Below are 69143 nucleotides of genomic sequence, written 5' to 3'. Positions count from 1 at the left end.
GGGCGCGTCTTGCTTGGGCCTCTCTCCTGGAGGCGCTCAGTCAGACCCAGTGTTGACATGTGGCAAGATGCTCCTCGGGGCGCGTCTTGCTTGGGCCTCTCTCCTGGAGGCGCTCAGTCAGACCCAGTGTTCACATGTGGCAAGACGCTCCTCGGGGCACGTCTTGCCTGGGCCTCTCTCCTGGAGGCGCTCAGTCAGACCCATTGTTGACATGTGCAAAGACGCTCCTCGGGGCACGTCTTGCTTGGGCCTCTCTCCTGGAGGCGCTCAGTCAGACCGAGTTCTGACATGTGGCAAGACGCTCCTCGGGGTGCGTCTTGCTTGGGCTTCTCTCCTGGAGGCCCTCAGTCAGACCCATTGTTGACATGTGGCAAGACGCTCCTCGGGGCGCGTCTTATTTAGGCCTCTCTCCTGGAGGCGCTCAGTAAGACCGAGTGCGGACATGTGGCAAGAAGCTCCTCGGGGCGCTTCTTGCTTGGGCTTCTCTCCTGGAGGCCCTCTGTCAGACCCAGTGTTGACATGTGGCAAAACGCTCCTCCGGGCGCGTCTTGCTTGGGCCTCTCTCCTGGAGGCGCTCAGTCAGACCCAGTGTTGACATGTGGCAAGACGCTCCTTGGGGCGCGCCTTGCTTGGGCCTCTCTCCTGGAGGCGCTCAGTCAGACCGAGTGCTGACATGTGGCAAGACGCTCCCCGGGGCGCGTCTTGCTGGGCCTTCTCTCATGGAGGCACTCAGTCAGACCCAGTGTTGACATTTGTCAAGACGCTCCTCGGGCGTTTCTTGCTTGGGCCTCTCTCCCGGAGGCGCTCAGTCAGACCCAGTGTTGACATGTGACAAGACGCTCCTCGGGGCGCGTCTTGCTTGGGCCTCTCTCCTGGAGGTGCTCAGTCAGACCCAGAGGTGACATGTGGCAAGACGCTCCTCGGGGCGCGTCTTGCTTGGGCCTCTCTCCTGGAGGCGCTCAGTCAGACCGAGTGCTGACATGTGGCAAGACGCTCCTTGGGGCGCGTCTTGCTTGGGCTTCTCTCCTGGAGAACCTCAGTCAGACCCTTCGTTGACATGTGGCAAGACGCTCCTCGGGGCGCATCTTGCTTGGGCCTCTCTCATGGAGGCGCTCAGTCAGACCCAGTGTTGACATGTGGCAAGACGCTCCTCGGGGCGCGTCTTGCTTGGCCCTTTCTCCTGGAGGCGCTCAGTCAGACCGAGTGCTGACATGTGGCAAGAAGCTCCTCGCGGCGCGTCTTGCTTGGGCTTCTCTCCTGGAGGCCCTCAGTCAGACCTATTGTTGACATGTGGCAAGACGCTCCTCGGGGCGCGTCTTGCTTGGGCCTCTCTCCAGAAGGCCCTCAATCAGACCCAGTGTTGACACGTGGCAAGACGCTCCTCGGGGCGCTTCTTGCTTGGGCCTCTCTCCTGGAGGCGCTCAGTCAGACCCAGTGGTGACATGTGGTAAGACGCTCCTCGGGGCGCGTCTTATTTAGGCCTCTCTCCTGGAGGCGCTCAGTAAGACCGAGTGCGGACATGTGGCAAGAAGCTCCTCGGGGCGCTTCTTGCTTGGGCTTCTCTCCTGGAGGCCCTCTGTCAGACCCAGTGTTGACATGTGGCAAAACGCTCCTCCGGGCGCGTCTTGCTTGGGCCTCTCTCCTGGAGGCGCTCAGTCAGACCCAGTGTTGACATGTGGCAAGACGCTCCTTGGGGCGCGCCTTGCTTGGGCCTCTCTCCTGGAGGCGCTCAGTCAGACCGAGTGCTGACATGTGGCAAGACGCTCCCCGGGGCGCGTCTTGCTGGGCCTTCTCTCATGGAGGCACTCAGTCAGACCCAGTGTTGACATTTGTCAAGACGCTCCTCGGGCGTTTCTTGCTTGGGCCTCTCTCCCGGAGGCGCTCAGTCAGACCCAGTGTTGACATGTGACAAGACGCTCCTCGGGGCGCGTCTTGCTTGGGCCTCTCTCCTGGAGGTGCTCAGTCAAACCCAGAGGTGACATGTGGCAAGACGCTCCTCGGGGCGCGTCTTGCTTGGGCCTCTCTCCTGGAGGCGCTCAGTCAGACCGAGTGGTGACATGTGGCAAGACGCTCCTTGGGGCGCGTCTTGCTTGGGCTTCTCTCCTGGAGAACCTCAGTCAGACCCTTCGTTGACATGTGGCAAGACGCTCCTCGGGGCGCATCTTGCTTGGGCCTCTCTCATGGAGGCGCTCAGTCAGACCCAGTGTTGACATGTGGCAAGACGCTCCTCGGGGCGCGTCTTGCTTGGCCCTTTCTCCTGGAGGCGCTCAGTCAGACCGAGTGCTGACATGTGGCAAGAAGCTCCTCGCGGCGCGTCTTGCTTGGGCTTCTCTCCTGGAGGCCCTCAGTCAGACCCATTGTTGACATGTGGCAAGACGCTCCTCGGGGCGCGTCTTGCTTGGGCCTCTCTCCAGAAGGCCCTCAATCAGACCCAGTGTTGACACGTGGCAAGACGCTCCTCGGGGCGCTTCTTGCTTGGGCCTCTCTCCTGGAGGCGCTCAGTCAGACCCAGTGGTGACATGTGGTAAGACGCTCCTCGGGGCGCGTATTGCTTGGGCCTCTCTCCTGGATGCCCTCTGTCAGACCCAGTGTTGACATGTGGCAAGACTCTCCTCGGGGCGCGTCTTGCTTGGGCTTCTCTCATGGAGGCCCTCAGTCAGACCCAGTGTTGACATGTGTCAAGACGCTCCTCGGGGCCTGTCTTGCTTGGGCCTCTCTCCTGGAGGCGCTCAGTCAGACCCAGTGTTGACATATGGCAAGACGCTCCCCGGGGCGCTTCTTGCTTGGGCTTCTCTCCTGGAGGCCCTCAGTCAGACCCATTGTTGACATGTGGCAAGACGCTCCTCGGGGCACGTCTTGCTTGGGCCTCTCTCCTGGAGGCACTCAGTCAGACCGAGTAGTGACATGTGACAAGACGCTCCTCGGGGCGCGTCTTGCTTGGGCCTCTCTCCTGGAGGCGCTCAGTAAGACCCAGTGTTGACATGTGGCAAGATGCTCCTCGGGGCGCGTCTTGCTTGGGCCTCTCTCCTGGAGGCGCTCAGTCAGACCCAGTGTTCACATGTGGCAAGACGCTCCTCGGGGCACGTCTTGCCTGGGCCTCTCTACTGGAGGCGCTCAGTCAGACCCATTGTTGACATGTGCAAAGACGCTCCTCGGGGCACGTCTTGCTTGGGCCTCTCTCCTGGAGGCGCTCAGTCAGACCGAGTTCTGACATGTGGCAAGACGCTCCTCGGGGTGCGTCTTGCTTGGGCTTCTCTCCTGGAGGCCCTCAGTCAGACCCATTGTTGACATGTGGCAAGACGCTCCTCGGGGCGCGTCTTATTTAGGCCTCTCTCCTGGAGGCGCTCAGTAAGACCGAGTGCGGACATGTGGCAAGAAGCTCCTCGGGGCGCTTCTTGCTTGGGCTTCTCTCCTGGAGGCCCTCTGTCAGACCCAGTGTTGACATGTGGCAAAACGCTCCTCCGGGCGCGTCTTGCTTGGGCCTCTCTCCTGGAGGCGCTCAGTCAGACCCAGTGTTGACATGTGGCAAGACGCTCCTTGGGGCGCGCCTTGCTTGGGCCTCTCTCCTGGAGGCGCTCAGTCAGACCGAGTGCTGACATGTGGCAAGACGCTCCCCGGGGCGCGTCTTGCTGGGCCTTCTCTCATGGAGGCACTCAGTCAGACCCAGTGTTGACATTTGTCAAGACGCTCCTCGGGCGTTTCTTGCTTGGGCCTCTCTCCCGGAGGCGCTCAGTCAGACCCAGTGTTGACATGTGACAAGACGCTCCTCGGGGCGCGTCTTGCTTGGGCCTCTCTCCTGGAGGTGCTCAGTCAGACCCAGAGGTGACATGTGGCAAGACGCTCCTCGGGGCGCGTCTTGCTTGGGCCTCTCTACTGGAGGCGCTCAGTCAGACCGAGTGCTGACATGTGGCAAGACGCTCCTTGGGGCGCGTCTTGCTTGGGCTTCTCTCCTGGAGAACCTCAGTCAGACCCTTCGTTGACATGTGGCAAGACGCTCCTCGGGGCGCATCTTGCTTGGGCCTCTCTCATGGAGGCGCTCAGTCAGACCCAGTGTTGACATGTGGCAAGACGCTCCTCGGGGCGCGTCTTGCTTGGCCCTTTCTCCTGGAGGCGCTCAGTCAGACCGAGTGCTGACATGTGGCAAGAAGCTCCTCGCGGCGCGTCTTGCTTGGGCTTCTCTCCTGGAGGCCCTCAGTCAGACCCATTGTTGACATGTGGCAAGACGCTCCTCGGGGCGCGTCTTGCTTGGGCCTCTCTCCAGAAGGCCCTCAATCAGACCCAGTGTTGACACGTGGCAAGACGCTCCTCGGGGCGCTTCTTGCTTGGGCCTCTCTCCTGGAGGCGCTCAGTCAGACCCAGTGGTGACATGTGGCAAGACGCTCCTCGGGGCGCGTATTGCTTGGGCCTCTCTCCTGGATGCCCTCTGTCAGACCCAGTGTTGACATGTGGCAAGACTCTCCTCGGGGCGCGTCTTGCTTGGGCTTCTCTCATGGAGGCCCTCAGTCAGACCCAGTGTTGACATGTGTCAAGACGCTCCTCGGGGCCTGTCTTGCTTGGGCCTCTCTCCTGGAGGCGCTCAGTCAGACCCAGTGTTGACATATGGCAAGACGCTCCCCGGGGCGCTTCTTGCTTGGGCTTCTCTCCTGGAGGCCCTCAGTCAGACCCATTGTTGACATGTGGCAAGACGCTCCTCCGGGCGCGTCTTGCTTGGGCCTCCTCACCTGGAGGCGCTCAGTCAGACCCAGTGTTGACATGTGGCAAGACGCTCCTCGGGGCGCGTCTTGCTTGGGCCTCTCTCCTGGGGAGGCGATCAGTCAGACCCAGTGTTGACATGTGTCAAGACGCTCCTCGGGCGTTTCTTGCTTGGGCCTCTCTCCTGGAGGCCCTCAGTCAGACCCAGTGTTGACACGTGGCAAGACGCTCCTCGGGGCGCTTCTTGCTTGGGCCTCTCTCCTGGAGGCGCTCAGTCAGACCCAGTGGTGACATGTGGCAAGACGCTCCTCGGGGCGCGTATTGCTTGGGCCTCTCTCCTGGATGCCCTCTGTCAGACCCAGTGTTGACATGAGGCAAGACTCTCCTCGGGGCGCGTCTTGCTTGGGCCTCTCTCCTGGAGGCGCTCAGTCAGACCCAGTGTTGACATGTGGCAAGATGCTCCTCGGGGCGCGTCTTGCTTGGGCCTCTCTCCTGGAGGCGCTCAGTCAGACCCAGTGTTCACATGTGGCAAGACGCTCCTCGGGGCACGTCTTGCCTGGGCCTCTCTCCTGGAGGCGCTCAGTCAGACCCATTGTTGACATGTGCAAAGACGCTCCTCGGGGCACGTCTTGCTTGGGCCTCTCTCCTGGAGGCGCTCAGTCAGACCGAGTTCTGACATGTGGCAAGACGCTCCTCGGGGTGCGTCTTGCTTGGGCTTCTCTCCTGGAGGCCCTCAGTCAGACCCATTGTTGACATGTGGCAAGACGCTCCTCGGGGCGCGTCTTATTTAGGCCTCTCTCCTGGAGGCGCTCAGTAAGACCGAGTGCGGACATGTGGCAAGAAGCTCCTCGGGGCGCTTCTTGCTTGGGCTTCTCTCCTGGAGGCCCTCTGTCAGACCCAGTGTTGACATGTGGCAAAACGCTCCTCCGGGCGCGTCTTGCTTGGGCCTCTCTCCTGGAGGCGCTCAGTCAGACCCAGTGTTGACATGTGGCAAGACGCTCCTTGGGGCGCGCCTTGCTTGGGCCTCTCTCCTGGAGGCGCTCAGTCAGACCGAGTGCTGACATGTGGCAAGACGCTCCCCGGGGCGCGTCTTGCTGGGCCTTCTCTCATGGAGGCACTCAGTCAGACCCAGTGTTGACATTTGTCAAGACGCTCCTCGGGCGTTTCTTGCTTGGGCCTCTCTCCCGGAGGCGCTCAGTCAGACCCAGTGTTGACATGTGACAAGACGCTCCTCGGGGCGCGTCTTGCTTGGGCCTCTCTCCTGGAGGTGCTCAGTCAGACCCAGAGGTGACATGTGGCAAGACGCTCCTCGGGGCGCGTCTTGCTTGGGCCTCTCTCCTGGAGGCGCTCAGTCAGACCGAGTGCTGACATGTGGCAAGACGCTCCTTGGGGCGCGTCTTGCTTGGGCTTCTCTCCTGGAGAACCTCAGTCAGACCCTTCGTTGACATGTGGCAAGACGCTCCTCGGGGCGCATCTTGCTTGGGCCTCTCTCATGGAGGCGCTCAGTCAGACCCAGTGTTGACATGTGGCAAGACGCTCCTCGGGGCGCGTCTTGCTTGGCCCTTTCTCCTGGAGGCGCTCAGTCAGACCGAGTGCTGACATGTGGCAAGAAGCTCCTCGCGGCGCGTCTTGCTTGGGCTTCTCTCCTGGAGGCCCTCAGTCAGACCCATTGTTGACATGTGGCAAGACGCTCCTCGGGGCGCGTCTTGCTTGGGCCTCTCTCCAGAAGGCCCTCAATCAGACCCAGTGTTGACACGTGGCAAGACGCTCCTCGGGGCGCTTCTTGCTTGGGCCTCTCTCCTGGAGGCGCTCAGTCAGACCCAGTGGTGACATGTGGTAAGACGCTCCTCGGGGCGCGTCTTATTTAGGCCTCTCTCCTGGAGGCGCTCAGTAAGACCGAGTGCGGACATGTGGCAAGAAGCTCCTCGGGGCGCTTCTTGCTTGGGCTTCTCTCCTGGAGGCCCTCTGTCAGACCCAGTGTTGACATGTGGCAAAACGCTCCTCCGGGCGCGTCTTGCTTGGGCCTCTCTCCTGGAGGCGCTCAGTCAGACCCAGTGTTGACATGTGGCAAGACGCTCCTTGGGGCGCGCCTTGCTTGGGCCTCTCTCCTGGAGGCGCTCAGTCAGACCGAGTGCTGACATGTGGCAAGACGCTCCCCGGGGCGCGTCTTGCTGGGCCTTCTCTCATGGAGGCACTCAGTCAGACCCAGTGTTGACATTTGTCAAGACGCTCCTCGGGCGTTTCTTGCTTGGGCCTCTCTCCCGGAGGCGCTCAGTCAGACCCAGTGTTGACATGTGACAAGACGCTCCTCGGGGCGCGTCTTGCTTGGGCCTCTCTCCTGGAGGTGCTCAGTCAGACCCAGAGGTGACATGTGGCAAGACGCTCCTCGGGGCGCGTCTTGCTTGGGCCTCTCTCCTGGAGGCGCTCAGTCAGACCGAGTGCTGACATGTGGCAAGACGCTCCTTGGGGCGCGTCTTGCTTGGGCTTCTCTCCTGGAGAACCTCAGTCAGACCCTTCGTTGACATGTGGCAAGACGCTCCTCGGGGCGCATCTTGCTTGGGCCTCTCTCATGGAGGCGCTCAGTCAGACCCAGTGTTGACATGTGGCAAGACGCTCCTCGGGGCGCGTCTTGCTTGGCCCTTTCTCCTGGAGGCGCTCAGTCAGACCGAGTGCTGACATGTGGCAAGAAGCTCCTCGCGGCGCGTCTTGCTTGGGCTTCTCTCCTGGAGGCCCTCAGTCAGACCCATTGTTGACATGTGGCAAGACGCTCCTCGGGGCGCGTCTTGCTTGGGCCTCTCTCCAGAAGGCCCTCAATCAGACCCAGTGTTGACACGTGGCAAGACGCTCCTCGGGGCGCTTCTTGCTTGGGCCTCTCTCCTGGAGGCGCTCAGTCAGACCCAGTGGTGACATGTGGTAAGACGCTCCTCGGGGCGCGTATTGCTTGGGCCTCTCTCCTGGATGCCCTCTGTCAGACCCAGTGTTGACATGTGGCAAGACTCTCCTCGGGGCGCGTCTTGCTTGGGCTTCTCTCATGGAGGCCCTCAGTCAGACCCAGTGTTGACATGTGTCAAGACGCTCCTCGGGGCCTGTCTTGCTTGGGCCTCTCTCCTGGAGGCGCTCAGTCAGACCCAGTGTTGACATATGGCAAGACGCTCCCCGGGGCGCTTCTTGCTTGGGCTTCTCTCCTGGAGGCCCTCAGTCAGACCCATTGTTGACATGTGGCAAGACGCTCCTCGGGGCACGTCTTGCTTGGGCCTCTCTCCTGGAGGCACTCAGTCAGACCGAGTAGTGACATGTGACAAGACGCTCCTCGGGGCGCGTCTTGCTTGGGCCTCTCTCCTGGAGGCGCTCAGTCAGACCCAGTGTTGACATGTGGCAAGATGCTCCTCGGGGCGCGTCTTGCTTGGGCCTCTCTCCTGGAGGCGCTCAGTCAGACCCAGTGTTCACATGTGGCAAGACGCTCCTCGGGGCACGTCTTGCCTGGGCCTCTCTCCTGGAGGCGCTCAGTCAGACCCATTGTTGACATGTGCAAAGACGCTCCTCGGGGCACGTCTTGCTTGGGCCTCTCTCCTGGAGGCGCTCAGTCAGACCGAGTTCTGACATGTGGCAAGACGCTCCTCGGGGTGCGTCTTGCTTGGGCTTCTCTCCTGGAGGCCCTCAGTCAGACCCATTGTTGACATGTGGCAAGACGCTCCTCGGGGCGCGTCTTATTTAGGCCTCTCTCCTGGAGGCGCTCAGTAAGACCGAGTGCGGACATGTGGCAAGAAGCTCCTCGGGGCGCTTCTTGCTTGGGCTTCTCTCCTGGAGGCCCTCTGTCAGACCCAGTGTTGACATGTGGCAAAACGCTCCTCCGGGCGCGTCTTGCTTGGGCCTCTCTCCTGGAGGCGCTCAGTCAGACCCAGTGTTGACATGTGGCAAGACGCTCCTTGGGGCGCGCCTTGCTTGGGCCTCTCTCCTGGAGGCGCTCAGTCAGACCGAGTGCTGACATGTGGCAAGACGCTCCCCGGGGCGCGTCTTGCTGGGCCTTCTCTCATGGAGGCACTCAGTCAGACCCAGTGTTGACATTTGTCAAGACGCTCCTCGGGCGTTTCTTGCTTGGGCCTCTCTCCCGGAGGCGCTCAGTCAGACCCAGTGTTGACATGTGACAAGACGCTCCTCGGGGCGCGTCTTGCTTGGGCCTCTCTCCTGGAGGTGCTCAGTCAGACCCAGAGGTGACATGTGGCAAGACGCTCCTCGGGGCGCGTCTTGCTTGGGCCTCTCTACTGGAGGCGCTCAGTCAGACCGAGTGCTGACATGTGGCAAGACGCTCCTTGGGGCGCGTCTTGCTTGGGCTTCTCTCCTGGAGAACCTCAGTCAGACCCTTCGTTGACATGTGGCAAGACGCTCCTCGGGGCGCATCTTGCTTGGGCCTCTCTCATGGAGGCGCTCAGTCAGACCCAGTGTTGACATGTGGCAAGACGCTCCTCGGGGCGCGTCTTGCTTGGCCCTTTCTCCTGGAGGCGCTCAGTCAGACCGAGTGCTGACATGTGGCAAGAAGCTCCTCGCGGCGCGTCTTGCTTGGGCTTCTCTCCTGGAGGCCCTCAGTCAGACCCATTGTTGACATGTGGCAAGACGCTCCTCGGGGCGCGTCTTGCTTGGGCCTCTCTCCAGAAGGCCCTCAATCAGACCCAGTGTTGACACGTGGCAAGACGCTCCTCGGGGCGCTTCTTGCTTGGGCCTCTCTCCTGGAGGCGCTCAGTCAGACCCAGTGGTGACATGTGGCAAGACGCTCCTCGGGGCGCGTATTGCTTGGGCCTCTCTCCTGGATGCCCTCTGTCAGACCCAGTGTTGACATGTGGCAAGACTCTCCTCGGGGCGCGTCTTGCTTGGGCTTCTCTCATGGAGGCCCTCAGTCAGACCCAGTGTTGACATGTGTCAAGACGCTCCTCGGGGCCTGTCTTGCTTGGGCCTCTCTCCTGGAGGCGCTCAGTCAGACCCAGTGTTGACATATGGCAAGACGCTCCCCGGGGCGCTTCTTGCTTGGGCTTCTCTCCTGGAGGCCCTCAGTCAGACCCATTGTTGACATGTGGCAAGACGCTCCTCGGGGCACGTCTTGCTTGGGCCTCTCTCCTGGAGGCACTCAGTCAGACCGAGTAGTGACATGTGACAAGACGCTCCTCGGGGCGCGTCTTGCTTGGGCCTCTCTCCTGGAGGCGCTCAGTCAGACCCAGTGTTGACATGTGGCAAGATGCTCCTCGGGGCGCGTCTTGCTTGGGCCTCTCTCCTGGAGGCGCTCATTCAGACCCAATGTTCACATGTGGCAAGACGCTCCTCGGGGCGCGTCTTGCTTGGGCCTCTCTCCTGGAGGCGCTCAGTCAGACCCATTGTTGACATGTGGCAAGACGCTCCTCGGGGCACGTCTTGCTTGGGCCTCTCTCCTGGAGGCGCTCAGTCAGACCGAGTTCTGACATGTGGCAAGACGCTCCTCGGGGCGCGTCTTGCTTGGGCTTCTCTCCTGGAGGCCCTCAGTCAGACCCATTGTTGATATGTGGCAAGACGCTCCTCGGGGCGCGTCTTATTTGGGCCTCTCTCCTGGAGGCGCTCAGTAAGACCGAGTGCTGACATGTGGCAAGACGCTCCTCGGGGCGCTTCTTGCTTGGGCTTCTCTCCTGGAGGCCCTCAGTCAGACCCATTGTTGACATGTGGCAAGATGCTCCTCGGGGCGCATCTTGCTTGGGCCTCTCTCCTTGAGGCCCTCTGTCAGACCCAGTGTTGACATGTGGCAAAACGCTCCTCCGGGCGCGTCTTGCTTGGGCCTCTCTCCTGGAGGCGCTCAGTCAGACCCAGTGTTGACATGTGGCAAGACGCTCCTTGGGGCGCGTCTTGCTTGGGCCTCTCTCCTGGAGGCGCTCAGTCCGACCGAGTGCTGACATGTGGCAAGACGCTCCCCGGGGCGCGTCTTGCTGGGGCTTCTCTCATGGAGGCACTCAGTCAGACCCAGTGTTGACATGTGTCAAGACGCTCCTCGGGCGTTTTTGCTTGGGCCTCTCTCCCGGAGGCGCTCAGTCAGACCCAGTGTTGACATGTGACAAGACGCTCCTCGGGGCGCGTCTTGCTTGGGCCTCTCTCCTGGAGGTGCTCAGTCAGACCCAGAGGTGACATGTGGCAAGACGCTCCTCGGGGCGCGTCTTGCTTGGGCCTCTCTCCTGGAGGCGCTCAGTCAGACCGAGTGCTGACATGTGGCAAGACGCTCCTTGGGGCGCGTCCTGCTTGGACTTCTCTCCTGGAGGCCCTCAGTCAGACCCATTGTTGACATGTGGCAAGACGCTCCTCGGGGCGCGTCTTGCTTGGGCCTCTCTCCTGGAGGCGCTCAGTCAGACCGAGTGCTGACATGTGGCAAGACGCTCCTCGGGGCGCGTCTTGCTTGGGCCTCTCTCCTGGGGAGGCGATCAGTCAGACACAGTGTTGACATGTGTCAAGACGCTCCTCGGGCTTTTCTTGCTTGGGCCTCTCTCCTGGAGGCGCTCAGTCAGACCCAGTGTTGACATGTGGCAAGACGCTCCTCGGGGCGCGTCTTGCTTGGGCCGCTCTCCTGGAGGCGCTCAGTCAGACCTAGTGCTGACATGTGGCAAGACGCTCCTCGGGGCGCGTCTTGCTTGGGCTTCTCTCCTGGAGGCCCTCAGTCAGACCCTTCGTTGACATGTGGCAAGACGCTCCTCGGGGCGCATCTTGCTTGGGCCTCTCTCCTGGAGGCGCTCAGTCAGACCCAGTGTTGACATGTGGCAAGACGCTCCTCGGGGCGCGTCTTGCTTGGCCCTCTCTCCTGGAGGCGCTCAGTCAGACCGAGTGCTGACATGTGGCAAGACGCTCCTCGGGGCACGTCTTGCTGGGGCTTCTCTCCTGGAGGCGCTCAGTCAGACCCAGTGTTGACATGTGACAAGACGCTCCTCGGGGCGGCTTTCTTGGGCCTCTCTCCTGGAGGCGCTCAGTCAGACCCAGAGGTGACATGTGGCAAGACGCTCCTCGGGGCGCGTCTTGCTTGGGCCTCTCTCCTGGAGGCCCTCTGTCAAACCCAGTGTTGACATGTGGCAAGATGCTTCTCGGGGCGCATCTTGCTTGGGCCTCTCTCCTGGAGGCCCTCAGTCATACCGAGTGCTGACATGTGGCAAGACGCTCCTCGGGGCACGTCTTGCTGGGGCTTCTCTCCTGGAGGTGCTCAGTCAGACCCAGTGTTGACATGTGACAAGACGCTCCTCGGGGCGCGTCTTGCTTGTGCCTCTCTCCTGGAGGCGCTCAGTCAGACCCAGTGTTGACATGTGGCAAGACACTCCTCGGGGCACGTCTTGCTTGGGCCTCTCTCCTGGAGGCACTCAGTCAGACCGAGTAGTGACATGTGACAAGACGCTCCTCGGGGAGCATCTTGCTTGGGCCTCTCTCCTGGAGGCGCTCAGTCAGACCCAGTGTTGACATGTGGCAAGATGCTCCTCGGGGCGCGTCTTGCTTGGGCCTCTCTCCTGGAGGCGCTCAGTCAGACCCAGTGTTCACATGTGGCAAGACGCTCCTCGGGGCGCGTCTTGCTTGGGCTTCTCTCCTGGAGGCCCTCAGTCAGACCCATTGTTGACATGTGGCAAGACGCTCCTCGGGGCACGTCTTATTTGGGCCTCTCTCCTGGAGGCGCTCAGTAAGACCGAGTGCTGACATGTGGCAAGACGCTCCTCGGGGTACTTCTTGCTTGGGCTTCTCTCCTGGAGGCCCTCAGTCAGACCCATTGTTGACATGTGGCAAGATGCTCCTCGGGGCGCATCTTGCTTGGGCCTCTCTCCTTGAGGCCCTCTGTCAGACCCAGTGTTGACATGTGGCAAAACGCTCCTCCGGGCGCGTCTTGCTTGGGCCTCTCTCCTGGAGGCGCTCAGTCAGACCCAGTGTTGACATGTGGCAAGACGCTCCTTGGGGCGCGTCTTGCTTGGGCCTCTCTCCTGGAGGCGCTCAGTCAGACCGAGTGCTGACATGTGGCAAGACGCTCCCCGGGGCGCGTCTTGCTGGGGCTTCTCTCATGGAGGCACTCAGTCAGACCCAGTGTTGACATGTGGCAAGACGCTCCTCAGGGCGCGTCTTGCTTGGGCCTCTCTCCTGGGGAGGCGATCAGTCAGACCCAGTGTTGACAGTTGTCAAGACGCTCCTCGGGCGTTTCTTGCTTGGGCCTCTCTCCCGGAGGCGCTCAGTGAGACCCAGTGTTGACATGTGACAAGACACTCCTCGGGGCGCATCTTGCTTGGGCCTCTCTCCTGGAGGTGCTCAGTCAGACCCAGAGGTGACATGTGGCAAGACGCTCCTCGGGGCGCGTCTTGCTTGGGCCTCTCTCCTGGAGGCGCTCAGTCAGACCGAGTGCTGACATGTGGCAAGACGCTCCTTGGGGCGCGTCTTGCTTGGACTTCTCTCCTGGAGGCCCTCAGTCAGACCCATTGTTGACATGTGGCAAGACGCTCCTCAGGGCGCGTCTTGCTTGGGCCTCTCTCCTGGAGGCGCTCAGTCAGACCGAGTGCTGACATGTGGCAAGACGCTCCTCGGGGCGCATCTTGCTTGGGCATTTCTCCTGGAGGCTCTCAGTCAGACCCATTGTTGTCATTTGGCAAGACGCTCCTCGGGGCGCGTCTTGCTTGGGCCTCTCTCCTGGAGGCGCTCAGTCAGACCGAATGCTGACATGTGGCAGGACGCTCCTCGGGGCGCGTCTTGCTTGGGCCTCTCTCCTGGAGGCGCTCAGTCAGACCGAGTGCTGACATGTGGCAAGACGCTCCTCGGGGCGCATCTTGCTTGGGCTTCTCTCCTGGAGGCTCTCAGTCAGACCCATTGTTGTCATGTGGAAAGACGCTCCTCGGGGCGCGTCTTGCTTGGGCCTCTCTCCTGGAGGCGCTCAGTCAGACCCAGTGTTGACATGTGACAAGACGCTCCTCGGGGCGCGTCTTTCTTGGGCCTCTCTCCTGGAGGCGCTCAGTCAGACCCAGAGGTGACATGTGGCAAGACGCTCCTCGGGGCGCGTCTTGCTTGGGCCTCTCTCCTGGAGGCCCTCTGTCAAACCCAGTGTTGACATGTGGCAAGATGCTCCTCGGGGCGCATCTTGCTTGGGCCTCTCTCCTGGAGGCGCTCAGTCATACCGAGTGCTGACATGTGGCAAGACGCTCCTCGGGGCACGTCTTGCTGGGGCTTCTCTCCTGGAGGCGCTCAGTCAGACCAAGTGTTGACATGTGACAAGACGCTCCTCGGGGCGCGTCTTGCTTGGGCCTCTCTCCTGTAGGCGCTCAGTAAGACCCAGTGTTGACACGTGGCAAGAAGCTCCTCGGGGCGCGTCTTGCTTGGGCCTCTCTCCTGGAGGCGCTCAGTCAGACCCAGTGTTGACATGTGGCAAGACACTCCTCGGGGCGCGTCTTGCTTGGGCCTGTCTCATGAAGGCCCTCTGTCAGACCCAGTGTTGACATGTGTCAAGACGCTCCTCGGGGCACATCGTGCTTTGGCCTCTCTCCTGGAGGCGCTCAGTCAGACCGAGTGCTGACATGTGGCAAGAAGCTCCTCGGGGCGCGTCTTCCTTGGGCTTCTCTCCTGGAGGCCCTCAGTCAGACCCATTGTTGACATGTGGCAAGACGCTCCTCGGGGCCCGTATTGCTTGGGCCTCTCTCCTGGATGCCCTCTGTCAGACCCAGTGTTGACATGTGGCAAGACTCTCCTCGGGGCGCGTCTTGCTTGGGCTTCTCACATGGAGGCCCTCAGTCAGACCCAGTGTTGACATGTGTCAAGACGCTCCTCGGGGCGCGTCTTGCTTGGGCTTCTCTCCTGGAGGCCCTCAGTAAGACCCATTGTTGACATGTTGCAAGACGCTCCTCGGGGCGCGTCTTGCTTGGGCCTCTCTCCAGAAGGCCCTCAATCAGACCCAGTGTTGACACGTGGCAAGACGCTCCTCGGGGCATGTCTTGCTTGGGCCTCTCTCCTGGAGGCGCTCAGTCAGACTGAGTAGTGACATGTGGCCTGACGCTCCTCGGGGCGCATCTTGCTTGGGCCTCTCTCCTGGAGGCGCTGAGTCAGACCCAGTTGTGACATGTGGCAAGACACTCCTCGGGGCACGTCTTGCTTGTGCCTCTCTCCTGGAGGCGCTCAGTCAGACCCAGTGTTGACATGTGGCAAGACACTCCTCGGGGCACGTCTTGCTTGGGCCTCTCTCCTGGAGGCACTCAGTCAGACCGAGTAGTGACATGTGACAAGACGCTCCTCGGGGAGCATCTTGCTTGGGCCTCTCTCCTGGAGGCGCTCAGTCAGACCCAGTGTTGACATGTGGCAAGATGCTCCTCGGGGCGCGTCTTGCTTGGGCCTCTCTCCTGGAGGCGCTCAGTCAGACCCAGTGTTCACATGTGGCAAGACGCTCCTCGGGGCGCGTCTTGCTTGGGCTTCTCTCCTGGAGGCCCTCAGTCAGACCCATTGTTGACATGTGGCAAGACGCTCCTCGGGGCACGTCTTATTTGGGCCTCTCTCCTGGAGGCGCTCAGTAAGACCGAGTGCTGACATGTGGCAAGACGCTCCTCGGGGTACTTCTTGCTTGGGCTTCTCTCCTGGAGGCCCTCAGTCAGACCCATTGTTGACATGTGGCAAGATGCTCCTCGGGGCGCATCTTGCTTGGGCCTCTCTCCTTGAGGCCCTCTGTCAGACCCAGTGTTGACATGTGGCAAAACGCTCCTCCGGGCGCGTCTTGCTTGGGCCTCTCTCCTGGAGGCGCTCAGTCAGACCCAGTGTTGACATGTGGCAAGACGCTCCTTGGGGCGCGTCTTGCTTGGGCCTCTCTCCTGGAGGCGCTCAGTCAGACCGAGTGCTGACATGTGGCAAGACGCTCCCCGGGGCGCGTCTTGCTGGGGCTTCTCTCATGGAGGCACTCAGTCAGACCCAGTGTTGACATGTGGCAAGACGCTCCTCAGGGCGCGTCTTGCTTGGGCCTCTCTCCTGGGGAGGCGATCAGTCAGACCCAGTGTTGACAGTTGTCAAGACGCTCCTCGGGCGTTTCTTGCTTGGGCCTCTCTCCCGGAGGCGCTCAGTGAGACCCAGTGTTGACATGTGACAAGACACTCCTCGGGGCGCATCTTGCTTGGGCCTCTCTCCTGGAGGTGCTCAGTCAGACCCAGAGGTAACATGTGGCAAGACGCTCCTCGGGGCGCGTCTTGCTTGGGCCTCTCTCCTGGAGGCGCTCAGTCAGACCGAGTGCTGACATGTGGCAAGACGCTCCTTGGGGCGCGTCTTGCTTGGACTTCTCTCCTGGAGGCCCTCAGTCAGACCAAGTGTTGACATGTGGCAAGACGCTCCTCAGGGCGCGTCTTGCTTGGGCCTCTCTCCTGGAGGCGCTCAGTCAGACCGAGTGCTGACATGTGGCAAGACGCTCCTCGGGGCGCATCTTGCTTGGGCATTTCTCCTGGAGGCTCTCAGTCAGACCCATTGTTGTCATTTGGCAAGACGCTCCTCGGGGCGCGTCTTGCTTGGGCCTCTCTCCTGGAGGCGCTCAGTCAGACCGAATGCTGACATGTGGCAGGACGCTCCTCGGGGCGCGTCTTGCTTGGGCCTCTCTCCTGGAGGCGCTCAGTCAGACCGAGTGCTGACATGTGGCAAGACGCTCCTCGGGGCGCATCTTGCTTGGGCTTCTCTCCTGGAGGCTCTCAGTCAGACCCATTGTTGTCATGTGGAAAGACGCTCCTCGGGGCGCGTCTTGCTTGGGCCTCTCTCCTGGAGGCGCTCAGTCAGACCCAGTGTTGACATGTGGCAAGACGCTCCTCGGGGCGCGTCTTGCTTGGGCCTCTCTCCTGGAGGCGCTCAGTCAGACCCAGTGTTGACATGTGACAAGACGCTCCTCGGGGCGCGTCTTTCTTGGGCCTCTCTCCTGGAGGCGCTCAGTCAGACCCAGAGGTGACATGTGGCAAGACGCTCCTCGGGGCGCGTCTTGCTTGGGCCTCTCTCCTGGAGGCCCTCTGTCAAACCCAGTGTTGACATGTGGCAAGATGCTCCTCGGGGCGCATCTTGCTTGGGCCTCTCTCCTGGAGGCGCTCAGTCATACCGAGTGCTGACATGTGGCAAGACGCTCCTCGGGGCACGTCTTGCTGGGGCTTCTCTCCTGGAGGCGCTCAGTCAGACCAAGTGTTGACATGTGACAAGACGCTCCTCGGGGCGCGTCTTGCTTGGGCCTCTCTCCTGGAGGCGCTCAGTAAGACCCAGTGTTGACACGTGGCAAGAAGCTCCTCGGGGCGCGTCTTGCTTGGGCCTCTCTCCTGGAGGCGCTCAGTCAGACCCAGTGTTGACATGTGGCAAGACACTCCTCGGGGCGCGTCTTGCTTGGGCCTGTCTCATGGAGGCCCTCTGTCAGACCCAGTGTTGACATGTGTCAAGACGCTCCTCGGGGCACATCGTGCTTTGGCCTCTCTCCTGGAGGCGCTCAGTCAGACCGAGTGCTGACATGTGGCAAGAAGCTCCTCGGGGCGCGTCTTCCTTGGGCTTCTCTCCTGGAGGCCCTCAGTCAGACCCATTGTTGACATGTGGCAAGACGCTCCTCGGGGCCCGTATTGCTTGGGCCTCTCTCCTGGATGCCCTCTGTCAGACCCAGTGTTTACATGTGGCAAGACTCTCCTCGGGGCGCGTCTTGCTTGGGCTTCTCACATGGAGGCCCTCAGTCAGACCCAGTGTTGACATGTGTCAAGACGCTCCTCGGGGCGCGTCTTGCTTGGGCTTCTCTCCTGGAGGCCCTCAGTAAGACCCATTGTTGACATGTTGCAAGACGCTCCTCGGGGCGCGTCTTGCTTGGGCCTCTCTCCAGAAGGCCCTCAATCAGACCCAGTGTTGACACGTGGCAAGACGCTCCTCGGGGCATGTCTTGCTTGGGCCTCTCTCCTGGAGGCGCTCAGTCAGACTGAGTAGTGACATGTGGCCTGACGCTCCTCGGGGCGCATCTTGCTTGGGCCTCTCTCCTGGAGGCGCTGAGTCAGACCCAGTTGTGACATGTGGCAAGACACTCCTCGGGGCGCGTCTTGCTTGGGCCTCTCTCCTGGAGGCCCTCTGTCAGACCCAGTATTGACATGTGTCAAGACGCTCCACGGGGCGCGTCTTGCTTGGGCTTCTCTCCTGGAGGCCCTCAGTCAGACCCATTGTTGACATGTGGCAAGACGCTCCTCGGGGCGCGTCTTGCTTGGGCCTCTCTCCTGGAGGCGCTCGGTCAGACCGATTGCTGACATGTGGCAAGACGCTCCTCGGGCCGCGTGTTGCTTGGGCTTCTTTCCTGGAGGCCCTCAGTCAGACCCATTGTTGACATGTGGCAAGACGCTCCTCGGGGGGCGTCTTGCTTGGGCCTCTCTCCTGGAGGCGCTCAGTCAGACCGAGTGCTGACATGTGGCAAGACGCTCCTCGGGGCGCGTATTGCTTGGGCTTCTCTCCTGGAGGCGCTCAGAAAGACCCAGTGTTGACATGTGACAAGACTCTCCTCGGGGCGCGTCTTGCTGGGGCCTCTCTCCTGGAGGCGCTCAATCAGACCCAGTGGTGACACGTGGCAAGACGCTCCTCGGGGCGCGTCTTGCTTGGGCCTCTCTCCTGGAGGCGCTCAGTCAGACCCAGTGGTGACACGTGGCAAGACGCTCCTCGGGGCGCATCTTGCTTGGGCCTCTCTCCTGGAGGCGCTCAGTCAGACCCAGTGTTGACACGTGGCAAGACGCTCCTCGGGGCGCGTCTTGCTTGGGCCTCTCTCCCGGAGGCGCTCAGTCAGACCCAGTGTTGACATGTGGCAAGACACTCCTCGGGGCGCGTCTTGCTTGGGCCTCTCTCATGGAGGCCCTCTGTCAGACCCAGTGTTGACATGTGTCAAGACGCTCCTCGGGGCGCGTCTTGCTTTGGCCTCTCTCCTGGAGGCGCTCAGTCAGACCGAGTGCTGACATGTGGCAAGAAGCTCCTCGGGGCGCGTCTTGCTTGGGCTTCTCTCCTGGAGGCCCTCAGTAAGACCCATTGTTGACATGTGGCAAGACGCTCCTCGGGGCGCGTCTTGCTTGGGCCTCTCTCCAGAAGTGCCTCAATCAGACCCAGTGTTGACACGTGGCAAGACGCTCCTCGGGGCGCGTCTTGCTTGGGCCTCTCTCCTGGAGGCGCTCAGTCAGACTGAGTAGTGACATGTGGCCTGACGCTCCTCGGGGCGCGTGTTGCTTGGGCCTCTCTCCTGGAGGCGCTCAGTCAGACCAAGTGGTGACATGTGGCAAGACGCTCCTCGGGGCGCGACTTGCTTTGGCCTCTCTTCTGGAGGCCCTCTGTCAGACCCAGTGTTAACATGTGTCAAGACGCTCCTCGGGGCGCGTCTTGCTTGGGCTTCTCTCCTGGAGGCCCTCAGTCAGACCCATTGTTGACATGTGGCAAGACGCTCCTCGGGCCGCGTGTTGCTTGGGCTTCTCTCCTGGAGGCCCTCAGTCAGACCCATTGTTGACATGTGGCAAGACGCTCCTCGGGGCGCGTCTTGCTTGGGCCTCTCTCCTGGAGGCGCTCAGTCAGAACGAGTGCTGACATGTGACAAGACGCTCCTCGGGGCGCGTCTTGCTTGGGCCTCTCTCCTGGAGGCGCTCAGTCAGACCCAGTGTTGACATGTGGCAAGACACTCCTCGGGGCGCGTCTTGCTTGGGCCTCTCTCCTGGAGGCCCTCTGTCAGACCGAGTGTTGACATGTGGCAAGACACTCCGCGGGGCGCGTCTTGCTTGGGCTTCTCTCATGGAGGCCCTCAGTCAGACCCAGTGTTGACATGTGTCAAGACGCTCCTCGGGGCGTGTCTTGCTTGGGCCTCTCTCCTGGAGGCGCTCAGTCAGACCCAGTGTTGACATGTGGCAAGACGCTCCTCGGGGCGCGTCTTGCTTGGGCTTCTCTCCTGGAGGCCCTCAGTCAGACCCATTGTTGACATGTGGCAAGACGCTCCTCGGGGCACGTCTTGCTTGGGCCTCTCTCCTGGAGGCGCTCAAACAGACCGAGTAGTGACATGTGGCAAGACGCTCCTCGGGGCGCGTCTTGCTGGGGCTTCTCTCACTGAGGCGCTCAGTCAGACCGAGTAGTGACATGTGGCAAGACGCTCCTCGGGGCGCGTCTTGCTATGACCTCTCTCCCTGAGGCGCTCAGTCAGAACCAGTGTTGACATGTGGCAAGACACTCCTCGGGGCGCGTCTTGCTTGGGCCTCTCTCATGGAGGCCCTCTGTCAGACCGAGTGCTGACATGTGGCAAGAAGCTCCTCGGGGCGCGTCTTGCTTGGGCTTCTCTCCTGGAGGCCCTCAGTAAGAACCATTGTTGACATGTGGCAAGATGCTCCTCAGGGCGCGTCTTGCTTGGGCCTCTCTCCAGAAGTGCCTCAATCAGAACCAGTGTTTACACGTGTCAAGACGCTCCTCGGGGCGCGTCTTACTTGGGCCTCTCTCCTGGAGGTGCTCAGTCAGACTGAGTAGTGACATGTGGCCTGACGCTCCTCGGGGCGCGTGTTGCTTGGGCCTCTCTCCTGGAGGCGCTCAGTCAGACCAAGTGGTGACATGTGGCAAGACACTCCTCGGGGCGCGTCTTGCTTGGGCCTCTCTCATGGAGGCCCTCTGTCAGACCCAGTGTTGACATGTGTCAAGACGCTCCTCGGGGCGCGTCTTGCTTTGGCCTCTCTCCTGGAGGCGCTCAGTCAGACCAAGTGCTGACATGTGGAAAGAAGCTCCTCGGGGCGCGTCTTGCTTGGGCTTCTCTCCTGGAGGCCCTCAGTAAGACCCATTGTTGACATGTGGCAAGACGCTCCTCGCGGCGCGTCTTGCTTGGGCCTCTCTCCAGAAGGCCCTCAATCAGACCCAGTGTTGACACGTGGCAAGACGCTCCACGGGGCGTGTCTTGCTTGGGCCTCTCTCCTGGTTGCGCTCAGTCAGACTGAGTAGTGACATGTGGCCTGACGCTCCTCGGGGCTCGTGTTGCTTGGGCCTCTCTCCTGGAGGCGCTCAGTCAGACCAAGTGGTGACATGTGGCTAGACACTCCTCGGGGCGCGTCTTGCTTGGGCCTCTCTCCTGGAGGCCCTCTGTCAAACCCAGTGTTGACATGTGTCAAGACGCTCCTCGGGGCGCATCTTGCTTGGGCTTCTCTCCTGGAGGCCCTCAGTCAGACCCATTGTTGACATGTGGCAAGACGCTCCTCGTGGCGCGTCTTGCTTGGGCCTCTCTCCTGGAGGCGCTCAGTCAGACCGAGTGCTGACATGTGGCAAGACGCTCCTCGGGCCACGTGTTGCTTGGGCTTCTCTCCTGGAGGCCCTCAGTCAGGCCCATTGTTGACACGTGGCAAGATGCTCCTCGGGGCGCGTCTTGCTTGGGCCTCTCTGCTGGAGGCGCTCAGTCAGACCAAGTGGTGACATGTGGCAAGACACTCCTCGGGGCGCGTCTTGCTTGGGCCTCTCTCCTGGAGGCCCACTGTCAGACCAAGTGTTGACATGTGTCAAGATGCTCCTCAGGGCGCGTCTTGCTTGGGCCTCTCTCCTGGAGGCGCTCAGTCAGACCGAGTGCTGACATGTGGCAAGACGCTGCTCGGGCCGCGTGTTGCTTGGGCTTCTCTCCTGGAGGCCCTCAGTCAGACCCAGTGTTGACATGTGGCAAGACGCTCCTCCGGGCGCATCTTGCTTGGGCCTCTCTCCTGGAGGCCCTCAGTAAGACCCATTGTTGACATGTGGCAAGACGCTCCTCGAGCGCGTCTTGCTTGGGCCTCTCTCCTGGAGGCGCTCAGTCAGACTGAGTAGTGACATGTGGCCTGACGCTCCTCGGGGCGCGTCTTGCTTGGGCCTCTCTCCTGGAGGCACTCAGTCAGACCCAGTGTTGACATGTGGCAAGACGCTCCTCGGGGCGCGTCTTGCTTGGGCTTCTCTCCTGGAGGCCCTCAGTCAGACCCATTGTTGACATGTGGCAAGACTCTCCTCGGGGCACGTCTTGCTTGGGCCTCTCTCCTGGAGGCGCTCAGTCAGACCGAGTAGTGACATGTGGCAAGACGCTCCTCGGGGCGCGTCTTGCTTGGACCTCTCTCCTGGAGGCGCTCAGTTAGACCGAGTAGTGACATGTCGCAAGACGCTCCTCGGGGCGCGTCTTGCTTGGGCCTCTCTCCTGGAGGCGCTCAGTCAGACCGAGTGCTGACATAAGGAAAGACGCTCCTTGGGGCGCGTCTTGCTGGGGCCTCTCTCCTGGAGGCGCTCAATCAGACCCAGTGGTGACACGTGGCAAGACGCTCCTCGGGGCGCGTCTTGCTTGGGCCTCTCTCCTGGAGGCGCTCAGTCAGACCCAGTGGTGACACGTGGCAAGAAGCTCCTCGGGGCGCGTCTTGCTTGGGCCTCTCTCCTGGAGGCGCTCAGTCAGACCCAGTGTTGACACGTGGCAAGACGCTCCTCGGGGCGCGTCTTGCTTGGGCCTCTCTCCTGGAGGCGCTCAGTCAGACCCAGTGTTGACATGTGGCAAGACACTCCTCGGGGCGCGTCTTGCTTGGGCCTCTCTCATGGAGGCCCTCTGTCAGACCCAGTGTTGACATGTGTCAAGACGCTCCTCGGGGCGCGTCTTGCTTTGGCCTCTCTCCTGGAGGCGCTCAGTCAGACCGAGTGCTGACATGTGGCAAGAAGCTCCTCGGGGCGCGTCTTGCTTGGGCTTCTCTCCTGGAGGCGCTCAGAAAGACCCAGTGTTGACATGTGACAAGACGCTCCTCGGGGCGCGTCTTGCTTGGGCCTCTCTCCTGGAGGCGCTCAGTCAGACCCAGTGGTGACATGTGGCAAGACACTCCTCGGGGCGCGTCTTGCTTGGGCCTGTCTCCTGGAGGCCCTCTGTCAGACCGAGTGTTGACATGTGGCAAGACTCTCCTCGGGGCGCGTCTTGCTTGGGCTTCTCTCATGGAGGCCCTCAGTCAGACCCAGTGTTGACATGTGTCAAGACGCTCCTCGGGGCGTGTCTTGTTTGGGCCTCTCTCCTGGAGGCGCTCAGTCAGACCCAGTGTTGACATGTGGCAAGACGCTCCTCGGGGCGCGTCTTGCTTGAGCTTCTCTCCTGGAGGCCCTCAGTCAGACCCATTGTTGACATGTGGCAAGACATTCCTCGGGGCGCGTCTTGCTTGGGCCTCTCTCCAGAAGTGCCTCAATCAGACCCAGTGTTGACACGTGTCAAGACGCTCCTCGGGGCGCGTCTTACTTGGGCCACTCTCCTGGAGGCGCTCAGTCAGACTGAGTAGTGACATGTGGCCTGACGCTGCTCGTGGCGCGTGTTGCTTGGGCCTCTCTCCTGGAGGCGCTCAGTCAGACCAAGTGGTGACATGTGGCAAGACACTCCTCGGGGCGCATCTTGCTTGGGCCTCTCTCATGGAGGCCCTCTGTCAGACCCAGTGTTGACATGTGGCAAGACACTCCTCGGGGCGCGTCTTGCTTGGGCCTCTCTCATGGAGGCCCTCTGTCAGACCCAGTGTTGACATGTGTCAAGACGCTCCTCGGGGCGCGTCTTGCTTTGGCCTCTCTCCTGGAGGCGCTCAGTCAGACCGAGTGCTGACATGTGGAAAGAAGCTCCTCGGGGCGCGTCTTGCTTGGGCTTCTCTCCTGGAGGCCCTCAGTAAGACCCATTTTTGACATGTGGCAAGACGCTCCTCGGGGCGCGTCTTGCTTGGGCCTCTCTCCTGGAGGCGCTCAGTCAGACCGAGTGCTGACATAAGGAAAGACGCTCCTCGGGGCGCGTCTTGCTGGGGCCTCTCTCCTGGAGGCGCTCAATCAGACCCAGTGGTGACACGTGGCAAGACGCTCCTCGGGGCGCGTCTTGCTTGGGCCTCTCTCCTGGAGGCGCTCAGTCAGACCCAGTGGTGACACGTGGCAAGACGCTCCTCGGGGCGCGTCTTGCTTGGGCCTCTCTCCTGGAGGCGCTCAGTCAGACCCAGTGTTGACACGTGGCAAGACGCTCCTCGGGGCGCATCTTGCTTGGGCCTCTCTCCTGGAGGCGCTCAGTCAGACCCAGTGTTGACATGTGGCAAGACACTCCTCGGGGCGCGTCGTCTTGCTTGGGCCTCTCTCATTGAGGCCCTCTGTCAGACCCAGTGTTGACATGTGTCAAGACACTCCTCGGGGCGCGTCTTGCTTTGGCCTCTCTCCTGGAGGCGCTCAGTCAGACCGAGTGCTGACATGTGGCAAGAAGCTCCTCGGGGCGTGTCTTGCTTGGGCTTCTCTCCTGGAGGCGCTCAGAAAGACCCAGTGTTGACATGTGACAAGACGCTCCTCGGGGCGCGTCTTGCTTGGGCCTCTCTCTTGGAGGCGCTCAGTCAGACCCCGTGGTGACATGTGGCAAGACACTCCTCGGGGCGCGTCTTGCTTGGGCCTCTCTCCTGGAGGCCCTCTGTCAGACCGAGTGTTGACATGTGGCAAGACTCTCCTCGGGGCGCGTCTTGCTTGGGCTTCTCTCATGGAGGCGCTCAGTCAGACCCAGTGTTGACATGTGGCAAGATGCTCCTCGGGGCGCGTCTTGCTTGGGCTTCTCTCCTGGAGGCCCTCAGACAGACCCATTGTTGACATGTGGCAAGACGCTCCTCGGGGCACGTCTTGCTTGGGCCTCTCTCCTGGAGGCGCTTAAACAGACCCAGTGTTGACACGTGTCAAGACGCTCCTCGGGGCGCTTCTTACTTGGGCCTCTCTCCTGGAGGCGCTCAGTCAGACTGAATAGTGACATGTGGCCTGACGCTCCTCGGGGCGCGTGTTGCTTGGGCCTCTCTCCTGGAGGCGCTCAGTCAGACCAAGTGGTGACATGTGGCAAGACACTCCTCGGGGCGCGTCTTGCTTCGGCCTCTCTCATGGAGGCCCTCTGTCAGACCCAGTGTTGACATGTGGCAAGACACTCCTTGGGGCGCGTCTTGCTTGGGCCTCTCTCATGGAGGCCCTCTGTCAGACCCAGTGTTGACATGTGTCAAGACGCTCCTCGGGGCGCGTCTTGCTTGGGCCTCTCTCCAGAAGGCCCTCAATCAGACCCAGTGTTGACACGTGGCAAGACGCTCCTCGGGGCGCGTCTTGCTGGGGCCTCTCTCCTGGAGGCGCTCAGTCAGACTGAGTAGTGACATGTGGCCTGACGCTCCTCGGGGCGCGTGTTGCTTGGGCCTCTCTCCTGGAGGCGCTCAGTCAGACCAAGTGGTGACATGTGGCTAGACACTCCTCGGGGCGCGTCTTGCTTGGGCCTCTCTCCTGGAGGCCCTCTGTCAGACCCAGTGTTGACATGTGTCAAGACGCTCCTCGGGGCGCGTCCTGCTTGCGCTTCTCTCCTGGAGGCCCTCAGTCAGACCCATTGTTGACATGTGGCAAGACGCTCCTCGGGGCGCGTCTTGCTTGGGCCTCTCTCCTGGAGGCACTCAGTCAGACCGAGTGCTGACATGTGGCAAGACGCTCCTCGGGCCGCGTGTTGCTTGGGCTTCTCTCCTGGAGGCTCTCAGTCAGACCCATTGTTGACACGTGGCAAGATGCTCCTCGGGGCGCGTCTTGCTTCGGCCTCTCTCCTGGAGGCGCTCAGTCAGACTGAGTAGTGACATGTGGCCTGACGCTCCTCGGGGCGCGTGTTGCTTGGGCCTCTCTCCTGGAGGCGCTCAGTCAGACCAAGTGGTGACATGTGGCAAGACACTCCTTGGGGCGCGTCTTGCTTGGGCCTCTCTCCTGGAGGCCCTCTGTCAGACCAAGTGTTGACATGTGTCAAGACGCTCCTCGGGGCGCGTCTTGCTTGGGCTTCTCTCCTGGAGGCCATCAGTCAGACCCATTGTTGACATGTGGGAAGACGCTCCTCAGGGCACGTCTTGCTTGGGCCTCTCTCCTGGAGGCGCTCAGTCAGACCGAGTGCTGACATAAGGCAAGACGCTCCTCGGGGCGCGTCTTGCTGGGGCCTCTCTCCTGGAGGCGCTCAATCAGACCCAGTGGTGACACGTGGCAAGACGCTCCTCGGGGCGCGTCTTGCTTGGGCCTCTCTCCTGGAGACGCTCAGTCAGACCCAGTGGTGACACGTGGCAAGACGCTCCTCGGGGCGCATCTTGCTTCGGCCTCTCTCCTGGAGGCGCTCAGTCAGAATGAGTGCTGACATGTGGAAAGACGCTCCTCGGGGCGCGTCTTGCTTGGGCTTCTCTCCAAGTGGCGCTCAGAAAGACCCAGTGTTGACCTGTGACAAGATGCTCCTCGGGGCGCGTCTTGCTTGGGCCTCTCTCCTGGAGGCGCTCAGTCAGACCCAGTGGTGACATGTGGCAAGACACTCCTCGGGGCGCGTCTTGCTTGGGCCTCTCTCCTGGAGGCCCTCTGTCAGACCCAGTGTTGACATGTGTCAAGACGCTCCCCGGGGCGTGTCTTGCTTGGGCCTCTCTCCTGGAGGCGCTCAGTCAGACCCAGTGTTGACATGTGGCAAGACGCTCCTCGGGGCGCGTCTTGCTTGGGCTTCTCTCCTGGAGGCCCTCAGTCAGACCCATTGTTGACATGTGGCAAGACGCTCCTCGGGGCACGTCTTGCTTGGGCCTCTCTCCTGGAGGTGCTCAAACGGACCGAGTAGTGACATGTGGCAAGACGCTCCTCGGGGCGCGTCTTGCTGGGGCTTCTCTCACTGAGGCGCTCAGTCAGACCGAGTAGTGACATGTGGCAAGACGCTCCTCGGGGCGCGTCTTGCTTGGACCTCTCTCCCTGAGGCGCTCAGTCAGACCCAGTGTTGACATTTGGCAAGACACTCCTCGGGGCGCGTCTTGCTTGGGCCTCTCTCATGGAGGCCCTCTGTCAGACCGAGTGCTGACATGTGGCAAGAAGCTCCTCGGGGCGCGTCTTGCTTGGGCTTCTCTCCTGGAGGCCCTCAGTAAGACCCAGTGTTGACACGTGGCAAGACGCTCCTCGGGGCGCGTCTTACTTGGGCTTCTCTCCTGGAGGCGCTCAGTCAGACCCAGTGGTGACACGTTGGCAAGACGCTCCTCGGGGCGCATCTTGCTTGGGCCTCTCTCCTGGAGGCGCTCAGTCAGACCCAGTGTTGACACGTGGCAAGACGCTCCTCGGGGCGCGTCTTGCTTGGGCCTCTCTCCTGGAGGCGCTCAGTCAGACCCAGTGTTGACATGTGGCAAGACACTCCTCGGGGCGCGTCTTGCTTGGGCCTCTCTCATGGAGGCACTCTGTCAGACCCAGTGTTGACATGTGTCAAGACGCTCCTCGGGGCGCGTCTTGCTTTGGCCTCTCTCCTGGAGGCGCTCAGTCAGACCGAGTGCTGACATGTGGCAAGAAGCTCCTCGGGGCGCGTCTTGCTTGGGCTTCTCTCCTGGAGGCGCTCAGAAAGACCCAGTGTTGACATGTGACAAGACGCTCCTCGGGGCGCGTCTTGCTTGGGCCTCTCTCCTGGAGGCGCTCAGTCAGACCCAGTGGTGACATGTGGCAAGACACTCCTCGGGGCGCGTCTTGCTTGGGCCTCTCTCCTGGAGGCCCTCTGTCAGACCGAGTGTTGACATGTGGCAAGACTCTCCTCGGGGCGCGTCTTGCTTGGGCTTCTCTCATGGAGGCCCTCAGTCAGACCCAGTGTTGACATGTGTCAAGACGCTCCTCGGGGCGTGTCTTGCTTGGGCCTCTCTCCTGGAGGCGCTCAGTCAGACCCAGTGTTGACATGTGGCAAGACGCTCCTCGGGGCGCGTCTTGCTGGGGCTTCTCTCACTGAGGCGCTCAGTCAGACCGAGTAGTGACATGTGGCAAGACGCTCCTCGGGGCGCGTCTTGCTTGGACCTCTCTCCCTGAGGCGCTCAGTCAGACCCAGTGTTGACATTTGGCAAGACACTCCTCGGGGCGCGTCTTGCTTGGGCCTCTCTCATGGAGGCCCTCTGTCAGACCGAGTGCTGACATGTGGCAAGAAGCTCCTCGGGGCGCGTCTTGCTTGGGCTTCTCTCCTGGAGGCCCTCAGTAAGACCCAGTGTTGACACGTGGCAAGACGCTCCTCGGGGCGCGTCTTACTTGGGCTTCTCTCCTGGAGGCGCTCAGTCAGACCCAGTGGTGACACGTTGGCAAGACGCTCCTCGGGGCGCGTCTTGCTTGGGCCTCTCTCCTGGAGGCGCTCAGTCAGACCCAGTGTTGACACGTGGCAAGACGCTCCTCGGGGCGCGTCTTGCTTGGGCCTCTCTCCTGGAGGCGCTCAGTCAGACCCAGTGTTGACATGTGGCAAGACACTCCTCGGGGCGCGTCTTGCTTGGGCCTCTCTCATGGAGGCCCTCTGTCAGACCCAGTGTTGACATGTGTCAAGACGCTCCTCGGGGCGCTTCTTGCTTTGGCCTCTCTCCTGGAGGCGCTCAGTCAGACCGAGTGCTGACATGTGGCAAGAAGCTCCTCGGGGCGCGTCTTGCTTGGGCTTCTCTCCTGGAGGCGCTCAGAAAGACCCAGTGTTGACATGTGACAAGACGCTCCTCGGGGCGCGTCTTGCTTGGGCCTCTCTCCTGGAGGCGCTCAGTCAGACCCAGTGGTGACATGTGGCAAGACACTCCTCGGGGCGCGTCTTGCTTGGGCCTCTCTCCTGGAGGCCCTCTGTCAGACCGAGTGTTGACATGTGGCAAGACTCTCCTCGGGGCGCGTCTTGCTTGGGCTTCTCTCATGGAGGCCCTCAGTCAGACCCAGTGTTGACATGTGTCAAGACGCTCCTCGGGGCGTGTCTTGCTTGGGCCTCTCTCCTGGAGGCGCTCAGTCAGACCCAGTGTTGACATGTGGCAAGACGCTCCTCGGGGCGCGTCTTGCTTGGGCTTCTCTCATGGAGGCCCTCAGTCAGACCCATTGTTGACATGTGGCAAGACGCTCCCCGGGGAACGTCTTGCTTGGGCCTCTCTCCTGGAGGCGCTCAAACAGACCGAGTAGTGACATGTGGCAAGATGCTCCTCGGGGCGCGCGTTGCTGGGGCTTCTCTCACTGAGGCGCTCAGTCAGACTGAGTAGTGACATGTGGCAAGACGCTCCTCGGGGCGCGTCTTGCTTGGACCTCTCTCCCTGAGGCGCTCAGTCAGACCCAGTGTTGACATTTGGCAAGACACTCCTCGGGGCGCGTCTTGCTTGGGCCTCTCTCATGGAGGCCCTCTGTCAGACTGAGTAGTGACATGTGGCCTGACGCTCCTCGGGGCGCGTGTTGCTTGGGCCTCTCTCCTGGAGGCGCTCAGTCAGACCAAGTGGTGACATGTGGCAAGACACTCCTCGGGGCGCGTCTTGCTTGGGCCTCTCTCATGGAGGCCCTCTGTCAGACCCAGTGTTGACATGTGGCAAGACACTCCTCGGGGCGCGTCTTGCTTGGGCCTCTCTCATGGAGGCCCTCTGTCAGACCCAGTGTTGACATGTGTCAAGACGCTCCTCGGGGCGCGTCTTGCTTTGGCCTCTCTCCTGGAGGCGCTCAGTCAGACCGAGTGCTGACATGTGGAAAGAAGCTCCTCGGGGCGCGTCTTGCTTGGGCTTCTCTCCTGGAGGCCCTCAGTAAGACCCATTGTTGACATGTGGCAAGACGCTCCTCGGGGCGCGTCTTGCTTGGGCCTCTCTCCAGAAGGCCCTCAGTCAGACCCAGTGTTGACACGTGGCAAGACGCTCCTCGGGGCGCGTCTTGCTTGGGCCTCTCTCCTGGAGGCGCTCAGTCAGACTGAGTAGTGACATGTGGCCTGACGCTCCTCGGGGCGCGTGTTGCTTGGGCCTCTCTCCTGGAGGGGCCCAGTCAGACCAAGTGGTGACATGTGGCTAGACACTCCTCGGGGCGCGTCTTGCTTGGGCCTCTCTCCTGGAGGCCCTCTGTCAGACCCAGTGTTGACATGTGTCAAGACGCTCCTCGGGGCACGTCTTGCTTGGGCTTCTCTCCTGGAGGCCCTCAGTCAGACCCATTGTTGACATGTGGCAAGACGCTCCTCGGGGCGCGTCTTGCTTGGGCCTCTCACCTGGAGGCGCTCAGTCAGACCGAGTGCTGACATGTGGCAAGACGCTGCTCGGGCCGCATGTTGCTTGGGCTTCTCTCCTGGAGGCCCTCAGTCAGACCCAGTGTTGACATGTGGCAAGACGCTCCTCCGGGCGCATCTTGCTTGGGCTTCTCTCCTGGAGGCCCTCAGTCAGACACATTGTTGACATGTGGCAAGACGCTCCTCGGGATACGTCTTGCTTGGGCCTCTCTCCTGGAGGGGCTCAGTCAGACCGAGTAGTGACATGTGGCAAGACGCTCCTCGGGGCGCGTCTTGCTTGGACCTCTCTCCTGGAGGCGCTCAGTTAGACCGAGTAGTGACATGTCGCAAGAAGCTCCTCGGGGCGCGTCTTGCTTGGGCCTCTCTCCTGGAGGCGCTCAGTCAGACCGAGTGCTGACATAAGGCAAGACGCTCCTCGGGGCGCGTCTTGCTGGGGCCTCTCTCCTGGAGGCGCTCAATCAGACCCAGTGGTGACACGTGGCAAGACGCTCCTCGGGGCGCGTCTTGCTTGGGCCTCTCTCCTGGAGGCGCTCAGTCAGACCCAGTGGTGACACGTGGCAAGACGCTCCTCGGGGCGCATCTTGCTTGGGCCTCTCTCCTGGAGGCGCTCAGTCAGACCCAGTGTTGACACGTGGCAAGACGCTCCTCGGGGCGCGTCTTGCTTGGGCCTCTCTCCTGGAGGCGCTCAGTCAGACCCAGTGTTGACATGTGGCAAGACACTCCTCGGGGCGCATCTTGCTTGGGCCTCTCTCATGGAGGCCCTCTGTCAGACCCAGTGTTGACATGTGTCAAGACGCTCCTCGGGGCGCGTCTTTCTTTGGCCTCTCTCCTGGAGGCCCTCAGTCAGACCGAGTGCTGACATGTGGCAAGAAGCTCCTCGGGGCGCGTCTTGCTTGGGCTTCTCTCCTGGAGGCCCTCAGTAAGACCCATTGTTGACATGTGGCAAGACGCTCCTCGGGGCGCGTCTTGCTTGGGCCTCTCTCCAGAAGGCCCTCAATCAGACCCAGTGTTGACACGTGGCAAGATGCTCCTCGGGGCGCGTCTTGCTTGGGCCTCTCTCCTGGAGGCGCTCAGTCAGACTGAGTAGTGACATGTGGCAAGACAGTCCTCGGGGCGCGTCTTGCTTGGGCCTCTCTCCTGGAGGCCCTCTGTCAGACCCAGGGTTAACATGTGTCAAGACGCTCCTCGGGGCGCGTCTTGCTTGGGCTTCTCTCCTGGAGGCCCTCAGTCAGACCCATTGTTGACATGTGGCAAGACGCTCCTCGGGGCGCGTCTTGCTTTGGCCTCTCTCCTGGAGGCGCTCAGTCAGACCGAGTGCTGACATGTGGCAAGACGCTCCTCGGGCCGCATGTTGCTTGGGCTTCTCTCCTGGAGGCCCTCAGTCAGACCCATTGTTTACATGTGGCAAGACGCTCCTCGGGGCACGTCTTGCTTGGGCCTCTCTCCTGGAGGCGCTCAGTCAGAACGAGTGCTGACATATGGAAAGACGCTCCTCGGGGCGCGTCTTGCTTGGGCTTCTCTCCTGGAGGCGCTCAGAAAGACCCAGTGTTGACATGTGACAAGACGCTCCTCGGGGCGCGTCTTGCTTGGGCCTCTCTCCTGGAGGGGCTCAGTCAGACCCAGTGGTGACATGTGGCTAGACACTCCTCGGGGCGCGTCCTGCTTGGGCCTCTCTCCTGGAGGCCCTCTGTCAGACCGAGTGTTGACATGTGGCAAGACTCTCCTCGGGGCGGGTCTTGCTTGGGCTTCTCTCATGGAGGCCCTCAGTCAGACCCAGTGTTGACATGTGTCAAGACGCTCCTCGGGGCGTGTCTTGCTTGGGCCTCTCTCCTGGAGGCGCTCAGTCAGACTGAGTAGTGACATGTGGCAAGACGCTCCTCGGGGCGCGTCTTGCTTGGACCTCTCTCCCTGAGGCGCTCAGTCAGACCCAGTGTTGACATTTGGCAAGACACTCCTCGGGGCGCGTCTTGCTTGGGCCTCTCTCATGGAGGCCCTCTGTCAGACTGAGTAGTGACATGTGGCCTGACGCTCCTCGGGGAGCGTGTTGCTTGGGCCTCTCTCCTGGAGGCGCTCAGTCAGATCAAGTTGTGACATGTGGCAAGACACTCCTCGGGGCGCGTCTTGCTTGGGCCTCTCTCATGAGGCCCTCTGTCAGACCCAGTGTTGACATGTGGCAAGACACTCCTCGGGGCGCGTCTTGCTTGGGCCTCTCTCATGGAGGCCCTCTGTAAGACCCAGTGTTGACATGTGTCAAGACGCTCCTCGGGGCGCGTCTTGCTTTGGCCTCTCTCCTGGAGACGCTCAGTCAGACCGAGTGCTGACATGTGGAAAGAAGCTCCTCGGGGCGCGTCTTGCTTGGGCTTCTCTCCTGGAGGCCCTCAGTAAGACCCATTGTTGACATGTGGCAAGACGCTCCTCGGGGCGCGTCTTGCTTGGGCCTCTCTCCAGAAGGCACTCAATCAGACCCAGTGTTGACACGTGGCAAGACGCTCCTCGGGGCGCGTCTTGCTTGGGCCTCTCTCCTGGAGGCGCTCAGTCAGACTGAGTAGTGACATGTGGCCTGACGCTCCTCGGGGCGCGTGTTGCTTGGGCCTCTCTCCTGGAGGGGCTCAGTCAGACCAAGTGGTGACATGTGGCTAGACACTCCTCGGGGCGCGTCTTGCTTGGGCCTCTCTCCTGGAGGCCCTCTGTCAGACCCAGTGTTGACATGTGTCAAGACGCTCCTCGGGGCGCGTCTTGCTTGGGCTTCTCTCCTGGAGGCCCTCAGTCAGACCCATTGTTGACATGTGGCAAGACGCTCCTCGGGGCGCGTCTTGCTTGGGCCTCTCACCTGGAGGCGCTCAGTCAGACCGAGTGCTGACATGTGGCAAGACGCTGCTCGGGCCGCATGTTGCTTGGGCTTCTCTCCTGGAGGCCCTCAGTCAGACCCAGTGTTGACATGTGGCAAGACGCTCCTCCGGGCGCATCTTGCTTGGGCTTCTCTCCTGGAGGCCCTCAGTCAGACACATTGTTGACATGTGGCAAGACGCTCCTCGGGATACGTCTTGCTTGGGCCTCTCTCCTGGAGGGGCTCAGTCAGACCGAGTAGTGACATGTGGCAAGACGCTCCTCGGGGCGCGTCTTGCTTGGACCTCTCTCCTGGAGGCGCTCAGTTAGACCGAGTAGTGACATGTCGCAAGAAGCTCCTCGGGGCGCGTCTTGCTTGGGCCTCTCTCCTGGAGGCGCTCAGTCAGACCGAGTGCTGACATAAGGCAAGACGCTCCTCGGGGCGCGTCTTGCTGGGGCCTCTCTCCTGGAGGCGCTCAATCAGACCCAGTGGTGACACGTGGCAAGACGCTCCTCGGGGCGCGTCTTGCTTGGGCCTCTCTCCTGGAGGCGCTCAGTCAGACCCAGTGGTGACACGTGGCAAGACGCTCCTCGGGGCGCATCTTGCTTGGGCCTCTCTCCTGGAGGCGCTCAGTCAGACCCAGTGTTGACACGTGGCAAGACGCTCCTCGGGGCGCGTCTTGCTTGGGCCTCTCTCCTGGAGGCGCTCAGTCAGACCCAGTGTTGACATGTGGCAAGACACTCCTCGGGGCGCATCTTGCTTGGGCCTCTCTCATGGAGGCCCTCTGTCAGACCCAGTGTTGACATGTGTCAAGACGCTCCTCGGGGCGCGTCTTTCTTTGGCCTCTCTCCTGGAGGCCCTCAGTCAGACCGAGTGCTGACATGTGGCAAGAAGCTCCTCGGGGCGCGTCTTGCTTGGGCTTCTCTCCTGGAGGCCCTCAGTAAGACCCATTGTTGACATGTGGCAAGACGCTCCTCGGGGCGCGTCTTGCTTGGGCCTCTCTCCAGAAGGCCCTCAATCAGACCCAGTGTTGACACATGGCAAGATGCTCCTCGGGGCGCGTCTTGCTTGGGCCTCTCTCCTGGAGGCGCTCAGTCAGACTGAGTAGTGACATGTGGCCTGACGCTCCTCGGGGCGCGTGTTGCTTGGGCCTCTCTCCTGGAGGCGCTCAGTCAGACCAAGTGGTTACATGTGGCAAGACAGTCCTCGGGGCGCGTCTTGCTTGGGCCTCTCTCCTGGAGGCCCTCTGTCAGACCCAGTGTTAACATGTGTCAAGACGCTCCTCGGGGCGCGTCTTGCTTGGGCTTCTCTCCTGGAGGCCCTCAGTCAGACCCATTGTTTACATGTGGCAAGACGCTCCTCGGGGCACGTCTTGCTTGGGCCTCTCTCCTGGAGGCGCTCAGTCAGAACGAGTGCTGACATGTGGAAAGACGCTCCTCGGGGCGCGTCTTGCTTGGGCTTCTCTCCTGGAGGCGCTCAGAAAGACCCAGTGTTGACATGTGACAAGACGCTCCTCGGGGCGCGTCTTGCTTGGGCCTATCTCCTGGAGGCGCTCAGTCAGACCCAGTGGTGACATGTGGCTAGACACTCCTCGGGGCGCGTCTTGCTTGGGCTTCTCTCATGGAGGCCCTCAGTCAGACCCAGTGTTGACATGTGTCAAGACGCTCCTCGGGGCGTGTCTTGCTTGGGCCTCTCTCCTGGAGGCGCTCAGTCAGACACAGTGTTGACATGTGGCAAGACGCTCCTCGGGGCGCGTCTTGCTTGGGCTTCTCTCCTGGAGGCCCTCAGTCAGACCCATTGTTGACATGTGGCAAGACGCTCCTCGGGGCACGTCTTGCTTGGGCCTCTCTCCTGGAGGCGCTCAAACAGACTGAGTAGTGACATGTGGCAAGACGCTCCTCGGGGCGCGTCTTGCTGGGGCTTCTCTCACTGAGGCGCTCAGTCAGACCGAGTAGTGACATGTGGCAAGACACTCCTCGGGGCGCGTCTTGCTTGGGCCTCTCTCATGGAGGCCCTCTGTCAGACCGAGTGCTTACATGTGGCAAGAAGCTCCTCGGGGCGCGTCTTGCTTGGGCTTCTCTCCTGGAGGCCCTCAGTAAGAACCATTGTTGACATGTGGCAAGACGCTCCTCGGGGCGCGTCTTGCTGGTGCTTCTCTCATGGAGGCACTCAGTCAGACCCAGTGTTTACATGTGGCAAGACGCTCCTCGGGGCACGTCTTGCTTGGGCCTCTCTCATTGAGACGCTCAGTCAGACCCAGAGGAGACATGTGTCAAGACGCTCCTCGGGGCGCGTCTTGCTTGGGCCTCTCTCCTGGAGGCGCTCAGTCAGACCGAGTGCTGACATAAGGCAAGATGCTCCTCGGGGTGCGTCTTGCTGGGGCCTCTCTCCTGGAGGAGCTCAGTCAGACCCAGTGGTGACAATTGGCAAGACGCTCCTCGAGGCGCATCTTGCTTGGGCCTCTCTCCTGGAGGCGCTAAGTCAGACCCAGTGTTGACACGTGGCAAGACGCTCCTCGGGGTGCGTCTTGCTTGGGCCTCTCTCCTGGAGGCGCTCAGTCAGACCCAGTGTTGACATGTGGCAAGACACTCCTCGGGGCGCGTCTTGCTTGGGCCTCTCTCATGGAGGCCCACTTTCAGACCCAGTGTTGACATGTGTCAAGACGCTCCTCGGGGCGCGTCTTGCTTTGGCCTCTCCTGGAGGCGCTCAGTCAGACCGAGTGCTGACATGTGGCAAGAAGCTCCTCGCGGCGCGTCTTGCTTGGGCTTCTCTCCTGGAGGCCCTCAGTCAGACCCATTGTTGACATGTGGCAAGACGCTCCTCGGGGCGTGTCTTGCTTGGGCCTCTCTCCAGAAGGCCCTCAATCAGACCCAGTGTTGACACGTGGCAAGACGCTCCTCGGGGCGCTTCTTGCTTGGGCCTCTCTCCTGGAGGCGCTCAGTCAGACCCAGTGGTTACATGTGGCAAGACGCTCCTCGGGGCGCGTATTGCTTGGGCCTCTCTCCTGGATGCCCTCTGTCAGACCCAGTGTTGACATGTGGCAAGACTCTCCTCGGGGCTCGTCTTGCTTGGGCTTCTCTCATGGAGGCCCTCAGTCAGACCCAGTGTTGACATGTGTCAAGACGCTCCTCGGGGCGTGTCTTGCTTGGGCCTCTCTCCTGGAGGCTGTCAGTCAGACCCATTGTTGTCATGTGGCAAGACGCTCCTCGGGGCGCGTCTTGCTTGGGCCTCTCTCCTGGAGGCGCTCAGTCAGACCGAGTGCTGACATGTGGCAAGACGCTCCTCGGGGCGCATCTTGCTTGGGCTTCTCTCCTGGAGGCTCTCAGTCAGACCCATTGTTGTCATGTGGCAAGACGCTCCTCGGGGCGCGTCTTGCTTGGGCCTCTCTCCTGGAGGCGCTCAGTCAGACCCAGTGTTGACATGTGGAAAGACGCTCCTCCGGGCGCGTCTTGCTTGGGCCTCTCACCTGGAGGCGCTCAGTCAGACCCAGTGTTGACATGTGGCAAGACGCTCCTCGGGGCGCGTCTTGCTTGGGCCTCTCTCCTGGGGAGGCGATCAGTCAGACCCAGTGTTGACATGTGTCAAGACGCTCCTCGGGCGTTTCTTGCTTGGGCTTCTCTCCTGGAGGCACTCAGTCAGACCCTTCGTTGACATGTGGCAAGACGCTCCTCGGGGCGCATCTTGCTTGGGCCTCTCTCCTGGAGACGCTCAGTCAGACCCAGTGTTGACATGTGGCAAGACGCTCCTCGGGGCGCGTCTTGCTTGGCCCTTTCTCCTGGAGGCGCTCAGTCAGACCGAGTGCTGACATGTGGCAAGAAGCTCCTCGGGGCGCGTCTTGCTTGGGCCTCTCTCCAGAAGGCCCTCAATCAGACCCAGTGTTGACACGTGGCAAGACGCTCCTCGGGGCGCTTCTTGCTTGGGCCTCTCTCCTGGAGGCGCTCAGTCAGACCCAGTGGTGACATGTGGCAAGACGCTCCTCGGGGCGCGTATTGCTTGGGCCTCTCTCCTGGATGCCCTCTGTCAGACCCAGTGTTGACCTGAGGCAAGACTCTCCTTGGGGCGCGTCTTGCTTGGGCCTCTCTCCTGGAGGCGCTCAGTCAGACCCAGTGTTGACATGTGTCAAGACGCTCCTCGGGGCGCTTCTTGCTTTGGCCTCTCTCGTGGAGGCCCTCAGTCAGACCGAGTGCTGACATGTGGCAAGAAGCTCCTCGGGGCGCGTCTTGCTTGGGCTTCTCTCCTGGAGGCCCTCAGTAAGACCCATTGTTGACATGTGGCAAGACGCTCCTCGGGGCGCGTCTTGCTTGGGCCTCTCTCCAGAAGGCCCTCAATCAGACCGAGTGCTGACATGTGGCAAGACGCTCCTCGGGCCGCATGTTGCTTGGGCTTCTCTCCTGGAGGCCCTCAGTCAGACCCATTGTTTACATGTGGCAAGACGCTCCTCGGGGCACGTCTTGCTTGGGCCTCTCTCCTGGAGGCGCTCAGTCAGAACGAGTGCTGACATGTGGAAAGACGCTCCTCGGGGCGCGTCTTGCTTGGGCCTCTCTCCTGGAGGCGCTCAGTCAGACCGAGTGCTGACATGTGGCAAGACGCTCCTCGGGGCGCATCTTGCTTGGGCTTCTCTCCTGGAGGCTCTCAGTCAGACCCATTGTTGTCATGTGGCAAGACGCTCCTCGGGGCGCGTCTTGCTTGGGCCTCTCTCCTGGAGGCGCTCAGTCAGACCCAGTGTTGACATGTGGCAAGACGCTCCTCCGGGCGCGTCTTGCTTGGGCCTCTCACCTGGAGGCGCTCAGTCAGACCCAGTGTTGACATGTGGCAAGACGCTCCTCGGGGCGCGTCTTGCTTGGGCCTCTCTCCTGGGGAGGCGATCAGTCAGACCCAGTGTTGACATGTGTCAAGACGCTCCTCGGGCGTTTCTTGCTTGGGCTTCTCTCCTGGAGGCACTCAGTCAGACCCTTCGTTGACATGTGGCAAGACGCTCCTCGGGGCGCATCTTGCTTGGGCCTCTCTCCTGGAGACGCTCAGTCAGACCCAGTGTTGACATGTGGCAAGACGCTCCTCGGGGCGCGTCTTGCTTGGCCCTTTCTCCTGGAGGCGCTCAGTCAGACCGAGTGCTGACATGTGGCAAGAAGCTCCTCGGGGCGCGTCTTGCTTGGGCCTCTCTCCAGAAGGCCCTCAATCAGACCCAGTGTTGACACGTGGCAAGACGCTCCTCGGGGCGCTTCTTGCTTGGGCCTCTCTCCTGGAGGCGCTCAGTCAGACCCAGTGGTGACATGTGGCAAGACGCTCCTCGGGGCGCTTCTTGCTTTGGCCTCTCTCGTGGAGGCCCTCAGTCAGACCGAGTGCTGACATGTGGCAAGAAGCTCCTCGGGGCGCGTCTTGCTTGGGCTTCTCTCCTGGAGGCCCTCAGTGAGACCCATTGTTGACATGTGGCAAGACGCTCCTCGGGGCGCGTCTTGCTTGGGCCTCTCTCCAGAAGGCCCTCAATCAGACCGAGTGCTGACATGTGGCAAGACGCTCCTCGGGCCGCATGTTGCTTGGGCTTCTCTCCTGGAGGCCCTCAGTCAGACCCATTGTTTACATGTGGCAAGACGCTCCTCGGGGCACGTCTTGCTTGGGCCTCTCTCCTGGAGGCGCTCAGTCAGAACGAGTGCTGACATGTGGAAAGACGCTCCTCGGGGCGTGTCTTGCTTGGGCTTCTCTCCTGGAGGCGCTCAGAAAGACCCAGTGTTGACATGTGACAAGACGCTCCTCGGGGCGCGTCTTGCTTGGGCCTCTCTCCTGGAGGCGCTCAGTCAGACCCACTGGTGACATGTGGCTAGACACTCCTCGGGGCGCGTCCTGCTTGGGCCTCTCTCCTGGAGGCCCTCTGTCAGACCGAGTGTTGACATGTGGCAAGACTCTCCTCGGGGCGGGTCTTGCTTGGGCTTCTCTCATGGAGGCCCTCAGTCAGACCCAGTGTTGACATGTGTCAAGACGCTCCTCGGGGCGTGTCTTGCTTGGGCCTCTCTCCTGGAGGCGCTCAGTCAGACTGAGTAGTGACATGTGGCAAGACGCTCCTCGGGGCGCGTCTTGCTTGGACCTCTCTCCCTGAGGCGCTCAGTCAGACCCAGTGTTGACATTTGGCAAGACACTCCTCGGGGCGCGTCTTGCTTGGGCCTCTCTCATGGAGGCCCTCTGTCAGACTGAGTAGTGACATGTGGCCTGACGCTCCTCGGGGCGCGTGTTGCTTGGGCCTCTCTCCTGGAGGCGCTCAGTCAGACCAGGTGGTGACATGTGGCAAGACACTCCTCGGGGCGCGTCTTGCTTGGGCCTCTCTCATGGAGGCCCTCTGTCAGACCCAGTGTTGACATGTGGCAAGACACTCCTCGGGGCGCGTCTTGCTTGGGCCTCTCTCAGGGAGGCCCTCTGTCAGACCCAGTGTTGACATGTGTCAAGACGCTCCTCGGGGCGCGTCTTGCTTTGGCCTCTCTCCTGGAGGCGCTCAGTCAGACCGAGTGCTGACATGTGGAAAGAAGCTCCTCGGGGCGCGTCTTGCTTGGGCTTCTCTCCTGGAGGCCCTCAGTAAGACCCATTGTTGACATGTGGCAAGACGCTCCTCGGGGCGCGTCTTGCTTGGGCCTCTCTCCAGAAGGCCCTCAATCAGACCCAGTGTTGACACGTGGCAAGACGCTCCTCGGGGCGCGTCTTGCTTGGGCCTCTCTCCTGGAGGCGCTCAGTCAGACTGAGTAGTGACATGTGGCCTGACGCTCCTCGGGGCGCGTGTTGCTTGGGCCTCTCTCCTGGAGGGGCTCAGTCAGACCAAGTGGTGACATGTGGCTAGACACTCCTCGGGGCGCGTCTTGCTTGGGCCTCTCTCCTGGAGGCCCTCTGTCAGACCCAGTGTTGACATGTGTCAAGACGCTCCTAAGGGGCGCGTCTTGCTTGGGCTTCTCTCCTGGAGGCCCTCAGTCAGACCCATTGTTGACATGTGGCAAGACGCTCCTCGGGGCGCGTCTTGCTTGGGCCTCTCACCTGGAGGCGCTCAGTCAGACCGAGTGCTGACATGTGGCAAGACGCTGCTCGGGCCGCATGTTGCTTGGGCTTCTCTCCTGGAGGCCCTCAGTCAGACCCAGTGTTGACATGTGGCAAGACGCTCCTCCGGGCGCATCTTGCTTGGGCTTCTCTCCTGGAGGCCCTCAGTCAGACACATTGTTGACATGTGGCAAGACGCTCCTCGGGATACGTCTTGCTTGGGCCTCTCTCCTGGAGGGGCTCAGTCAGACCGAGTAGTGACATGTGGCAAGACGCTCCTCGGGGCGCGTCTTGCTTGGACCTCTCTCCTGGAGGCGCTCAGTTAGACCGAGTAGTGACATGTCGCAAGAAGCTCCTCGGGGCGCGTGTTGCTTGGGCCTCTCTCCTGGAGGCGCTCAGTCAGACCGAGTGCTGACATAAGGCAAGACGCTCCTCGGGGCGCGTCTTGCTGGGGCCTCTCTCCTGGAGGCGCTCAATCAGACCCAGTGGTGACACGTGGCAAGACGCTCCTCGGGGCGCGTCTTGCTTGGGCCTCTCTCCTGGAGGCGCTCAGTCAGACCCAGTGGTGACACGTGGCAAGACGCTCCTCGGGGCGCATCTTGCTTGGGCCTCTCTCCTGGAGGCGCTCAGTCAGACCCAGTGTTGACACGTGGCAAGACGCTCCTCGGGGCGCGTCTTGCTTGGGCCTCTCTCCTGGAGGCGCTCAGTCAGACCCAGTGTTGACATGTGGCAAGACACTCCTCGGGGCGCATCTTGCTTGGGCCTCTCTCATGGAGGCCCTCTGTCAGACCCAGTGTTGACATGTGTCAAGACGCTCCTCGGGGCGCGTCTTTCTTTGGCCTCTCTCCTGGAGGCCCTCAGTCAGACCGAGTGCTGACATGTGGCAAGAAGCTCCTCGGGGCGCGTCTTGCTTGGGCTTCTCTCCTGGAGGCCCTCAGTAAGACCCATTGTTGACATGTGGCAAGACGCTCCTCGGGGCGCGTCTTGCTTGGGCCTCTCTCCAGAAGGCCCTCAATCAGACCCAGTGTTGACACGTGGCAAGATGCTCCTCGGGGCGCGTCTTGCTTGGGCCTCTCTCCTGGAGGCGCTCAGTCAGACTGAGTAGTGACATGTGGCCTCACGCTCCTCGGGGCGCGTGTTGCTTGGGCCTCTCTCCTGGAGGCGCTCAGTCAGACCAAGTGGTTACATGTGGCAAGACAGTCCTCGGGGCGCGTCTTGCTTGGGCCTCTCTCCTGGAGGCCCTCTGTCAGACCCAGTGTTAACATGTGTCAAGACGCTCCTCGGGGCGCGTCTTGCTTGGGCCTCTCTCCAGAAGGCCCTCAATCAGACCCAGTGTTGACACGTGGCAAGACGCTCCTCGGGGCGCGTCTTGCTTGGGCCTCTCTCCTGGAGGCGCTCAGTCAGAACGAGTGCTGACATGTGGAAAGACGCTCCTCGGGGCGCGTCTTGCTTGGGCTTCTCTCCTGGAGGCGCTCAGAAAGACCCAGGGTTGACATGTGACAAGACGCTCCTCGGGGCGCATCTTGCTTGGGCCTCTCTCCTGGAGGCGCTCAGTCAGACCCAGTGGTGACATGTGGCTAGACACTCCTCGGGGCGCGTCTTGCTTGGGCCTCTCTCCTGGAGGCCGTCTGTCAGACCGAGTGTTGACATGTGGCAAGACTCTCCTCGGGGCGCGTCTTGCTTGGGCTTCTCTCATGGAGGCCCTCAGTCAGACCCAGTGTTGACATGTGTCAAGACGCTCCTCGGGGCGTGTCTTGCTTGGGCCTCTCTCCTGGAGGCGCTCAGTCAGACACAGTGTTGACATGTGGCAAGACGCTCCTCGGGGCGCGTCTTGCTTGGGCTTCTCTCCTGGAGGCCCTCAGTCAGACCCATTGTTGACATGTGGCAAGACGCTCCTCGGGGCACGTCTTGCTTGGGCCTCTCTCCTGGAGGCGCTCAAACAGACCGAGTAGTGACATGTGGCAAGACGCTCCTCGGGGCGCGTCTTGCTGGGGCTTCTCTCACTGAGGCGCTCAGTCAGACCGAGTAGTGACATGTGGCAAGACGCTCCTCGGGGCGCGTCTTGCTTGGACCTCTCTCATGGAGGCCCTCTGTCAGACCGAGTGCTGACATGTGGCAAGAAGCTCCTCGGGGCGCGTCTTGCTTGGGCTTCTCTCCTGGAGGCCCTCAGTAAGAACCATTGTTGACATGTGGCAAGACGCTCCTCGGGGTGCGTCTTGCTGGTGCTTCTCTCATGGAGGCACTCAGTCAGACCCAGTGTTTACATGTGGCAAGACGCTCCTCGGGGCACGTCTTGCTTGGGCCTCTCTCATTGAGGCGCTCAGTCAGACCCAGAGGAGACATGTGTCAAGACGCTCCTCGGGGCGCGTCTTGCTTGGGCCTCTCTCCTGGAGGCGCTCAGTCAGACCGAGTGCTGACATGTGGCAAGACGCTCCTCCGGGCGCGTCTTGCTTGGGCCTCTCTCCTGGAGGCGCTCAGTCAGACCGAGTGCTGACATAAGGCAAGACGCTCCTCGGGGCGCGTCTTGCTGGGGCCTCTCTCCTGGAGGTGCTCAATCAGACCCAGTGGTGACACGTGGCAAGACGCTCCTCGGGGCGCGTCTTGCTTGGGCCTGTCTCCTGGAGGAGCTCAGTCAGACCCAGTGGTGACAATTGGCAAGACGCTCCTCGAGGCGCATCTTGCTTGGGCCTCTCTCCTGGAGGCGCTAAGTCAGACCCAGTGTTGACACGTGGCAAGACGCTCCTCGGGGTGCGTCTTGCTTGGGCCTCTCTCCTGGAGGCGCTCAGTCAGACCCAGTGTTCACATGTGGCAAGACACTCCTCGGGGCGCGTCTTGCTTGGGCCTCTCTCATGGAGGCCCTCTTTCAGACCCAGTGTTGACATGTGTCAAGACGCTCCTCGGGGCGCGTCTTGCTTTGGCCTCTCCTGGAGGCGCTCAGTCAGACCGAGTGCTGACATGTGGCAAGAAGCTCCTCGCGGCGCGTCTTGCTTGGGCTTCTCTCCTGGAGGCCCTCAGTCAGACCCATTGTTGACATGTGGCAAGACGCTCCTCGGGGCGCGTCTTCCTTGGGCCTCTCTCCAGAAGGCCCTCAATCAGACCCAGTGTTGACACGTGGCAAGACGCTCCTCGGGGCGCTTCTTGCTTGGGCCTCTCTCCTGGAGGCGCTCAGTCAGACCCAGTGGTTACATGTGGCAAGACGCTCCTCGGGGCGCGTATTGCTTGGGCCTCTCTCCTGGATGCCCTCTGTCAGACCCAGTGTTGACATGTGGCAAGACTCTCCTCGGGGCGCGTCTTGCTTGGGCTTCTCTCATGGAGGCCCTCAGTCAGACCCAGTGTTGACATGTGTCAAGACGCTCCTCGGGGCGTGTCTTGCTTGGGCCTCTCTCCTGGAGGCGCTCAGTCAGACCCAGTGTTGACATGTGGCAAGACGCTCCCCGGGGCGCTTCTTGCTTGGGCTTCTCTCCTGGAGGCTGTCAGTCAGACCCATTGTTGTCATGTGGCAAGACGCTCCTCGGGGCGCGTCTTGCTTGGGCCTCTCTCCTGGAGGCGCTCAGTCAGACCGAGTGCTGACATGTGGCAAGACGCTCTTCGGGGCGCGTCTTGCTTGGGCCTCTCTCCTGGAGGCGCTCAGTCAGACCGAGTGCTGACATGTGGCAAGACGCTCCTCGGGGCGCATCTTGCTTGGGCTTCTCTCCTGGAGGCTCTCAGTCAGACCCATTGTTGTCATGTGGCAAGACGCTCCTCGGGGCGCGTCTTGCTTGGGCCTCTCTCCTGGAGGCGCTCAGTCAGACCCAGTGTTGACATGTGGCAAGACGCTCCTCCGGGCGCGTCTTGCTTGGGCCTCTCACCTGGAGGCGCTCAGTCAGACCCAATGTTGACATGTGGCAAGACGCTCCTCGGGGCGCGTCTTGCTTGGGCCTCTCTCCTGGGGAGGCGATCAGTCAAACCCAGTGTTGACATGTGTCAAGACGCTCCTCGGGCGTTTCTTGCTTGGGCCTCTCTCCTGGAGGCCCTCAGTCAGACACAGTGTTGACATGTGGCAAGACGCTCCTCGGGGCGCGTCTTGCTTGGGCCTCTCTCCTGGAGGCGCTCAGTCAGACCTAGTGCTGACATGTGGCAAGACGCTCCTCGGGGCGCGTCTTGCTTGGGCTTCTCTCCAGGAGGCACTCAGTCAGACCCTTCGTTGACATGTGGCAAGACGCTCCTCGGGGCGCATCTTGCTTGGGCCTCTCTCCTGGAGGCGCTCAGTCAGACCCAGTGTTGACATGTGGCAAGACGCTCCTCGGGGCGCGTCTTGCTTGGCCCTTTCTCCTGGAGGCGCTCAGTCAGACCGAGTGCTGACATGTGGCAAGAAGCTCCTCGGGGCGCGTCTTGCTTTGGCCTCTCTCCAGAAGGCCCTCAATCAGACCCAGTGTTGACACGTGGCAAGACGCTCCTCGGGGCGCTTCTTGCTTGGGCCTCTCTCCTGGAGGCGCTCAGTCAGACCCAGTGGTGACATGTGGCAAGACGCTCCTCGGGGCGCGTATTGCTTGGGCCTCTCTCCTGGATGCCCTCTGTCAGACCCAGTGTTGACATGAGGCAAGACTCTCCTCGGGGCGCGTCTTGCTTGGGCCTCTCTCCTGGAGGCGCTCAGTCAGACCCAGTGTTGACATGTGGCAAGATGCTCCTCGGGGCGCGTCTTGCTTGGGCCTCTCTCCTGGAGGCGCTCAGTCAGACCCAGTGTTCACATGTGGCAAGACGCTCCTCGGGGCGCGTCTTGCCTGGGCCTCTCTCCTGGAGGCGCTCAGTCAGACCCATTGTTGACATGTGGCAAGACGCTCCTCGGGGCACGTCTTGCTTGGGCCTCTCTCCTGGAGGCGCTCAGTCAGACCGAGTTCTGACATGTGACAAGACGCTCCTCGGGGCGTGTCTTGCTTGGGCTTCTCTCCTGGAGGCCCTCAGTCAGACCCATTGTTGACATGTGGCAAGACGCTCCTCGGGGCGCGTCTTATTTAGGCCTCTCTCCTGGAGGCGCTCAGTAAGACCGAGTGCGGACATGTGGCAAGAAGCTCCTCGGGGCGCTTCTTGCTTGGGCTTCTCTCCTGGAGGCCCCCTGTCAGACCCAGTGTTGACATGTGGCAAAACGCTCCTCCGGGCGCGTCTTGCTTGGGCCTCTCTCCTGGAGGCGCTCAGTCAGACCCAGTGTTGACATGTGGCAAGACGCTCCTTGGGGCGCGTCTTGCTTGGGCCTCTCTCCTGGAGGCGCTCAGTCAGACCCAGTGTTGACATGTGTCAAGACGCTCCTCGCGGCGTGTCTTGCTTGGGCCTCTCTCCTGGAGGCGCTCAGTCAGACCCAGTGTTGACATGTGGCAAGACGCTCCCCGGGGAGCTTCTTGCTTGGGCTTCTCTCCTGGAGGCCCTCAGTCAGACCCATTGTTGACATGTGGCAAGACGCTCCCCGGGGCACGTCTTGCTTGGGCCTTTCTCCTGGAGGCACTCAGTCAGACCGAGTAGTGACATGTGACAAGACGCTCCTCGGGGCGCGTCTTGCTTGGGCCTCTCTCCTGGAGGCGCTCAGTCAGACCCAGTGTTGACATGTGGCAAGATGCTCCTCGGGGCGCGTCTTGCTTGGGCCTCTCTCCTGGAGGCGCTCATTCAGACCCAGTGTTCACATGTGGCAAGACGCTCCTCGGGGCGCGTCTTGCCTGGGCCTCTCTCCTGGAGGCGCTCAGTCAGACCCATTGTTGACATGTGGCAAGACGCTCCTCGGGGCACGTCTTGCTTGGGCCTCTCTCCTGGAGGCGCTCAGTCAGACCGAGTTCTGACATGTGGCAAGACGCTCCTCGGGGCGCGTCTTATTTGGGCCTCTCTCCTGGAGGCGCTCAGTAAGACCGAGTGCTGACATGTGGCAAGACGCTCCTCGGGGCGCTTCTTGCTTGGGCTTCTCTCCTGGAGGCCCTCAGTCAGACCCATTGTTGACATGTGGCAAGATGCTCCTCGGGGCGCATCTTGCTTGGGCCTCTCTCCTTGAGGCCCTCTGTCAGACACAGTGTTGACATGTGGCAAAACGCTCCTCCGGGCGCGTCTTGCTTGGGCCTCTCTCCCGGAGGCGCTCAGTCAGACCCAGTGTTGACATGTGACAAGACGCTCCTCGGGGCGCGTCTTGCTTGGGCCTCTCTCCTGGAGGTGCTCAGTCAGACCCAGAGGTGACATGTGGCAAGACGCTCCTCGGGGCGCGTCTTGCTTGGGCCTCTCTCCTGGAGGCGCTCAGTCAGACCGAGTGCTGACATGTGGCAAGACGCTCCTTGGGGCGCGTCCTGCTTGGACTTCTCTCCTGGAGGCCCTCAGTCAGACCCATTGTTGACCAGTGGCAAGACGCTCCTCGGGGCGCATCTTGCTTGGGCTTTTCTCCTGGAGGCTGTCAGTCAGACCCATTGTTGTCATGTGGCAAGACGCTCCTCGGGGCGCGTCTTGCTTGGGCCTCTCTCCTGGAGGCGCTCAGTCAGACCGAGTGCTGACATGTGGCAAGACGCTCCTCGGGGCGCGTCTTGCTTGGGCCTCTCTCCTGGGGAGGCGATCAGTCAGACCCAGTGTTGACATGTGTCAAGACGCTCCTCGGGCTTTTCTTGCTTGGGCCTCTCTCCTGGAGGCGCTCAGTCAGACCCAGTGTTGACATGTGGCAAGACGCTCCTCGGGGCGCGTCTTGCTTGGGCCTCTCTCCTGGAGGCGCTCAGTCAGACCTAGTGCTGACATGTGGCAAGACGCTCCTCGGGGCGCGTCTTGCTTGGGCTTCTCTCCTGGAGGCCCTCAGTCAGACCCTTCGTTGACATGTGGCAAGACGCTCCTCGGGGCGCATCTTGCTTGGGCCTCTCTCCTGGAGGCGCTCAGTCAGACCCAGTGTTGACATGTGGCAAGACGCTCCTCGGGGCGCGTCTTGCTTGGCCCTCTCTCCTGGAGGCGCTCAGTCAGACCGAGTGCTGACATGTGGCAAGACGCTCCTCGGGGCGCATCTTGCTTGGGCTTCTCTCCTGGAGGCCCTCACTCAGACCCATTGTTTACATGTGGCAAGAAGCTCCTCCGGGCGCATCTTGCATGGGCCTCTCTCCTGGAGGCGCTCAGTCAGACCGAGTGCTGACATGTGGCAAGACGCTCCTCGGGGCACGTCTTGCTGGGGCTTCTCTCCTGGAGGCGCTCAGTCAGACCCAGTGTTGACATGTGACAAGACGCTCCTCGGGGCGCGGCTTTCTTGGGCCTCTCTCCTGGAGGCGCTCAGTCAGACCCAGTGTTGACATGTGACAAGACGCTCCTCGGGGCGCGGCTTTCTTGGGCCTCTCTCCTGGAGGCGCTCAGTCAGACCCAGAGGTGACATGTGGCAAGACGCTCCTCGGGGCGCGTCTTGCTTGGGCCTCTCTCCTGGAGGCCCTCTGTCAAACCCAGTGTTGACATGTGGCAAGATGCTCCTCGGGGCGCATCTTGCTTGGGCCTCTCTCCTGGAGGCGCTCAGTCATACCGAGTGCTGACATGTGGCAAGACGCTCCTCGGGGCACGTCTTGCTGGGGCTTCTCTCCTGTAGGTGCTCAGTCAGACCCAGTGTTGACATGTGACAAGACGCTCCTCGGGGCGGGTCTTGCTTGTGCCTCTCTCCTGGAGGCGCTCAGTCAGACCCAGTGTTGACATGTGGCAAGACACTCCTCGGGGCACGTCTTGCTTGGGCCTCTCTCCTGGAGGCACTCAGTCAGACCGAGTAGTGACATGTGACAAGACGCTCCTCGGGGCGCGTCTTGCTTGGGCCTCTCTCCTGGAGGCGCTCAGTCAGACCCAGTGTTGACATGTGGCAAGATGCTCCTCGGGGCGCCTTCTTGCTTGGGCCTCTCTCCTGGAGGCGCTCAGTCAGACCCAGTGTTCACATGTGGCAAGACGCTCCTCGGGGCGCGTCTTGCTTGGGCTTCTCTCCTGGAGTCCCTCAGTCAGACCCATTGTTGACATGTGGCAAGACGCTGCTCGGGGCACGTCTTATTTGGGCCTCTCTCCTGGAGGCGCTCAGTAAGACCGAGTGCTGACATGTGGCAAGACGCTCCTCGGGGCACTTCTTGCTTGGGCATCTCTCCTGGAGGCCCTCAGTCAGACCCATTGTTGACATGTGGCAAGATGCTCCTCGGGGCGCATCTTGCTTGGGCCTCTCTCCTTGAGGCCCTCTGTCAGACCCAGTGTTGACATGTGGCAAGACGCTCCTTGGGGCGCGTCTTGCTTGGGCCTCTCTCCTGGAGGCGCACAGTCAGACCGAGTGCTGACATGTGGCAAGACGCTCCCCGGGGCGCGTCTTGCTGGGGCTTCTCTCATGGAGGCACTCAGTCAGACCCAGTGTTGACATGTGGCAAGACGCTCCTCAGGGCGCGTCTTGCTTGGGCCTCTCTCCTGGGGAGGCGATCAGTCAGACCCAGTGTTGACATGTGTCAAGACGCTCCTCGGGCGTTTCTTGCTTGGGCCTCTCTCCCTGAGACTCTCAGTCAGACCCAGTGTTGACATGTGACAAGACGCTCCTTGGGGCGCGTCTTGCTTGGGCCTCTCTTCTGGAGGTGCTCAGTCAGACCCAGAGGTGACATGTGGCAAGACGCTCCTCGGGGCGCGTCTTGCTTGGGCCTCTCTCCTGGAGGCGCTCAGTCAGACCGAGTGCTGACATGTGGCAAGACGCTCCTTGGGGCGTGTCTTGCTTGGACTTCTCTCCTGGAGGCCCTCAGTCAGACCCATTGTTGACATGTGGCAAGACGCTCCTCAGGGCGCGTCTTGCTTGGGCCTCTCTCCTGGAGGCGCTCAGTCAGACCGAGTGCTGACATGTGGCAAGACGCTCCTCGGGGCGCATCTTGCTTGGGCTTTTCTCCTGGAGGCTCTCAGTCAGACCCATTGTTGTCATGTGGCAAGACGCTCCTCGGGGCGCGTCTTGCCTGGGCCTCTCTCCTGGAGGCGCTCAGTCAGACCGAATGCTGACATGTGGCAAGACGCTCCTCGGGGCGCGTCTTGCTTGGGCCTCTCTCCTGGAGGCGCTCAGTCAGACCGAGTGCTGACATGTGGCAAGACGCTCCTCGGGGCGCATCTTGCTTGGGCTTCTCTCCTGGAGGCTCTCAGTCAGACCCATTGTTGTCATGTGGAAAGACGCTCCTCGGGGCGCGTCTTGCTTGGGCCTCTCTCCTGGAGGCGCTCAGTCAGACCCAGTGTTGACATGTGGCAAGACGCTCCTCCGGGCGCGTCTTGCTTGGGCCTCTCACCTGGAGGCGCTCAGTCAGACCCAGTGTTGACATGTGGCAAGACGCTCCTCGGGGCGCGTCTTGCTTGGGCCTCTCTCCTGGAGGCGCTCAGTCAGACCCAGTGTTGACATGTGACAAGACGCTCCTCGGGGCGCGTCTTTCTTGGGCCTCTCTCCTGGAGGCGCTCAGTCAGACCCAGAGGTGACATGTGGCAAGACGCTCCTCGGGGCGCGTCTTGCTTGGGCCTCTCTCCTGGAGGCCCTCTGTCAAACCCAGTGTTGACATGTGGCAAGATGCTCCTCGGGGCGCATCTTGCTTGGGCCTCTCTCCTGGAGGCGCTCAGTCATACCGAGTGCTGACATGTGGCAAGACGCTCCTCGGGGCACGTCTTGCTGGGGCTTCTCTCCTGGAGGCCCTCAGTCAGACCCAGTGTTGACATGTGACAAGACGCTCCTCGGGGCGCGTCTTGCTTGGGCCTCTCTCCTGGAGGCGCTCAGTCAGACCCAGTGTTGACATGTGGCAAGACACTCCTCGGGGCGCATCTTGCTTGGGCCTCTCTCATGGAGGCCCTCTGTCAGACCCAGTGTTGACATGTGTCAAGACTCTCCTCGGGGCTCATCTTGCTTTGGCCTCTCTCCTGGAGGCGCTCAGTCAGACCGAGTGCTGACATGTGGCAAGAAGCTCCTCGGGGCAGGTCTTCCTTGGGCTTCTCTCCTGGAGGCCCTCAGTCAGCCCCTATGTTGACATGTGGCAAGACGCTCCTCGGGGCGCGTGTTGCTTGGGCCTCTCTCCTGGATGCCCTCTGTCAGACCCAGTGTTGACATGTGGCAAGACTCTCCTCAGGGCGCGTCTTGCTTGGGCTTCTCACATGGAGGCCCTCAGTCAGACCCAGTGTTGACATGTGTCAAGACGCTCCTCGGGGCGTGTCTTGCTTGGGCCTCTCTCCTGGAGGCGCTCAGTCAGACCCAGTGTTGACATGTGGCAAGACGCTCCTCGGGGCGCTTCTTGCTTGGGCTTCTCTCCTGGAGGCCCTCATTCAGACCCATTGTTGACATGTGACAAGACGCTCCTCGGGGCACGTCTTGCTTGGGCCTCTCTCCTGGAGGCGCTCAGTCAGACCGAGTACTGACATGTGACAAGACGCTCCTCGGGGCGCGTCTTGCTGGGGCTTCTCTCATGGAGGCACTCAGTCAGACCCAGTGTTGACATGTGGCAAGACGCTCCTCGGGGCGCGTGTTGCTTAGACCTCTCTCCTGGAGGCGCTCAGCCAGACCCAGTGTTGACATGTGTCAAGACGCTCCTCGGGCGTTTCTTGCTTGGGCCTCTCTCCTGGAGGCGCTCAGTCAGACCCAGAGGTGACATGTGGCAAGACGCTCCTCGGGCCTCTCTCCTGGAGGCGCTCAGTCAGACCGAGTGCTGACATGTGGCAAGACGCTCCTCGGGGCACGTCTTGCTTGGGCCTCTCTCCTGGAGGCACTCAGTCAGACCGAGTAGTGACATGTGACAAGACGCTCCTCGGGGCGCGTCTTGCTTGGGCCTCTCTCCTGGAGGCGCTCAGTCAGACCCAGTGTTCACATGTGGCAAGACGCTCCTCGGGGCGCTTCTTGCTTGGCCCTCTCTCCTGGAGGCGCTCAGTCAGACCCATTGTTGACATGTGGCAAGACGCTCCTCGGGGCACGTCTTGCTTGGGCCTCTCTCCTGGAGGCGCTCAGTCAGACCGAGTTCTGACATGTGGCAAGACGCTCCTCGGGGCGGGTCTTGCTTGGACTTCTCTCCTGGAGGCCCTCAGTCAGACCCATTGTTGACATGTGGCAAGACGCTCCTCGGGGCGCGTCATATTTGGGCCTCTCTCCTGGAGGCGCTCAGTAAGACTGAGTGCTTACATGTGGCAAGACGCTCCTCGGGGCGCTTCTTGCTTTGGCTTCTCTCCTGGAGGCCCTCAGTCAGACCCATTGTTGACATGTGGCAAGATGCTCCTCGGGGCGCATCTTGCTGGGGCCTCTCTCCTTGAGGCCCTCTGTCAGACCCAGTGTTGACATGTGACAAGACGCTCCTCGGGGCGCGTCTTGCTGGGGCTTCTCACATGGAGGCACTCAGTCAGACCCAGTGTTGACATGTGGCAAGACGCTCCTCGGGGCGCGTGTTGCTTAGACCTCTCTCCTGGAGGCGCTCAGCCAGACCCAGTGTTGACATGTGTAAAGACGCTCCTCGGGCATTTCTTGCTTGGGCCTCTCTCCTGGAGGCGCTCAGTCAGACCCAGAGGTGACATGTGGCAAGACGCTCCTCGGGCCTTTCTCCTGGAGGCGCTCAGTCAGACCCAGTGTTGACATGTTGCAAGACGCTCCTCGGGGCGCGTGTTGCTTAGACCTCTCTCCTGGAGGCGCTCAGTCAGACCCAGTGGTGACATGTGGCAAGACGCTCCTCGGGGCACGTCTTGCTTGGGCCTCTCTCCTGGAGGCGCTCAGTCAGACCGAGTAGTGACATGTGACAAGACGCTCCTCGGGGCACGTCTTGCTTGGGCCTCTCTCCTGGAGGCGCTCAGTCAGACCCAGTGTTGACATGTGTCAAGACGCTCCTCGGGCGTTTCTTGCTTGGGCCTCTCTCCTGGAGGCGCTAAGTCAGACCCAGAGGTGACATGTGGCAAGACGCTCCTCGGGCCTCTCTCCTGGAGGCGCTCAGTCAGACCGAGTGCTGACATGTGGCAAGACGCTCCTCCGGGCGCGTCTTGCTTGGGCCTCTCTCCTGGAGGCGCTCAGTCAGACCGAGTGTTGACATGTGGCAAGACGCTCCTTGGGGCGCGTCTTGCTTGGGCCTCTCTCCTGGAGGCGCTCAGTCAGACCGAGTGCTGACATGTGGCAAGACGCTCCTCGGGGTGCGTATTGCTGGGGCTTCTCTCATGGAGGCACTCAGTCAGACCCAGTGTTGACATGTGGCAAGACGCTCCTCAGGGCGCGTCTTGCTTGGGCCTCTCTCCTGGGGAGGCGATCAGTCAGACCCAGTGTTGACATGTGTCAAGACGCTCCTCGGGCGTTTCTTGCTTGGGCCTCTCTCCCGGAGGCGCTCAGTCAGACCCAGTGTTGACATTTGACAAGACGCTCCTCGGGGCGCGTCTTGCTTGGGCCTCTCTCCTGGAGGTGCTCAGTCAGACCCAGAGGTGACATGTGGCAAGAAGCTCCTCGGGGCGCGTCTTGCTTGGGCTTCTCTCCTGGAGGCTCTCAGTCAGATCCATTGTTGACATGTGGCAAGACGCTCCTCGGGGCGCGTCTTGCTTGGGCCTCTCTCCAGAAGGCCATCAATCAGACCCAGTGTTGACACGTGGCAAGACGCTCCTCGGGGCGCTTCTTGCTTGGGCCTCTCTCCTGGAGGCGCTCAGTCAGACCCAGTGGTGACATGTGGCAAGACGCTCCTCGGGGCGCGTATTGCTTGGGCCTCTCTCCTGGATGCCCTCTGTCAGACCCAGTGTTGACATGTGGCAAGACGCTCCTCGGGGCGCGTTCTGCTTGGGCCTCTCTCCAGAAGGCCCTCAGTCAGACCCAGTGTTGACACGTGGCAAGACGCTCCTCCCGGCGCTTCTTGCTTGGGCTGCTCTCCTGGAGGCGCTCAGTCAGACCCAGTGGTGACATGTGGCAAGACTCTCCTCGGGGCACGTCTTGCTTGGGCCTCTCTCCTGGAGGCGCTCAGTCAGACCGAGTAGTGACATGTGACAAGACGCTCCTCGGGGCGCGTCTTGCTTGGGCCTCTCTCCTGGAGGCGCTCAGTCAGACCCAGTGTTGACATGTGGCAAGACGCTCCTCGGGGCGCGTCTTGCTTGGGCCTCTCTCCTGGAGGTTCTCAGTCACACCCAGTGTTGACATGTGGCAATTGCTCCTCGGGGCGAGTCTTGCTTGGGCCTCTCTCCTGGAGGCGCTCAGTCAGACCCAGTGTTCACATGTGGCAAGACGCTCCTCGGGGCGCTTCTTGATTGGGCCTCTCTCCTGGAGGCGCTCATTCAGACCCATTGTTGACATGTGGCAAGACGCTCCTCGGGGCAGGTCTTGCTTGGGCCTCTCTCCTGGAGGCGCTCAGTCAGACCGAGTTCTGACATGTGGCAAGACGCTCCTCGGGGCGCGTCTTGCTTGGGCTTCTCTCCTGGAGGCCCTCAGTCAGTCCCATTGTTGACATGTGGCAAGACGCTCCTCGGGGCGCGTCTTATTTGGACCTCTCTCCTGGAGGCGCTCAGTAAGACCGAGTGCTGACATGTGGCAAGCCGCTCCTCGGGGCGCTTCTTGCTTGGGCTTCTCTCCTGGAGGCCCTCAGTCAGACCCATTGTTGACATGTGGCAAGATGCTCCTCGGGGCGCATCTTGCTTTGGCCTCTCTCCTTGAGGCCCTCTGTCAGACCCAGTGTTGACATGTGGCAAAACGCTCCTCCGGGCGCGTCTTGCTTGGGCCTCTCTCCTGGAGGCGCTCAGTCAGACCCAGTGTTGACATGTGGCAAGACGCTCCCTGGGGCGCGTCTTGCTTGGGCCTCTCTCCTGGAGGCGCTCAGTCAGACCGAGTGCTGACATGTGGCAAGACGCTCCTCGGGGCGCGTATTGCTGGGGTTTCTCTCATGGAGGCACTCAGTCAGACCCAGTGTTGACATGTGGCAAGACTCTACTCAGGGCGCGTCTTGCTTGGGCCTCTCTCCTGGTGAGGCGATAAGTCAGACCAAGTGTTGACATGTGTCAAGACGCTCCTCGGGCGTTTCTTGATTGGGCCTCTCTCCTGGAGGCGCTCAGTCAGACCCAGTGTTGACATGTGACAAGACGCTCCTCGGGGCGCGTCTTGCTTGGGCCTCTCTCCTGGAGGTGCTCAGTCAGACCGAGAGGTGACATGTGGCAAGACGCTCCTCGGGGCGCGTCTTGCTTGGGCCTCTCTCCTGGAGAAGCTCAGTCAGACCCAGTGTTGACGCTCCTCGGGGCACCTCTTGCTTGGGCCTCTCTCCTGGAGGCCCTCAGTCAGACCCATTGTTGACATGTGGCAAGACGCTCCTCGGGGCGCGTCTTGCTTGGGCCTCTCTCCTGGAGGCGCTCAGTGTCCTCTCCAAATGTCAGCACTCGGTCTGACTGAGCGCCTCCAGGAGAGGCAAGGGCCTGTGTGTGTGTGTGTGTGTGTGTGTGTGTGTGTGTGTGTGTGTGTGTGTGTGTGTGTGTGTGTGTGTGTGTGTGTGAAACAAATAAAGATAAATATAGCTAGTGCGGCCACCAGCGGTCGTGCAGGGTAGAGGCTGCGCGAAAACGCCTCTAAAACAAGCGCGTGCCCACGCCCGATCCGTGGAAGCACGTAGAACTAGCAAACGTACTAGCAGAAATCAACCATCGCACACCGGTCATTGAGTGTGTACAGGGTTCGTCTGCGTGTGTGGCATTGGGCAATCTAGCGGCAACCGAGTGGCCTGAAGGCGGAACCGGCCAACCCGTCGCCCTCACCATCGTTGCGCTTCGAGATGAACTATTGCTAAAGATGAACGTCCTCATCAACCACGGCGCTACCAGAGTTACCAAGACATGTGCCTTAAAAGCGTTCTCGTTTGGGTCAGCGCCACCAGAATTGAATCGGCAAGTCAGCGGATATTACACAACTCGTAACGAAGACCCTCTCCGCGACCTCGCGGCCAGTATGCGCAGTGTACAGCAAATGACAAACGATGTTGCGAGCGATATATCGGAAAAACTTTGCACGGACACGACGGTCGCCACTGCAGGTTGTGTGAGTCTCGCGCAAAGTGCCATATCAAACGTGCGCAAGCTAGTGACAAGCAACTTCACCAGATCCGTAGATTCTGCATACGCTTGGATACGAATGAAAGTATCGAGAGATAACACCTACACGAGTTGCGCATCAGCGCTGGCTGCAGTCGCTACAACACTGGATTTATTAATCAACGTAATTGTGATCGTAATGGCGTATCGAGTGTGCACCATAAACTACAACCAGTACTACAGAAAACTGGCATGAGGGTTGCGGTCTAACGTTATGTTGGTGTCTCGCAGCGACCGTCGCCACTGGGTCTGACTGAGCGCCTCCAGGAGAGAGGCCCAAGCAAGATGCGCCCCGAGGAGCGTCTTGTCACATGTCAATACTGGGTCTTTCTGAGCGCCTCCAGGAGAGAAGCCCAAGCAAGACGCGCCCCGAGGAGCTTCTTGCCACATGTCAGCACTCGGTCTGACTGAGCGCCTCCAGGAGAGAGGCCCAAGCAAGATGCGCCCCGAGGAGCGTCTTGTCACATGTCAATACTGGGTCTTTCTGAGCGCCTCCAGGAGAGAAGCCCAAGCAAGACGCGCCCCGAGGAGCTTCTTGCCACATGTCAGCACTCGGTCTGACTGAGCGCCTCCAGGAGAGAGGCCAAAGCAAGACGCTCCCCGAGGAGCGTCTTGACACATGTCAACACTGGGTCTGACAGAGGGCCTCCATGAGAGAGGCCCAAGCAAGACGCGCCCCGAGGAGTGTCTTGCCACATGTCAACACTGGGTCTGACTGAGCGCCTCCAGGAGAGAGGCCCAAGCAAGACGCGCCCCGAGGAGCGTCTTGCCACGTGTCAACAATGGTTATGACTGAGGGCCTCCAGGAGAGAAGCCCAATCAAGACACGCCCCGAGGAGCGTCTTGACACATGTCAACACTGGGTCTGACAGAGGGCCTCCATCTACGTGTAGTTAGTCGAGTTACCTTTTGTGTGGCGCATTCACGGGTCGTTAGCGTCCAGCTCCCGGCTTATAGAGAGTCCTGTATTGACACAGACGTCAATACATCTCGATGTCATGCAACACACAAAGTCTGTCGCATACAGGTGGGTTAACGCACATGTACGATGTGTGCGATGGCGCGCCCGTTTACAATGGGACACGACGATGATCATTGTTAACCAAACTCTTGTTTCTCACGACAGGTGGTAGCGTTGTCTCCTGCACCTGGTCTTTGTGCACAGAGGGTGTTGTAATGTGCAAGTCTTTAGTCGCGATCGTTGTCACTCGAATCCATTGTTCTCACGACAGGTGGTAGCGTTGTCTCCTGCATGTTGTCTTCGCGTGCGGCAAGTGTTGTGCTGTGCTCGTTATAATGGTTGTCTTCGTACAAAGGGGGTGTTGAATACTCCTTCGCGAGTAGTCTAGGAGATGGTGTGATGGGACGTATCTCAGAGGCGTTATGTGAGCATACCACCATGGCCTGAGCAACTGCGACTACTGAGAGTACACCCAGTACAGACAGCGAGATCATTTTTTTTCTTGGGTGTTGTACGTGTGGGTACAGCCGCTTTAATGGCAGTGAGAGCAAGTGGGCAAATGTATTTATAGGTCACTAGCAGAAACTAAGGCACATGGTCAGAGTGTAATCGTAACCACCGTAGCTCTTGTCATAATTTAATATACATAGAAATCAGAAACGGGCATGTCAGGATAGACATCACGAGTGATAATGCGGCCAGTATCTGTGTGCGTTTGAGAGCACCTTGTTGTTCTACTCTGGTGCCCACGCCGCCGGGTCTGTAAATGTCATCGACCTTCTTTATATACGCATACGCTAAAGACTGTATATTCTCTATGGATTTGAACACGTCCTTTGTTTCGCGTAACGCTTGAGCTGTCTCGAGCGTGATGTTGTGAGTGTACGCCAGTGTTTCGCGTGCACCGAGGTCCGAAAGGGCGTGCGCTACAACTATTAACCTTGGTTTGGGAGTGTGGCGAAACGCTCGCTCCGCTGTAATGGGCGGATGCAATGTTATCACCTGGTACGTTTCGTTAGTCGGGTCGTAACACACCGGTCCGTCACACGGACCGTCACATTGTATGGGGCACAGTAAGGACAACACGCCGCCGACCGTGACTTCGCACTCGACCGCGGTGGTGTTGTCGATTTGCAAAGGATCACATACGCCTCTCCAGTCGCAATGAGGCACATTGTAGTCGACGCGACCGTCGGTCACCATAGCTTTCGTCAGCCAACACACTCGATTGCCCTTCGAAACATCGGCGATCAACGTGAGCGTAGAGGTCGCTGTCGCTTTACTGTACGCCAGGATATCCGTGTGTGAGTGCACGCTCGACGTCGATTGACAACCGGTCATGTCAGACCTGATCAGACCTTCCGAACACATGACCATTAGTTGTTGTGCGGCCGAGAGTATCGCGATCATACTGTTGAGATGTGTAGAAAGCGCGTACACGCCAGCCTTCCACGTTTCCAAAGTTTCCAGCAGTCTAGAGGGACTTGTCTTAGCGCGCACGGCTGTGCTGAATTTGTGTTGGGTAGACACAACGGCTTCGACCTCGCTTAGGATCTTGTGGGCTCATGTACTCGTGGTAGGCCAAGACGTGTATAGTCGAGCGCGGTGACGCCCCGAACACTTGACCCGGTTTTGTTGTGGCGATATGCGTGTCCAGTAACGCGGCAAAGTCCGAGTGTCTAGCGTGTATTGATTTTACAGCTCGCTCATACCCCAACAGTACGGTCCGTAGAAGTTCGTTCACTTGATTCCATGCACTCGTGGAACACAGGACATCGCAACCTCTGTGATACTCAAGTAAAGCGTCACACACCAGCTGCTTGCACGTTGGAAATACAATCGGTAGTAACTTCTTACTCCACTCTATGTTGAACTCGTATAGTATGTATATGGGCGGTTGCGGCGGTTTGCGCATTTTCTATCTACCCTCCGCTAATATGACTCTGTGGTCTGTCTCCTGAGATGGTGCGGTTGGAACTTGCGAGAGTGCACTATCGACGGTCGGCTTTTCCATTTCGTCAACTGTGCCATTTTCAGCCGCTGGCAAACGGCCGTCGACGGTCGCTGCGAGACACCAACATAACGTTAGACCGCAACCCTCATGCCAGTTTTCTGTAGTACTGGTTGTAGTTTATGGTGCACACTCGATACGCCATTACGATCACAATTACGTTGATTAATAAATCCAGTGTTGTAGCGACTGCAGCCAGCGCTGATGCGCAACTCGTGTAGGTGTTATCTCTCGATACTTTCATTCGTATCCAAGCGTATGCAGAATCTACGGATCTGGTGAAGTTGCTTGTCACTAGCTTGCGCACGTTTGATATGGCACTTTGCGCGAGACTCACACAACCTGCAGTGGCGACCGTCGCGTCAGTGCAAAGTTTTTCCGATATATCGCTCGCAACATCGTTTGTCATTTGCTGTACACTGCGCACACTGGCCGCGAGGTCGCGGAGAGGGTCTTCGTTACGAGTTGTGTAATATCCGCTGACTTGCCGATTCAATTCTGGTGGCGCTGACCCAAACGAGAACGCTTTTAAGGCACATGTCTTGGTAACTCTGGTAGCGCCGTGGTTGATGAGGACGTTCATCTTTAGCAATAGTTCATCTCGAAGCGCAACGATGGTGAGGGCGACGGGTTGGCCGGTTCCGCCTTCAGGCCACTCGGTTGCCGCTAGATTGCCCAATGCCACACACGCAGACGAACCCTGTACACACTCAATGACCGGTGTGCGATGGTTGATTTCTGCTAGTACGTTTGCTAGTTCTACGTGCTTCCACGGATCGGGCGTGGGCACGCGCTTGTTTTAGAGGCGTTTTCGCGCAGCCTCTACCCTGCACGACCGCTGGTGGCCGCACTAGCTATATTTATCTTTATTTGTTTCACACACACACACACACACACACACACACACACACACACACACACACACACACACACACACACACACACACAGGCCCTTGCCTCTCCTGGAGGCGCTCAGTCAGACCGAGTGCTGACATTTGGAGAGGACACTGAGCGCCTCCAGGAGAGAGGCCCAAGCAAGACGCGCCCCGAGGAGCGTCTTGCCACATGTCAACAATGGGTCTGACTGAGGGCCTCCAGGAGAGAGGCCCAAGCTAGAGGTGCCCCGAGGAGCGTCAACACTGGGTCTGACTGAGCTTCTCCAGGAGAGAGGCCCAAGCAAGACGCGCCCCGAGGAGCGTCTTGCCACATGTCACCTCTGGGTCTGACTGAGCACCTCCAGGAGAGAGGCCCAAGCAAGACGCGCCCCGAGGAGCGTCTTGTCACATGTCAACACTGGGTCTGACTGAGCGCCTCCAGGAGAGAGGCCCAATCAAGAAACGCCCGAGGAGCGTCTTGACACATGTCAACACTTGGTCTGACTTATCGCCTCCCCAGGAGAGAGGCCCAAGCAAGACGCGCCCTGAGTAGAGTCTTGCCACATGTCAACACTGGGTCTGACTGAGTGCCTCCATGAGAGAAACCCCAGCAATACGCGCCCCGAGGAGCGTCTTGCCACATGTCAGCACTCGGTCTGACTGAGCGCCTCCAGGAGAGAGGCCCAAGCAAGACGCGCCCCAGGGAGCGTCTTGCCACATGTCAACACTGGGTCTGACTGAGCGCCTCCAGGAGAGAGGCCCAAGCAAGACGCGCCCGGAGGAGCGTTTTGCCACATGTCAACACTGGGTCTGACAGAGGGCCTCAAGGAGAGAGGCCAAAGCAAGATGCGCCCCGAGGAGCATCTTGCCACATGTCAACAATGGGTCTGACTGAGGGCCTCCAGGAGAGAAGCCCAAGCAAGAAGCGCCCCGAGGAGCGTCTTGCCACATGTCAGCACTCGGTCTTACTGAGCGCCTCCAGGAGAGAGGCCCAAATAAGACGCGCCCCGAGGAGCGTCTTGCCACATGTCAACAATGGGACTGACTGAGGGCCTCCAGGAGAGAAGCCCAAGCAAGACGCGCCCCGAGGAGCGTCTTGCCACATGTCAGAACTCGGTCTGACTGAGCGCCTCCAGGAGAGAGGCCCAAGCAAGACGTGCCCCGAGGAGCGTCTTGCCACATGTCAACAATGGGTCTGAATGAGCGCCTCCAGGAGAGAGGCCCAATCAAGAAGCGCCCCGAGGAGCGTCTTGCCACATGTGAACACTGGGTCTGACTGAGCGCCTCCAGGAGAGAGGCCCAAGCAAGACGCGCCCCGAGGAGCAATTGCCACATGTCAACACTGGGTGTGACTGAGAACCTCCAGGAGAGAGGCCCAAGCAAGACGCGCCCCGAGGAGCGTCTTGCCACATGTCAACACTGGGTCTGACTGAGCGCCTCCAGGAGAGAGGCCCAAGCAAGACGCGCCCCGAGGAGCGTCTTGTCACATGTCACTACTCGGTCTGACTGAGCGCCTCCAGGAGCGAGGCCCAAGCAAGACGTGCCCCGAGGAGAGTCTTGCCACATGTCACCACTGGGTCTGACTGAGCGCCTCCAGGAGAGCAGCCCAAGCAAGAAGCGCCGGGAGGAGCGTCTTGCCACGTGTCAACACTGGGTCTGACTGAGGGCCTTCTGGAGAGAGGCCCAAGCAAAACGCGCCCCGAGGAGCGTCTTGCCACATGTCAACACTGGGTCTGACAGAGGGCATCCAGGAGAGAGGCCCAAGCAATACGCGCCCCGAGGAGCGTCTTGCCACATGTCACCACTGGGTCTGACTGAGCGCCTCCAGGAGAGAGGCCCAAGCAAGAAGCGCCCCGAGGAGCGTCTTGCCACGTGTCAACACTGGGTCTGATTGATGGCCTTCTGGAGAGAGGCCCAAGCAAGACGCGCCCCGAGGAGCGTCTTGCCACATGTCAACAATGGATCTGACTGAGAGCCTCCAGGAGAGAAGCCCAAGCAAGACGCGCCCCGAGGAGCTTCTTGCCACATGTCACCTCTGGGTCTGACTGAGCACCTCCAGGAGAGAGGCCCAAGCAAGACGCGCCCCGAGGAGCGTCTTGTTAAATGTCAACACTGGGTCTGACTGAGCGCCTCCGGGAGAGAGGCCCAAGCAAGAAACGCCCGAGGAGCGTCTTGACACATGTCAACACTGGGTCTGACTGATCGCCTCCCCAGGAGAGAGGCCCAAGCAAGACGCGCCCTGAGGAGCGTCTTGCCACATGTCAACACTGGGTCTGACTGAGTGCCTCCATGAGAGAAGCCCCAGCAATACGCACCCCGAGGAGCGTCTTGCCACATGTCAGCACTCGGTCTGACTGAGCGCCTCCAGGAGAGAGGCCCAAGCAAGACGCGCCCCAAGGAGCGTCTTGCCACATGTCAACACTCGGTCTGACTGAGCGCCTCCAGGAGAGAGGCCCAAGCAAGACGCGCCCGGAGGAGCGTCTTGCCACATGTCAGCACTCGGTCTGACTGAGCGCCTCCAGGAGAGAGGCCCGAGGAGCGTCTTGCCACATGTCACCTCTGGGTCTGACTGAGCGCCTCCAGGAGAGAGGCCCAAGCAAGAAACGCCCGAGGAGCGTCTTGACACATGTCAACACTGGGTCTGACTGAGCGCCTCCAGGAGAGAGGCCCAAGCAAGACGTGCCCCGAGGAGCGTCTTGTCACATGTCACTACTCGGTCTGACTGAGCGCCTCCAGGAGAGAGGCCCAAGCAAGACGTGCCCCGAGGAGCGTCTTGCCACATGTCACCACTGGGTCTGACTGAGCGCCTCCAGGAGAGAGGTCTAAGCAACACGCGCCCCGAGGAGCGTCTTGCAACATGTCAACACTGGGTCTGACTGAGCGCCTCCAGGAGAGAGGCCCGAGGAGCGTCTTGCCACATGTCACCTCTGGGTCTGACTGAGCGCCTCCAGGAGAGAGGCCCAAGCAAGAAATGCCCGAGGAGCGTCTTTACACATGTCAACACTGGGTCTGGCTGAGCGCCTCCAGGAGAGAGGTCTAAGCAACACGCGCCCCGAGGAGCGTCTTGCCACATGTCAACACTGGGTCTGACTGAGTGCCTCCATGTGAGAAGCCCCAGCAAGACGCGCCCCGAGGAGCGTCTTGTCACATGTCAACACTGGGTCTGACAGAGGGCCTCAAGGAGAGAGGCCCCAGCAAGATGCGCCCCGAGGAGCATCTTGCCACATGTCAACAATGGGTCTGACTGAGGGCCTCCAGGAGAGAAGCCAAAGCAAGAAGCGCCCTGAGGAGCGTCTTGCCACATGTAAGCACTCAGTCTTACTGAGCGCCTCCAGGAGAGAGGCCCAAATATGACGCGCCCCGAGGAGCGTCTTGCCACATGTCAACAATGGGTCTGACTGAGGGCCTCCAGGAGAGAAGTCCAAGCAAGACCCGCCCCGAGGAGCGTCTTGCCACATGTCAGAACTCGGTCTGACTGAGCGCCTCCAGGAGAGAGGCCCAAGCAAGACGTGCCCCGAGGAGCGTCTTGCCACATGTCAACAATGGGTCTGACTGAGCGCCTCCAGGAGAGAGGGCCAAGCAAGAAGCGCCCCGAGGAGCGTCTTGCCACATGTGAACACTGGGTCTGACTGAGCGCCTCCAGGAGAGAGGCCCAAGCAAGACGCGCCCCGAGGAGCGTCTTGTCACATGTCACTACTCGGTCTGACTGAGCGCCTCCAGGAGAGAGGCCCAAGCAAGACGTGCCCCGAGGAGCGTCTTGCCACATGTCAGCACTCGGTCTGACTGAGCGCCTCCAGGAGAGAGGCCCGAGGAGCGTCTTGCCACATGTCACCTCTGGGTCTGACTGAGCGCCTCCAGGAGAGAGGCCCAAGCAAGAAACGCCCGAGGAGCGTCTTGACACATGTCAACACTGGGTCTGGCTGAGCGCCTCCAGGAGAGAGGTCTAAGCAACACGCGCCCCGAGGAGCGTCTTGCCACATGTCAACACTGGGTCTGACTGAGTGCCTCCATGAGAGAAGCCCCAGCAAGACGCGCCCCGAGGAGCGTCTTGTCACATGTCAGTACTCGGTCTGACTGAGCGCCTCCAGGAGAGAGGCCCAAGCAAGACGTGCCCCGAGGAGCGTCTTGTCACATGTCAACAATGGGTCTGAATGAGGGCCTCCAGGAGAGAAGCCCAAGCAAGAAGCGCCCCGAGGAGCGTCTTGCCACATGTCAACACTGGGTCTGACTGAGCGCCTCCAGGAGAGAGGCCCAAGCAAGACACGCCCCGAGGAGCGTCTTGACACATGTCAACACTGGGTCTGACTGAGGGCCTCCATGTGAGAAGCCCAAGCAAGACGCGCCCCGAGGAGAGTCTTGCCACATGTCAACACTGGGTCTGACAGAGGGCATCCAGGAGAGAGGCCCAAGCAACACGCGCCCCGAGGAGCGTCTTGCCACATGTCAACATAGGGGCTGACTGAGGGCCTCCAGGAGAGAAGCCCAAGGAAGACCTGCCCCGAGGAGCTTCTTGCCACATGTCAGCACTCGGTCTGACTGAGCGCCTCCAGGAGAGAGGCCAAAGCAAGATGAGCCCCGAGGAGAGTCTTCACACATGTCAACACTGGGTCTGACAGAGGGCCTCCATGAGAGAGGCCCAAGCAAGATGCGCCCCGAGGAGTGTCTTGCCACATGTCAACACTGGGTCTGACTGAGCGCCTCCAGGAGAGAGGCCCAAGCAAGACGCGCCCCGAGGAGCGTCTTGTCACATGTCAACACTGGGTCTGACTGAGGGCCTCCAGGAGAGAAGCCCCAGCAAGACGTGCCCCGAGGAGCGTCTTGCCACATGTCAGCACTCGGTATGACTGAGCGCCTCCAGGAGAGAGGCCCAAGCAAGATGTGCCCCGAGGAGCATCTTGCCACATGTCAACACTGGGTTTGACAGAGGGCCTCCAGGAGAGAGGCCCAAGCAAGACGCGCCCCGAGGAGCGTCTTGCCACATGTCACCTCTGGGTCTGACTGAGCGCCTCCAGGAGAGAGGCCCAAGAAAGACGCGCCCCGAGGAGCGTCTTGTCACATGTCAACACTGGGTCTGACTGAGCGCCTCCAGGAGAGAGGCCCAAGCAAGACGCGCCCCGAGGAGCGTCTTGCCACATGTCAACACTGGGTCTGACTGAGCGCCTCCAGGTGAGAGGCCCAAGCAAGACGCGCCCGGAGGAGCGTCTTGCCACATGTCAACACTGGGTCTGACTGAGCGCCTCCAGGAGAGAGGCCCAAGCAAGACGCGCCCCGAGGAGCGTCTTTCCACATGACAACAATGGGTCTGACTGAGAGCCTCCAGGAGAGAAGCCCAAGCAAGATGCGCCCCGAGGAGCGTCTTGCCACATGTCAGCACTCGGTCTGACTGAGCGCCTCCAGGAGAGAGGCCCAAGCAAGACGCGCCCCGAGGAGCGTCTTGCCACATGTCAGCATTCGGTCTGACTGAGCGCCTCCAGGAGAGAGGCCCAGGCAAGACGCGCCCCGAGGAGCGTCTTGCCACATGACAACAATGGGTCTGACTGAGAGCCTCCAGGAGAAAAGCCCAAGCAAGATGCGCCCCGAGGAGCGTCTTGCCACATGTCAGCACTCGGTCTGACTGAGCGCCTCCAGGAGAGAGGCCCAAGCAAGACGCGCCCTGAGGAGCGTCTTGCCACATGTCAACAATGGGTCTGACTGAGGGCCTCCAGGAGAGAAGTCCAAGCAAGACACGCCCCAAGGAGCGTCTTGCCACATGTCAGCACTCGGTCTGACTGAGCGCCTCCAGGAGAGAGGCCCAAGCAAGACGCGCCCCGAGGAGCGTCTTGCCACATGTCACCTCTGGGTCTGACTGAGCACCTCCAGGAGAGAGGCCCAAGCAAGACGCGCCCCAAGGAGCGTCTTGTCACATGTCAACACTGGGTCTGACTGAGCGCCTCCGGGAGAGAGGCCCAAGCAAGAAACGCCCGAGGAGCGTCTTGACACATGTCAACACTGGGTCTGACTGATCGCCTCCCCAGGAGAGAGGCCCAAGCAAGACGCGCCCTGAGGAGCGTCTTGCCACATGTCAACACTGGGTCTGACTGAGTGCCTCCATGAGAGAAGCCCCAGCAAGACGCGCCCCGGGGAGCGTCTTGCCACATGTCAGCACTCGGTCTGACTGAGCGCCTCCAGGAGAGAGGCCCAAGCAAGACGCGCCCCAAGGAGCGTCTTGCCACATGTCAACACTGGGTCTGACAGAGGGCCTCAAGGAGAGAGGCCCAAGCAAGATGCGCCCCGAGGAGCATCTTGCCACATGTCAACAATGGGTCTGACTGAGGGCCTCCAGGAGAGATGCCCAAGCAAGAAGTGCCCCGAGGAGCGTCTTGCCACATGTCAGCACTCGGTCTTACTGAGCGCCTCCAGGAGAGAGGCCCAAATAAGACGTGCCCCGAGCAGCGTCTTGCCACATGTCAACAATGGGTCTGACTGAGGGCCTCCAGGAGAGAAGCCCAAGCAAGACGCGCCCCGAGGAGCGTCTTGCCACATGTGAACACTGGGTCTGACTGAGCGCCTCCAGGAGAGAGGCCCAAGCAAGAAGGCGCCCCGAGGAGCATCTTGCCACATGTCAACACTGGGTCTGACTGAGCGCCTCCAGGAGAGAGGCCCAAGCAAGACGCGCCCCGAGGAGCGTCTTGTCACATGTCACTACTCGGTCTGACTGAGTGCCTCCAGGAGAGAGGCCCAAGCAAGACGTGCCCCGAGGAGTGTCTTGCCACATGTCAACACTGGGTCTGACTGAGCGCCTCCAGGAGAGAGGCACAAGCAAGACGCGCCCCGAGGAGCGTCTTGTCACATGTCAACACTGGGTCTGACTGAGCACCTACAGGAGAGAAGCCCCAGCAAGACGTGCCCCGAGGAGCGTCTTGCCACATGTCAGCACTCGGTATGACTGAGCGCCTCCAGGAGAGAGGCCCAAGCAAGATGCGCCCCGAGGAGCATCTTGCCACATGTCAACACTGGGTTTGACAGAGGGCCTCCAGGAGAGAGGCCCAAGCAAGACGCGCCCCGAGGATCGTCTTGCCACATGTCACCTCTGGGTCTGACTGAGCGCCTCCAGGAGAGAGGCCCAAGAAAGCCGCGCCCCGAGGAGCGTCTTGTCACATGTCAACACTGGGTCTGACTGAGCGCCTCCAGGAGAGAAGCCCCAGCAAGACGTGCCCCGAGGAGCGTCTTGCCACATGTCAGCACTCGGTCTGACTGAGCGCCTCCAGGAGAGAGGCCCATGCAAGATGCGCCCGGAGGAGCTTCTTGCCACATGTAAACAATGGGTCTGAGTGAGGGCCTCCAGGAGAGAAGCCCAAGCAAGATGCGCCCCGAGGAGCGTCTTGCCACATGTCAGCACTCGGTCTGACTGAGCGCCTCCAGGAGAGAGGGCCAAGCAAGACGCGCCCCGAGGAGCGTCTTGCCACATGTCAACACTGGGTCTGACTGAGCGCCTCCAGGAGAGAGGCCCAAGCAAGATGCGCCCCGAGGAGCGTCTTGCCACATGTCAACGAAGGGTCTGACTGAGGGCCTCCAGGAGAGAAGCCCAAGCAAGACGCGCCCCGAGGAGCGTCTTGCCACATGTCAGCACTAGGTCTGACTGAGCGCCTCCAGGAGAGAGGCCCAAGCAAGACGCGCCCCGAGGAGCGTCTTGCCACATGTCAACACTGGGTCTGACTGAGCGCCTCCAGGAGAGAGGCCCAAGCAAGAAAAGCCCGAGGAGCGTCTTGACACATGTCAACACTGGGTCTGACTGATCGCCTCCCCAGGAGAGAGGCCCAAGCAAGACGCGCCCCGAGGAGCGTCTTGCCACATGTCAGCACTCGGTCTGACTGAGCGCCTCCAGGAGAGAGGCCCAAGCAAGACGCGCCCCGAGGAGCGTCTTGCCACATGACAACAATGGGTCTGACTGACAGCCTCCAGGAGAAAAGCCCAAGCAAGATGCGCCCCGAGGAGCGTTTTGCCACTGGTCAACAATGGGTCTGACTGAGGGCCTCCAGGAGAGAAGTCCAAGCAGGACGCGCCCCAAGGAGCGTCTTGCCACATGTCAGCACTCGGTCTGACTGAGCGCCTCCAGGAGAGAGGCCCAAGCAAGACGCGCCCCGAGGAGCGTCTTGCCACATGTCACCTCTGGGTCTGACTGAGCACCTCCAGGAGAGAGGCCCAAGCAAGACGCGCCCCGAGGAGCGTCTTGTCACATGTCAACACTGGGTCTGACTGAGCGCCTCCGGGAGAGAGGCCCAAGCAAGATGCGCCCCGAGGAGCATCTTGCCACATGTCAACAATGGGTCTGACTGAGGGCCTCCAGGAGAGAAGCCCAAGCAAGAAGCGCCCCGAGGAGCGTCTTGCCACATGTCAGCACTCGGTCTTACTGAGCGCCTCCAGGAGAGAGGCCCAAATAAGACGCGCCCCGAGGAGCGTCTTGCCACATGTCAGAACTCGGTCTGACTGAGCGCCTCCAGGAGAGAGGCCCAAGCAAGACGTGCCCCGAGGAGCGTCTTGCCACATGTCAACAATGGGTCTGACTGAGCGCCTCCAGGAGAGAGGCCCAGGCAAGACGCGCCCCGAGGAGCGTCTTGCCACATGTGAACACTGGGTCTGAATGAGCGCCTCCAGGAGAGAGGCCCAAGCAAGACGCGCCCCGAGGAGCATCTTGCCACATGTCAACACTGGGTCTGACTGAGCGCCTCCAGGAGAGAGGCCCAAGCAAGACGCGCCCCGAGGAGCGTCTTGTCACATGTCACTACTCGGTCTGACTGAGTGCCTCCAGGAGAAAGGCCCAAGCAAGACGTGCCCCGGGGAGCGTCTTGCCACATGTCAACAATGGGTCTGACTGAGGGCCTCCAGGAGAGAAGCCCAAGCAAGACGTGCCCCGGGGAGCGTCTTGCCACATGTCAACAATGGGTCTGACTGAGCGCCTCCAGGAGAGAGGCCCAAGCAAGACACGCCGCGAGGAGCGTCTTGACACATGTCAACACTGGGTCTGACTGAGCGCCTCCAGGAGAGAGGCCCAAGCAAGACGCGCCCCAAGGAGCGTCTTGCCACATGTCAACACTGGGTCTGACTGAGCGCCTCCAGGAGAGAGGCCCAAGCAAGACGCGCCCGGAGGAGCGTTTTGCCACATGTCAACACTGGGTCTGACAGAGGGCCTCCAGGAGAGAAGCCCAAGCAAGAAGCGCCCCGAGGAGCTTCTTGCCACATGTCCGCACTCGGTCTTACTGAGCGCCTCCAGGAGAGAGGCCTAAATAAGACGCGCCCCGAGGAGCGTCTTGCCACATGTCAACAATGGGTCTGACTGAGGGCCTCCAGGAGAGAAGCCCAAGCAAGACACGCCCCGAGGAGCGTCTTGTCACATGTCAGAACTCGGTCTGACTGAGCGCCTCCAGGAGAGAGGCCCAAGCAAGACGTGCCCCGAGGAGCGTCTTGCCACATGTCAACAATGGGTCTGACTGAGCGCCTCCAGGAGAGAGGCCCAGGCAAGACGCGCCCCGAGGAGCGTCTTGCCACATGTGAACACTGGGTCTGACTGAGCGCCTCCAGGAGAGAGGCCCAAGCAAGACGCGCCCCGAGGAGCATCTTGCCACATGTCAACACTGGGTCTGACTGAGCGCCTCCAGGAGAGAGGCCCAAGCAAGACGCGCCCCGAGGAGAGTCTTGCCTCATGTCAACACTGGGTCTGACAGAGGGCATCCAGGAGAGAGGCCCAAGCAATACGCGCCCCGAGGAGCGTCTTGCCACATGTCACCACTGGGTCTGACTGAGCGCCTCCAGGAGAGAGGCCCAAGCAAGAAGAGCCCCGAGGAGCGTCTTGCCACGTGTCAACACTGGGTCTGATTGAGGGCCTTCTGGAGAGAGGCCAAAGCAAGACGCGCCCCGAGGAGCTTCTTGCCACATGTCAGCACTCGGTCTGACTGAGCGCCTCCAGGAGAAAGGGCCAAGCAAGACGCGCCCCGAGGAGCGTCTTGCCACATGTCAACACTGGGTCTGACTGAGCGCCTCCAGGAGAGAGGCCCAAGCAAGATGCGCCCCGAGGAGCGTCTTGCCACATGTCAACGAAGGGTCTGACTGAGTGCCTCCAGGAGAGAAGCCCAAGCAAGACGCGCCCCGAGGAGCGTCTTGCCACATGTCAGCACTAGGTCTGACTGAGCGCCTCCAGGAGAGAGGCCCAAGCAAGACGCGCCCCGAGGAGCGTCTTGCCACATGTCAACACTGTGTCTGACTGAGGGCCTCCAGGAGAGAGGCCCAAGCAAGAAACGCCCGAGGAGCGTCTTGACACATGTCAACACTGGGTTTGACTGATCGCCTCCCCAGGAGAGAGGCCCAAGCAAGACGCGCCCCGAGGAGCGTCTTGCCACATGTCAACATTGGGTCTGACTGAGCGCCTCCAGGTAAGAGGCCCAAGCAAGACGCGCCCGGAGGAGCGTCTTGCCACATGTCAACACTGGGTCTGACTGAGCGCCTCCAGGAGAGAGGCCCAAGCAAGACGCGCCCCGAGGAGCGTCTTGCCACATGACAACAATGGGTCTGACTGAGAGCCTCCAGGAGAGAAGCCCAAGCAAGATGCGCCCCGAGGAGCGTCTTGCCACATGTCAGCACTCGGTCTGACTGAGCGCCTCCAGGAGAGAGGCCCAAGCAAGACGCGCCCCGAGGAGCGTCTTGTCACATGTCACTACTCGGTCTGACTGAGTGCCTCCAGGAGAAAGGCCCAAGCAAGACGTGCCCCGGGGAGCGTCTTGCCACATGTCAACAATGGGTCTGACTGAGGGCCTCCAGGAGAGAAGCCCAAGCAAGACGTGCCCCGGGGAGCGTCTTGCCACATGTCAACA

The sequence above is a fragment of the Nothobranchius furzeri genome, chromosome 11, assembly GCF_043380555.1.
Source record: "Nothobranchius furzeri strain GRZ-AD chromosome 11, NfurGRZ-RIMD1, whole genome shotgun sequence".
NCBI lineage: Eukaryota > Metazoa > Chordata > Actinopteri > Cyprinodontiformes > Nothobranchiidae > Nothobranchius > Nothobranchius furzeri.
The sequence above is the reverse complement of the archived record's forward strand: the minus strand, read 5'-3'. Positions refer to the sequence as shown.